A 60,948-nucleotide genomic window follows, 5' to 3' on the forward strand; every position below is an offset into this window, starting at 1 on the left:
AGTTGATAGGGGATGTGGAGTAAACTCCCATGGTAACTGACTGGAGACATCATACCTCTGTAGCCTTGAAAAATTGTTGCAAGGTGTTTTTCCCAATTCTCAGCAAGCTCATGAAGTATGCAGACATTTGTTGCTCGATAACTTTAAACCTTGTGCTGTTACGTTTGTATTCCACTCAGAAAGCAGGAGATTACCAGCTTGGCTACTTAGCCTCTGCATTCTGAGTGGAAGCTAGCTAGCCTGTAAAAATGTCCTCTGAGAGCAGCTTTAACATGATGATTTCAGTCGTAATGATCACATTTGATAATTCAAGCTTCTGCTGAGGATTTTTCTTTTAGTTCACTTGGTTTGAGGATTTCACAGTCTAATGTAACACAGGGAAATCCCTGCAAAGCTGACTGAGGAAAAACCCAGTGGAGCCCCTGCTGCCTTCAGTTGTGTTGAAATCACCTGACTGTAATTTGACAAAACAAAGACAGAAGAGTTTCTCTGCTGCTCTGTGCTGCAGTCAGTGCTACAATTAGACGCAGTGTTCGCACGGCTGACTTCAGCTATAAGTGATCTGGGAGCACGTTCCCAGCTTTCCAGCCTTCTTCCCGCTCTTCTTCACCACCATCTGTTCTTTTCTCAGTCATCCTCCTCTGCTGCATTTTTTTTTTTTTTTTTTACATCCCATTGCCCGATACCTTCTCCATCTTCTCACTCATAACTGCTCATTGTCTCACTTACACGCACCTTGTGTTTTTTTTTTTTTACCCTTGCCTGTAGAGATGTTCCTCCCTCTTTTCCTTTTTTCCTTCTTCTTTTGTATTTTCTTCCATTGTTCCTTCAAATCTTTGCTTTTTATCTCACCATTCATTTCCACACTGTCACATTTCGTCCAGTCTACCCTGATCTTTGCTTCCTAGCTTCCCGTCCCAGTTGGTGTTGTTCTAAGCTGACACAGGAAATTTCGAGGTATACATGCAACCATTCAGTATATTTGTGCGTGGAGATGTGTATGTACATTCTTTGTGTGCGTATGTGTGTGTGTGAGCAGAGCAGGGTGACTGTCCTCAGGGCAGCTCTCCACACCAGAACAGCGCCGAGCAGCATCTGACCAGCTGTCCCCCTCGCAGCTAGCAGCATGTTGTACTGCCTTCTTTTCTTTTCTCCAGCTTTCTCTCACTCTTTTATTCATCTTTTCATTCCCTCACTTGCGCTCCAGCTCTCCCGCGCAATGTTCTCTTTTTTTTTTTTGATTCTTTCTTCCCTCTTTTCCTCATTGTTCACCAGACCTCTTCCTCGTATTCCTCAGTCTCTTCAGTCTCTCCTCTCTCAGGCTTCGTTTGGCATGGGCACACCCTCGGCTCATAGTCATCGTCACCTTTCATCTCCTTTGTCTTTTTGCCTTTCTATCTGTCAAGCCCTCTTCCCCTCTTTTCTCTCCACAGTATCAGCTGTCTTTTCTCTCTTTCTTTCAAATATGCCAGCCTTAGACTTTACATCTTACCACTTTTATCCCGTGGTTCATCTCTTACATGGTATTTAAAATATATCTGCCTTAAAAATAACTGCAGGAGAGAATAGGAGAAGAACGGAAAGCAGATCATTCTTTTCACAGAGAGGAAACATGAGGATTTGGCTGCTGTCCTAATCAGGGAAAGAGCTCAGAACTTGTTCAGTGTATTTTCACCCTAATCAGCTGCACTCATGCCTCTTTCTGCTCTAACCTCTGCAGCTACAGCTTATTGCAAGCTACAGTGCACTGATGCACATAGTGCTTCAATACACAAGTCACATATACATATATACACATGTAGAGCAAACTCACCTCGCAGTGAATCAAAACTGTAGTAGTGTTTTTCAAATAGTGGAGATTTATCAGATGGCAGAATTATTCTACAAATTAGTTTAGAGAAACAGCTTTGAAAGGCAATAAAGTAATCGGAATTTGGTGTCAAAATTTAGCATTCTGTGCATTTATGTGTGCACTGGAGGCAAGTCAACATGTTGACAAATAAATAAGAAAAATTGATAACCATTATTATATGAATCTGCAAGTTAGAATGAATAACAATTGTTTTTTTAATACTGTGGTAAAAATTCGCTGTTAGTTTCAAAATCCACTGTATAGAGACCAAAAAAAAAAAAAAAAAGAAAAATTGGGAGAGAGAGAAAAAAGAAGTTAACATGCAGCGAAGGTCACAGTCTGGATTTGAGGGGTTCAAAGGCAGTGGTTCTCAAAGTGTGGTATGGGGACCCCCAGGGGTCCTTGAAGGCGTTCCTGTGTGTCCCTAGCAAAAAGGGGGATAATTTATTTTCACTGTAATTCCATCCATAAGTAACACAGAGAGATGACAGAGTGTATTACTTTTTGTAATAAAACATCAAACAAAATCTGATCAAATGGTCTGTGGTCTAATTTGTGTCAGGGGTTTAGGGGCTTGGGAACCACTGTTTAAAGGTACATGGTGCTGTATGTTACTGAACCTGAATAATGTGTAAAAATAAATGTATAAAAGCAAAATGCTGATGTAAGCATGCTAATATGATCACAATGACAATATGAAAATATTACAATGTTAAGTAGGTATAATGTTTACCATGGTCATCATTTGAAAGTACCATAGCATGCTAACATTTAGCAATTAGCACTCACATTTTGTAAAAAGAAGAAGATATTTTACATAATAAGTTACAAATTTCACCAGCTGATGTAGCTACATCAGGGAACGGTCGGGGATCACCAAAGTCATTAGGATTCAACCTCTGGGCACCATGAGTATCTGTACCAATTTTCATGGCAATTGATCCCTTAATTCGCGTTTCAGGGTGTTTCCCTCCGAACAAAAAATATCAACCTTGTAGTGGCACTAGAGGAGCAGTCAGGGATCTCAAACATTCATCCTCTGGAGACCATGAATGTTTGGAAAATTTCATGGCAATCCATCCAGCAATTGCCAAACTATTTCATTCTGGAGCAAAGTGGTGGAAACACCAAATGAAAAGACATTACCAGTCACAGAGCCAAACTGCTATTGTAGCTTGAAACTACTACAATACAGAATCTATTTCTCGGTAACATTCAAAGTGCTTTTACTTTAGACAGTCAGTTTAAATGGAAGTCTGGGAGTCTTTTGGATGAGCCCCAAAATTGAAATCAAAGAGAAAAAGAACTGTTTTTTTCTCAACCATCAATCACCTCTGAAAAGTTTTTTTTTTTTTTTTTTTTTTTACATTTAAACACTTCATCTACATTTACACCCATCTGTCTTCCATCCTGTCTTCTTTCTGTCCATCTCTTTCACTCGCCCTCATCTCTGTTTTTCCTCTCTGTCTCTCCTCTCTATCTCTGTCTAAGTGGCCTAGAGGATTAACAGTGTTTAATTAAGAGGTGATTATGTGTTGACGGCTGACACAGCAGGATCAGGATAGCTTCATCCCATCGCCCCAACTGTCATCACCCTGTACCCCCATTCATCCCCAACACACACAGCCACTTTCTCCTCCATATGTCCGCCTTGTTTATCCCTTATTTAACACCTCTCTCTCACTCCTCCTTCTGTTATTTCCTTGTTTTATTCATTTTCTTAATCTAAGTTAAGAATAGTTTCTCATTGATTTAAAGCTCAAGGTTGATTTTATTTATCTATATATTCACTTATGTCACATACAGTAAGTATCACATCCACTGTATGTACTGAAATGCATGTGCATGGTGCGGAAAAGATGATTAGATAATGATGTTGAAGACTACAAAAAAGAATAATAATTAAAAAAGATAATGTGAAAAAGCAGAGGAGGTAAAAGAGGGGATTTAATAGCAAGAGAAGAAATGGAAGGAGCGAGGGAAAGCAAGCCAGAAGACAACAGAGTGATAATAAGCATAGTACAGGGTGAAAAAGAGGCCAAAAACTTGTTTATTGCAGTAGTAGGAAGATGAAAGTAAAGGGATACACCTCAGCAATTTCCTTTTGTCTGTATATGTGGATAAATGCTACATGTATAAGTGTGTGCATGTGTTTGACCGTGTGAAATAAAAAAGAAAAAACTTGAATAATTTATTTATGAACTACAGCATGTGGAAGATGTGGTATCTTTGTTGGTATATGTGCTTTTGAGTCATGTTAATTAATATCAAATGGCTTCCTGGATACCTCTACTGAGTTAGTGGTCTATATTAAAGACGTTTACCTACCACACACGAACACAAGTCTATCTGGTTACAGATACGTCTGGCTCAATTTTTTTCTGCTGTGCCTGGTGATGAGGACAAAATTGTGAGGCAACCGGGACCTTTGTCCTTTAAACACGCCATTACTCTTGTCACAAATGAGCCCTCAGGAAATATGTCCACTAATTTGAGTCTCAATCCACTGAAGAAGCACAGGGCTATATTCAGCATGTATATATGTGTGTGTGTGTGTGTGTGTGTGTGTGTGTGGTCAGAGCATCTAGAGAAAGAGGCAGACAGATGGGTCACACAGTGTTCCCTCTGTGGCAGTGGAGCTGGAACACGGCTAATTACATCTTAATTAAATATGACCTGTCTCTCCCCGCGCCTCCTCGTCCATGAATGACACATGTGAGCGTTGGGTGTGTCAGTGTATGTGGGTGTGAGAGGAAGAGCACTGGTGGCCGAATTTTAATATACAGGCCTTTGTGCACTTTCGGGGTCTATGGTGTTTGTGTGTGTGTGTAAATGAAAAGTTCTCTTAGACGGATATAAGACTTCACTTTTGGTTGAGCTTAGTACTTGTCTTGTGAGTGATGATGGTGTCTCACAGTGGATATTAAGGCTTTGTCACAGGCCTCTCAATTAACCCACCTCCTTGTTTCTGGATTGCTCGCTGTCTAAGTTGATTTCTCGACTAAGACAGTGAATCACTTGTACCTAAGGAGATTGTGAAAAATTCCGTTTTAAATCTGAAAGAAAATATGTCGACAGCTGTAATACGTAAAGAACACGTGTTGAGAGTGTGGGAAAACCAGTTAGGAAAGCAAGAAGGGCTAATAAGTTAGCTACAAGTGGTGGACAAATGGTTAATAGCTAAAATGAATGGATAACAGTTGAAACATGGTTAGCTAAATCTAAGTGATTAATAGCTTAAAGCAATGGGTAAGTGAGTGTCTTAGCTCAAAGTAAAAGATGAACATAATCAGTTGAAATAGTTATCTTCAAATAACTGAGGCAAAATTGATAATCCATGTGGAAAGTATAAAATAATATGAATTAAAATTATAATATTGATAATATGAAATAGTTCACTAAAATGGACAAATGGTTTGAACAAACGGTGGTGTCGTCCGAATTTAGTGTCTGTTGTTTTAACTGAACTGCGCATGTGTAAAACATTGGGGCAAATCCAGTGGAGAAAGAAAAAAACACACAACCTGTAGCCGATTTCCTGATTTGTGACGCAACATGTCATTTTACATCAGCTCAGTTTGCTTAAACACATGCATCCAGACACACACACATTCTGAAGACTGACCATTGTTGGAGCGTAGGGCCCTGGCGGAGATGCCGTTGGTCCCTATAGGATGATGAACCCCAGCTCCGTCCACGGCTCCTGCCTCCCCTGGCTGCTTCAAAAGCTCTGTCAGGGTCCTGGAGGAGGGGGAGAAAAACACACATTTACAGCATCCTGCAGATAAACTGAAACGTAGACAAGGCTTCAAACCTTGTGAGCTCTCACAGCTGTACTCATGTGAATCCACACGTAGGAACGACAGGAGAGTGCGGTGTCAGGAAAACAGGTGAAAGTAACTGCACTAAAAGATGGAGAATTTAATAGAGAGCATTAGAAATACTGTGATGGGAAATAGTTGGGACACAGGGAGAAAGATGATAAAAGACGCACATATTCATGTGGATATAATATAAAAATCCATTATTAAAAATATCCAACCAGCCTTTGTCTTAATAGCTCTACCTGAGGATAGAGACAAATATGAATCAAGATTTTTCATGTCTATAAAAACAAACCCAGACAGAAAACACTCTGACTTAAATTCAAGGCAGTGGAATTGACGATGAAAGGCACGAGTCTCTGGGCGTTTGCCAACTGGGCACGTCAGTCAATCATAAAAAAATAAAACAACCTCTCCTCTACCAATCTTTTATTGTTTGATGCCTTTGAACAAGTTCTGACGTCTCCTCAAAACTGGAACACAGACAGGAAAAGGCCTTGCAGCATATAGACTTAACTCTTCAGGAGCACACAGACCCTGCAGCTGTTAACAAGGACTTGCACTGTGTTTTGTATCGGATAGAAGGCAGCTGGTTGATGTTATTCTACGGAAATGTTTTAAAATGTTTAGCCCAGTGGTTCCTAACCAGGGGTAGTTATACTGTAGTTGTGTAGTTGCCGGGGGCTACATGGAGAGATTGTGTAGTAGCTCAATTTGAAAACATATATACAAACAGACATTAGGCCAGCTGTAGCACCTGAACACCAAACACTAGCAAACAAGCAGCTAAAAAGAAAAATAATTCAGAAAGTCAACTAAAATGGTTAACATGGATAACTAAAACTAATGGATAAATGGGTGAACCATAGCTAAAGTTAATTGCTAAATTAAGTTAGCTAAACATAATGGATAAACAGTTAGATAGATAGCTAAAAGACGAGGGTAAACAGCTGAAATCATTAGCTTAAAAATGGCTGAACGTAGTTAATTAATAAAAAAATCATTCAAAAATATTGCAAATGGCAGTGTTGATTGTTGTATCTGATCGCTGTGGGGGGTGCCGCTTAAAAAAAAAAAGCTACACACTCAAACCGGATGGAAGGTGTGTTATGCTGCACAAGACACCCTGATAGACAGACAGCATAAGAGCAGGGGCACTCACACTCGACACTTTACAAGTTACTGCAATGTACTTCCTATGACATCGAATGGTCTTAGTTTTTATGTGCTTTCACCGCATGGAATGACTAACTGATTTGGTGGTGTACCTTTCATTGTTGAATTTCTGAGGGTTGACCTTTTTTTTTTTCACAGAATGTTAAAGTGATGTTTCAGTTCAAGTGGATCCATTTTCCAGTTATACGTAACAGTGATACAAGAGATGGTTTCAGCCATAATAATCTGATTTGTCTCATACAAAGCTGCATCACTGCAATATATGTGATCACAGTTTAATTGCTATTGTAAACATCCCTGATGGAAACCAAAGGATGTTACTTGCCCTTTTAAAGCGTCAGCTACTAAACCCCTGCCTCTATTTCTTTTTAATAAAGTTAAGCCAAAAAAGAACCTAAACAGAACCTAAAATAACAACGCATGCTGTACATCTACTCACTGGAAAAGTTTTATTTCATTTCCACTGCTGATCTCAAAGTCTTTCCAGTGTTTGGACTGCAAGGGCTAAAAGTAAAAGCTCACCATCAACATGTCACTGCTGACAGGGAAATTACAGCAACAAATCAGCTGTGACCTGAGAGCGGCTATCAAGAGACACATGAATGTTTCCTCACTGTTAATCTCGCTGTTGAAACCTTGGCATATTCTTCCACTATACAGCGGAGCACTTGTCTTTTTATTAGCCTGCTGTGAAATGATTGCCTGTGGTCACGGGCGCAGTAAGCATGAAAACATGTACAATACAATACAATCCAGTACAACACAGTAGAACGGCAATAGGCACTAAGTCTTATGTACCTTGGTTTAAAGTTTTTTGTATGTTGGTGTCATTTGCTCCCAGATGAAGGGATGAGGGAAGAAAAGTTGGTGCAACATTGACATTGCTATGACTTTTAGCACTTGCCGTCATGCCTATGACTCCATCATAGCAATGCCAATATAATGGCATAACAAGTAATTACTTAACAGGGCACCAGCTTTACACATCAAAACCAGTCTACTCATCATGTGGACAACAACTAGACCAGTAAAAACAGTTGAATGATGTGTTCTGTGGCTCTGGAGCTGCTTTGTCAAGTGCTACAAACTGGAGGTGTGGCGTTTAAAAGATGCGGTGCATTCATCAGACAGGAAGCAGAATTTAAGTGAGTGCCCAGTATAGCACAAAGTCAAAAGTATCAGGTAGGAAAAATATCAAATTAAAATGGTATTTCTTTCCTTTCCCCTGACACGCTTCTCACTGCGGAGGTGCCATTAAGCAATCTTCAGCTGCTCCAGTGGAGCTGCACAGCGACATGCCACTCGGCTGTGGCTGTACTGGGCAGCTCCCTGGTGTCAGTGTGAAGCAAGGTGCAGCTGAAAAACTCTGAGCTCAGCACAATCTCTCCTGGATAAATTAGCGTTAGGAAAAAGTTCATTTGAAATAGAGTCCTGCTGGGATTGACATAACATGTCTTCTGGCAAAAAACTTTTGCGGATACGTACAAGGTCAGTAATGAAATTTATTCTTACAGTAAGACCACAAAGTTTGCGATTTGACAGACTGAATGAAACTTTAATGATTTCCACTGGGAAATTAGAGCAATGACAGTTTAATTAGGACACGCACAAACAACAAGTACTCAGAAATGTTTCCATAACCTGGATAATATGGACACTATGTGCTACAAGAACACACAAACTGTACCTACGTATGCATCTTTATTGCCCTTTGCTTTTTTTTGCTTGCTAGCCAATCCATTTTCTCTCTCTCATCTCATTAATATCTGTCCACTTCCATCCCACTACTTCATTTGTCTTCCACCCGATGGTAATAAAGTAAGCTAAAGCTGCATCTCCATCACTCTCTCCTCTCGCCCTCGCAGTCGACCTCTCCCCGAGCGCTTACAAGCGCCATTGTTGAGCACTTGTTGCTCTCTATTCCCTCCATCTCCCTGGAAAGATCTTCTCTTTCTTTCTTTCCTCTTCTAATCCCGTCTGTTTTATCTTCTCAACTTTCTGCGTCTGACTCGACCCCGCCACCCCACCCCACCCCACTCCTGTTATCTCTCCCCCTGCGTCACTTTCGTTGCTATGAGCCTTTTATCTTTGCCTGGATCGCCTCCTCAACTCTCTCTGATTCTGCCTCTGTTGCACTCTCTCATTGCCTGGTCTGTCTCTCAGCCTCTCACCCTTTGGCCCAATTTTTCTTTCTTTCTTTCTTTCTTACTTTCTTCTGTCTTGTATTCTCGGCCTTTCCTCTCTCATTTCTCTACCCCTCCCTCAGTGACATAAACTGCAATATAAGCACTCTCAAAATGATAGAGTGATTTGATGACACACACAAACACACACACACACAAACAATGAATGAGAAAATATTTGAAGTAATGGCAGACATTACAAACAGCTTTTACCTACCATCACCTTTGCACCTGATGTTTCTGGAGTCACGTGATTTTTTTTCTTTACTATTATTTCTGCAGAGTTGGTTGCCAAACTTCATATTTACCATTACACTGAGTTGCATGAGGCAAAAGCACAGCTAAATGCCTAAAATGTATGAAATATAATGCAAATCTGCACCACTTAAGTTGCAGAGAAAATCAAATACTGTGCAAACCCCAGATCGGAATAGCATCCACCCAGTCCCAGTCTATATGCCGAGGGAAATCTGGCCCTTTCATGATAAGGAGGTAAGCAGTAAGTGTTGACATGCGGCACTTCAAACAACACACACAAGTTCAGATGTGAGGACATCATGTGAGGACACAAGATGCACTACACAATAGACCAGTTGACAGTTTATGATGATACCTACTCAACTCTGTAGGTGATTAGGTTCAGTTGTTTACTGGACATGATACAAACTGAGGCATCTTGAAGGTTAGCACAGTCTTTTCTTTGCAATGTGTAAAGTGTACAGTTGCAAACCTGCTAGATTTTGAATTTAGTGGCGGGGCTTGACCCAGTTTGACAGACAATGCAAAAAATGAATATTAATTATTATTATTATTAAATTACTAAATTATTTATGAGATTCCTTAACCCAATAAGGCACATAGTTAGGAAAGTGGCAGCTTGCTACACTTAAGGACCCACTGAGACATTTTTACACATCTTCTAGAAGAAGACACAAAGCACATGTGGCATTTTCTTAAGGGTTGAGAATCTGGAAGAGCTTTGTCAAGCCAGAGGAAATAACTGATGATGAAGGGGGTGTTTGTTTCCCCAGTGATTATCATTGGCAAGGCTTGGGGTTGGAAACTAAAGATTTATAACAGAAAGCATGTGTTACAAACTGGGGGCCTGGGGTTTGAAATATGGGCATTTACTGGGCGGGGAGGGTCAAACAAAGTTATGCCACTGAGTTGCATTCGGGAGAATGTTGGATCCAGTGTTTCTAGAGGTTGACCAATACTAGGGACTAAAAGTCAGGATATTTCTGCCTCTGTTCCTTTGATTCTGACCATTTAAAAAAAGAAATCTGCCTCTTGTGATTCAATTTAGAACAGTACTAAATTGCTTTGGTGCCCCTTTAATGTGTTGGTTCAGAAGCGATCCTGCTGCACTGATGTATAACACAAAGGGTTTGATAGTGACTTGAAGCTGACGACAGTTACGGATAACTCTTAAGCTATGGGTCAACTTCCTTCCCTGTGTGTTGTTTTGTAGATTGTTAATGAATTTCATGAGGTTTACATTCACTCAAGGCCACGGATGAGTCTCATTTCCAGTTAAATTACTAGAAAATGGATTTCCCCTGTAATGCAAGGCAGAATATGAATTAAATAATGAATAAAAGCTGATGTTCAAAGACTGTACTTTCCTAAATTCTCAAACAAAAAATATTCAGCAGAAGGCAGTAAATATCCACCACAGAGGGTTTTATTCCTGTGAGGATTGGTGGAACTACCGGGGAACTCCAAAGAAACATCTCCAGGCGATTTGACAGGCTTAAGGCAGCACATGCTCAGCTTTATCCCGATGGAGACTTGCTAAACACTGCAGAGACAGAAAACTCAAAACTCAACAAGCTACTCCTGGTATCCCCCAAAATTTGATTTGCTAAAACATATAAACTTCAAAAAGCCAGCAACCATGGTGCTGTTCAAACCGATGACAGTAACAAATTAAAAGTCCACTGACTGAGCATGACTGTGTTTTCCAGCGAAGCAGTTTAATATGTGTGGTAATTGCTTCAAATGGAGTCAGCCATCTACCACTGTGGAGTTTTTTTTCTGTCGAGAGCAATTAGTGATCATTCAGACGTTTATAGGAAAAACGATTAGGCTCTGAAAACTGCGCTGATATTCACGCAGCATGACCCTTCTCAACATGTGGCGCTTGATCAGTCTGTGACAATTCAACAACGTTTTTATTAAGTTCTCCCCTCTAATTTTAAACAGACTAAAGCAGAAGAGAAAACTGTTTTCCAAACTATCCATTCCTTACTTCACCAGACAGATTAGTGGTTTACCAGAAGCCAAACAAATACAACATCATTTAGGTCTAAGTGTGAGGGATGAGTTGATACCATAATACCATAAATAGCGTAAATACTCAAATAGTAACCGTGGCCTTCGTTTACCTCAGTAGCAGAGAGGCCCTTACTTCTAATTCCACTGCCCCAGTTAATGCACACTCAGCACCTGCTCCATGTTTACTTCCTAGGGATGTCAATGATTAATTGACGATCAATGAATTCTTGTCAATGATTTAATAGATTCAAATTATATTACCCAACAATGTAAAAGACAAGGACGTGCAGTGAAACTGTCAGAAAATGTCCTGCAGTTTGCTGGAGTAGCTGGTTGCACTTCTTACTGTTTCATGAGATGGTTACCACAGGGAGCTACTCACGTGTTTGCTGACCACCCATAAGACCCACACAAATTATCAAAGAAATGCCCCTCATCGCCACCTGAGGAAGAGATAATTCACAGTGTGGCTTTCTGCGTTCACTGTGGCAGTTTTGGTCATGAATACTGCAGCATGAAGCTACTGAGTTACCGTCTGTTGTCTGGTTTAGCTAGCTACCCGAAGCTCGTGCCAAAGCTACACTACCACCTTTAACAGAGTTGTCTGACAGCAAGTGCAATCGCAGTAGTTGTGGCGCTAATGTCTGGGATAAGCATTGTTGTGAGAATACTAATATAATCAACACAAAAGTGACGAACTGTACAAGCAACGTCCTGGAGCGTCTCTGGGACATCTGTCCCCACTGAGCAGGTGTTTCCAGCAGCTGTACTCATGTTTGCTTCAGTGATCAATGCACGTGTCACTCCCATCATGAAGATAAAGTATGTTAAATCTTATATAAAACCAGTAGAGCCAGAATCCACTGTGAGGAGACTGGGGTAATCAGTTTCACGGTTACAGGTTATTTACTGTGTAAGGCTGCTGCCGTTCTTATGATGGAAAAATGGGTCAAACTTTGTTTTAAATCTTGTCAGATATGTTATATGTTGAGCTGTACAGCACTGTTATGTTGAACACTTTGGATTTTGTCTGGTCGATCACTTCATAACAATTTTAAATACGACGTTGTTTTGTCTTTTTAATTTAGAATTCTAGTAATTTAATGTTTAGTTAATCTGTTCCTAATTTACTGTGACGTTGGGGTAAACACAGGCAGGTCAGGTTGGAAGTTAAACAGTTTGTTTTTTTTTAATATCCAGTCTTTATTAGCGACTGGCGTTTATGTGCTCGGTATTGTGCAGACGGTTTCCTGAAATAATACATCTGACACGTTGAAATTAAACTGTCTGAAAATAGGATGAATGTTATCTGCAACAATACAGAAAACTCAAAGGGGCAATTAAGAGTCTTGCTCACTTGTTACTTGTTAACTTGTTTGCGCACTCACTCAGCTGCATGAAAGTCTGCATCTGAAATGTCGACTGAACAAGTGGATTGAGATGGAATTTAATTCCCAAGTTTTTAGGTCCAAACACATTTTGCTAAGCCACACAACTCCCGAAGTATTTTTCAAATATGCAGTCAAGCACTGAGGTCAAATCACTGCATTCATAGTTTGTGTTTGTTTGTGTACTACAACCTTGCAGTGGCCCGGTCCTGGTTGTATAACTAAATGTGCACTTTTGTTTTCAATCGTCAAAGAGTGTGTTGAGCTAAAAATAAACCGAGAAAAACACCCATTGGTCATGTAATAAGACATTCAGTATTGTTCTTCACACACACATGAACAAATACACACAAACACATTTACTCCCCTGGGTCTGTAACAGTATTTTGTAGCTGAATCACTCTTCACTGTCACAGCAGGTTAGTTTACATTACAAGGCACCCCACAGATGATCCTGGGGGCCTGTAACCTAGCATGGACCTGAGCATAGATACAGCCTTGCTGTTTTCAAGCAGTGATTGTGTATAAATGTGTGTGATGCTTCTTGCCACCTACAGTTGTGCCACCTGACCGACCCACACAAACACAAAAATACAGATCCTGCTAACACACAGTCGCACATGCATGCCAAACAGAAGCAGCTCGCTTAGACAGACACACACAGCTGCCAGGCTCCTACATACAGTTGTGCCTAGAGGGAATTAATTGATGCCACAGAGGAGTGACTCACCCCTTAATTCTCATGGGTGGTAATTTGGAGAGGTTACAGTAGGTGGGAATTGCAGGGGTATGTGTCTGTGTGTTAGTGTGTGGTTACCAGTGACTTCAGGAAAAAAATCCTCCGGGGCAGGGAAAATGAATTTTAAAATGAGCAAATGAACAAGGCAGAGGGATGTATGAGAGTTTCTGACCATTTCTCTCTGTCTCTCTCTTACATGTTTTATTATTAATTAAAAGAAAACAAAAAAAACAACAATAAAAATATTATTCCACTTGTTGAATATTACATACAGTGCTTGACTGTTTTGTTTTTGTATTTTAGGACAACGCTTCACTAATACCATGATTAATTAGGATTTCCATACTCATCCTTTTCAGTTGCAATGAGCATTTCTGCAGCTTTTTTGAAGTGTGCGATTGTTATGTAAATTAAATTAAGATGAAGTTCATAGTTATTGTTTCAAAACTGTTGCCTCTGAATGGGCTGTTTGAACCAGAATGTGAAATAAGGCCTTTGTAAGTCAGAGGAGAAGGCAGACAGAGATATTCAGATTCAGCATGGGGTGTGTATGTGTGTGTGTGTGTGCTCTGTTAGTTTATCTGTCTCTTCATCTCTCCCTCCCTCTCTTTGTCTTGTGGTGTTATGAAATGACAGAGCCAACACTTGGAAGTCTCTCTTGATCAGTAATTCACTGCACTTTATCCCACCACTGCTGTCAGAGGGAGGCAACACACACACACACACACACACACACACACATAAGGACACACACACAAATCCGGATCCCCACACAAGGATAGTAGGCTAAATGGACACTGTAGTGGCACAAATGGTAGCATGCATTGTCTCAGAGGGGGTCTGATACACCAGCCCCTCTGACACATAAACATCCACGCACTCACACACACACACACACACACACACACACACACACACAGTAGATGTGCAGATATGCTGTAGCTGCCAGATAGTGTACCCTTGTAGGCTTGGTACAGAGCCTGGATCTGTCTCCCACCCTGCCGTACTCCTATTAGAGCTGACAGCTGCCAAATAATGTCCCTTGGCATGGCTGAGTGCCTGCCATGCCAGGGCCTGTTTGTGTTCATGCATATCACATTGTGCGTGTGTTTGTGTGTGTGTAACCTCACATTGGAGCAGTTTCATTCCAAAACATTGTATCTCATTTGGAACAAAATGGTGTCTTAATATTTGCAAATATTTGCTAAGGTCAAAGACAACATTCAAGATTATTCAAATATCAATGGCTCAGTAAAAGTCTGTTTTAGTTGCAGCAGGGGTCACACACAGTATTTGGGTAAGTCAATTCCACTTTGGCAGCATGGCACATATAATACTAGGAAACCCTGCAGTAGCCATAGACACTGTTAAACCTCACCATAAGATGGGTCAATTCTGAGTCAACTATAAGCTGTAGACAACAAAGTGGGTTCATTCAGTATGTGTGATAAAACCCATAACACTGCCAGGCTGACAAGTCTGAAGAAACTCAAAGACGCACGGACTTAATACTTTTTAAACAAAAACTATTTTCACCATAATGCTCACAATTTCTGATAAAGAAAGGAACATAACTCACTTCAGTTTTGAAGAAGTGACTCAAATATCTCGAGCAGCACTTAAATTATTTTCTTCCTACGCCTCTACTTGCAAGTTCTTTGCAGTCATGGCTGACAAAGTGTCTGAGTTTGGAGTTCCTCAGGGATCTTTTCTGGGTCCTCTTTTCCATGACCTGCTCCCCTAAGGACTCATATCCATCAGTTTTACTGTCTCTCTTATCACTTCTACGATGATGATGCCTAACTTTGTATGTTGTGAAACCAGGGGAACTATCAGCTTGGATACATCATTGTTTCAAGGAGATTATTGATGAAACAGTATTCAACAGTTAAATCACAACAAAATTGATCTTCATCTATTCATGTGTTCTTGCTGCACTCTAGACTTCCGATATGTTATATGTGAACTCAGGGTCTCTGGCTACAATGAGGCTTAAACAGAAGAAGTTTGTATGTTGTGTAGTCTAACCACGTCGGAAATCAAAAGTGTTTACAGTTTTTCCAAATGGCTACATTTGAAGGCAATGTGAAAAGTCGGCTCTCAGAGAGGGGGCTTGAAAGAGAAGTTCAAACCCTGGATCCTTGCAAACCTCCATAGAGCCGTTTTGTCGGTTTTGAAAATTTACAGAAATGGTTGGACCCTCCATCTCAATACAACATCAGAGAGGTGTCGTGGGAGGGCGTTTCTGAAACTATATGACCATCCAACAAGCACTTCTGATGGATTATACTTACAGTGTAAGTCAAAGTTGTTTCTCAAAAGCCTCGGGTCATATGACAAAACGCCTCTCGTGTCCAGGTCTTGGTTGTCCTGTCTCCCTAAGGAGTTTAGGTTTAAAGGCGTTTTGTTGTTTCCTAGCACCATTTTGATTATACTATCTGACAATTTTTCTTGTCATTAAATATTTATATCTATTCAAATACTTTTTTCAAATACTTTCTTTGTGCCATTAGTTACTGGTGATATAAATATCTCTGAAAATGTTACAGTGATGACAATAAAGATTCTTGATGAATTGGATTCACTTTTAGCTATAGTCATTTCATGTAGGCTACAATTCACAATTATATTATCTATTAATCTGATCAATGAATCAATTGATCGTTTTGTCTACAAAACATTAAATAAATTGTCAAAAGATTTTATTTAGCTGAAGGTAATGTGTTCAGATGTCTCATTTTGTTCAATAAAAAGTCCAAAACTCACATATTTACCACAAGAGGAAAAAGCAACAAATCTTTTCTTTTGAGAGGCAGAAATCTGTAAATACATGGCACTGTTTTACTATATTCACCAAAAATGATTATTGTTCTGTTGTTTGACTTATCATCTCAGCTCACTTCAGTGTAAAAAACAGTATTAATAAGGCACTAGAAAAAAAAATCAAAGCCAGCATGCTGAAAGAAGCTTGAACCAGTTGCTGGCAGGATCTCAGTGCTGAGGCTGTGGTGATGCTAAAGATGATGTCACAGAAAGATACCATATGTCAACCTCTGAGTCACTGCCTGCACTCATTATTTTGGGCCATCTTTATTTTAGAAACAACGAAACACACACACACACACGTTCATTCTCCTCGAGGGATTTGTTCTCAAACATTCATCAGTGTGACGCACACATAACCCATGCATGAATACACCTCCACACACATGCACACACATTTGTCAACAGAATATCTATCACCCTGTCAAGCCTTTGACATTATTGATGGGACACAGGTACTCAGTGTGCTATGATCCCACCATCATCCATCAATACACAGAAATAGACAGAAAGCTATTGATCCATTTTATCAGATATCTATTACTGTCTAAACAGCCTGAAACGCTTATTGGGAGAGCCTGTAGAAGTCATTGAACTGTAGGTCTTCATCAAACTCAGGAGAATACTGTAGAGCTTATGCAACTGTAAAGTGCTCTACGGTTATTTAACTCAGCATGTGGCTGTTTTAACCCCTTTATACTTTAATAGATGCACCCACTTGGACCCAATACACAACCTGTACACAGTGTACTGCTGTGTGTCTGCAGTGTCTTGTCACACTACCAAAATTATGACTTTCATACGATATCTGCCTAAATATTTCAATACAACATGGAACTTAACAATTTCTTTTTATTCTTATTAATTATAATAAACAAATAAAATGAAAATATTAAAAAAAAAAACTACAATGCAAGGCAATGGAGGACGTTAAAAGACAAAACAACAGGAATCAATTCTTACACCATGGTGTCTTCATATATCCTAATGTCTAGCCAGGACTGGAGGACCTCCTTCCGCATCTCTCCACCTTCACATCCCTGCTGAGATGAGTGTGAGTACTTCTGTACTTCAGTGCGCATTTTAATCAACCGCTTTCAATCTTTTGCAGGGATTCAGCTTGGTTAACATGTCTTGTGGCTGACTCTAAATCAATGGATCCTCTTTCACTGAAACAGCTTGTTCCTGCCATGCTTTTTGAGCGCGGACCAAAACACATTAATAATATTATTGCAATAATATTTATTTATGATAACAAAGAATGCTGATATCAGTTATATTGATCAGGCACTGCCAGGTATTCCTTCTAATGTCCACAGATGTTTGCTGCATTGGAAAGTAAAGCTCAAAAGACAAAGCCAAACTAAGCAGTTATCATTGTCACTCAGGTAGTGAAAAAAAAAAATCACACCCCTATTAATCATTATTTGAGGCATGATGTAATTATTAATTATTTATCTATCTATCACATTCTCTAACTTGCCGATTTTTGAATTCTTTGAACATGTCTGTCGGCAAGATTCTGTGCCAAGGAGGATGTGTTCGCTACTTTGGTTTAAAACATCTTTAACAGACGGGCTTTTTGGTGTCTGTGACTGTCGGCCATGTAAGCGAAATAATGCCACTTTCTTTGTGAGTCTGCTTTGTCGACAAGCTGTGGACAAGAGCGTTCGTATTTGCAGCCATGCTTCTCTTTTTGTCACCGGCAAAGCTTAAGCTTGCATATGAGAAAAATCAAACAAAAAAATCACTGCACGCCTGCTGTGGCTACAAGAAGTTGAAGCAGGAAACTGTACACACAAACTGCCCCGCTGCTGCACATCACCACAACTTGTGCAAAACACAGCTCTTATAACACTGTCATTCTTTCAGCAACGCTACTAATAAAATGGAGTACAGTAGCATTTTTAACATCAGGGTATTGCAATTCCTTTCTAGTATCGGTGTACTGTGCAAATCTAGTCAGGACAGCACTGATGAATTAAAAACACAAAAGCACTCAATCATCTGTGTACCGTGACAAGATCTGATGAATGTTGTTAACGCTGTGAGAACCACAGAATCAAGTGACCTTGAATTACAACCGCAGGGACTGACACATAGTATGGGCATGGCCAGCATGATGGTCATTCACCCAGGGCACTGTTTGCTTGGTCCATGAACACCCAACTCAAAGAACATAATACGATGAATGAGAATTTTTTACTGTGCACCTTCTGGGTACAGTTTGTGTGAATACCGGGATGTGGCAGCTCTTTGTCTCCCAGATGGGTGCTATTTGTGGCTAAGGGGATGCAGCTGGTCAGCCAATGATGGGAACTATCAATGGACATGCTGGGAAATGAAATACTGTAAACTGCACAGCTGCACTTGGTTGGACAGATTTTCAAGAATGAGTTTAAGGAGTTTAAGTTTAAGTTTAAGTGTTTATTTTAGCGAGATAAACTTTAACGTTACATCTGTAACTAAACAATCTCAAATTCATTTTCCATTTCATTTCAATGGACACTGAAGATGTGGAGGGTTGGTGTGAAAGATAAGGATTTTTTTTTTTAATGTGACATCTTTGTTACAATAGAAATAATAAGGTGGAAATGGCTGGTTTTGGATTTAACACCTCACATTCAAGGTACCTCCTATAGGTGACAATACTTGACCTCCAACAGAGCAACACCTCAGTGGAAACTTCTTCAACTACAGTACAATACTCAATACATGCTGTTCAGCAACACAGCCACTACACACACACAACGCAGGCAGTGTGACTCCGAATAAGTACAAAGGTGAAAGATCTCCTATCTTTTGTATGTATACAATGTCTATTTATATCTTTCCATGACTAGTTGAAGACAGGACAGCCAGCCAGCAGGTGAGCCAGGTTGTCCTGGCAAAGGATGATCTGATCATCTAAATGAAGAATAAGAAGAAGGCTCTTGAAGCAGAGCTTGTGGAGAGCTCAGCCCAGCCGAATATGAGAAGGCAACGTAGATCATCCAGAGCAAGGTTGAGTGGTAAGAAAAGCTCAAATCTATGGCTGCAAAGAGGAGAAGCTTCCAGTCAGCACAGGGGCGGGAAACGCAGTAAAATGGAGAGGATCAAGCTCCTGTCACAGAAAAAACAAGGAGCTTCAGGTACACCACCTCAGCTGATGGTTTTGATATTGGCTGATGGTTTAACAGCTTGTTTCAGCTTAAGATTTAGCTTTTAACAGAGTAAATGACCCCACTGCATGTGCTCTCTTGTATATGGAGCTTGTGCAAAGGACAGATGGAGAAGGCGTAGCGTAAAAAAAGAGTTCAGAAAGCAAAGAAGAAGAAAAGATGCTGATGGAGAAGAAAGAGACAGGATGAAGTAAGAAAAAGGGGAAAATGAGATGCATTCTGTGAATGTACACTACAAATACGATTAAAATGGCGACATCCATGCAAGGAGAGCTGCTTTGTTTGTCATACTTATTCTTTTAAAGGAATTATATGTATATGTAGCAGAATAAAGATTTTTTGTAGTGGGTTTTGGTCTGAGAGGGTCTCTCTGTTACATCATTTGGTGATCATTGGCCAATCACCACTAGGGGACACGCTATAAAAGCGGGTCACTCTTGTGCGCTCTTTTTTTCATGCTCAGAGTGCGCCCCGTTTCCGGTGAACCTTGCTTCCTCTCCGCCACAGATAGGAGAGAATCTCCGTTACTGTTTGCAGTTCGGCATGTCCTTGTTGCGCGGCTGCTTACATTGGCTGCCTGTGATTTTGTAGATCTCCTGGCTGTTGCTTCCCCTGCTCCAAGCAGTGACCTTCCTGCTGATCGCTGCTGGTAGGTTCCTCCTGCTCCTCCCCAGTTTGATTGTGCTGTGAGCTTTCTGCTCATTGCAGTTCACAAACAGGAGTTTTGCTGTAGGTAATGACTGCTGTAGCAGACTAGAGCCTGCAGACTCCCTTGTCTTTCTGCTAGTGAGAGTTGACGCTGCCCGATTGGTATGTAGCCTACTCTGGCATCAGCTTTCTATTTTTCATTCATTATTTTGGTTAATCTGAGTTATCATGCATCATAGGAACTGGCCTGTTGTCGACGTTCGCAGCCTCATTGGGGAGCAGCGGCTGCTGTCGTGGCGCACACCGCAGGGACACTGCTGCTTTGCCTCTGGCTGCTTTTCTCTTAGTTGTTTTCTCTGTAATCATTTAACTTCATATGTATTTTTAATCTGGGCCCGTCTTAAGTGTGAATGGAAAAATATGATTGTGAGTAGGGTTCTTTGCGGTGTTCTAAATTATTTGGAATTTTGTATCCAAGTTTCAGCGTGGCTGTCTATTTTTTCATATGGTTTGTTGTTTACGTTGCAGTAACACAACTGCCCTCCAAGCAGCTTTATTTAGGTACAGTTTATTTTGTATGAGTTGCAGTCACACAGCCGTCCATTTACAAATAGTTCTGTGTAGTTTATTTTATATGTGTGATTTGTATTGTGGGATTACCCTCTCACATCACTTTATTAATTTGAGTATTGTTATATATGGTTTAACTGCTGATTCATTAATTGAGTTGACCATTTAGCACCAATTATTAGTTTCCTGTTTTCTTCAGTTACCTTTTCTTTTTTATTTTGTTACACCACTGGCAGGAGGCCATTTTTAGCATTCGGCCACTGTATGTGTTTTATATTATGTTGGAAGAGTAATTCCCTGATCATTTTTTGTTTCTGTTAGGGGCTGGGCACCTGTGGTGGTGGGGCTGGTGTGTATGCATGCAAGCTTTAGGACTTGACTTCTCTTGGGATCCTGTTTCCGTGGGCCTACCCTGCCACTAGTAAGCCCCAGCTCCGGTTGTATTCATTTAACCTGTTACTGAGTGACTGTGTTTTTTAATGATTATTCTTACATTGGTGAATTGTTAATAAATATTGTTGATGGATGGAACCATCTCTCTTGCCTCCTAAGTGTAACAAACCCGTATGCCCTAAATATTTGGTATCAAATTCCCAGGGTGGTGTTGTCAGATTACGTTATTTTACTGTTGGCGTCCTTTAAAATAACCAGCCGTTTGTAATATATAAAACCTAGAGGTGTGTGTGTCCTCCCCCTCGCTCACCACATATACGTATGTATAGGTGGGGGTAGCAGTGGACCTCCTCACACAAACTCTCTTCACACTCACTGTCCATGTTTGTCTTTGAAATGAGTGAGAGGTGGTCCAGCCTCAGATTCTGCTGGTCCCTGTCTCTCTGTATTTTCTTCTGTCTGATGTCATACAGGCTGAAGTGTCGAAGCCCCTCTTTTCCTTTTCCTTCCACTACTTTGCCAGTTCGGGCTCTCTTATGGCCAATTCCATGGCAAATCTTCACTCCTCCCACAGAGCTGTAGTGGCAGTGTGCTCCTTCTCTGTGGCTGCCATTGTGTCCCAAACAATCTCATCTGGAGCTCCTCATTGGTAACTTTTCTCTTCTGGTGGCCAAGAAAGTATATGGGGGTTTTTTCATGCTGTTACCCAAAGTTCTTTGTATGGACATCATCATCTGTTTGATCTCACTCCCCAGACTCAGCTTTCCCTCCTGGAGCCTCTGCCTCCTCGCATTCTCCTTGATCTTCCTTAGTGTTTCCAGGTTTTCTTTAGAGATGCTCTAAATTAGCAGGAGCAGTAACGAAACATGGTACTCAAAACCACAGGTTGTTGAGGTAGGTCAGTCACCTATTCATGAAGCTCTGATGCACTTAAAACCCCTTAATGCCAAGAACATCCAACATAATATCATGGTCTGCTGTTTTTTAAGATTAATGGAGCTGAACCCTCTTTTTGAACATGGTGAGTTTCATCTTTTCTTTGCGTTTATGCTTGTTGTGAGTTACCTGCAACCTTCTTTTTCTTTACATGCTCTTTCTTTCTCTTCAAGGTGTTCTGAAAGGTATGCTGGACTTGGTCCCTACGGGCCTGTCCTTGTTGATCTTATTAATCAGGGACAGGTTCTGCTGGGTCACAAGCACCATCAAATGCCTGCTGGGAATCAGAGAGGTGGCGCTCAGGCGTCTCCTCATATTCTGAGCTGTCACTAATCCAGTTGTGAACTTCTGATCAGTGTTGGTCTGGGCTGAGGACAGTTACGAAGTCTTTGCCTCCTGGGCCTCTTGCCACTCCCAGGACAACACCTTTGAGTCTTTTATATTTATTCAGTATTTCCTCAGTCTTGGCAAATTTTTTTTTAACTAAATCACAACTTCTCGTGTTTGAATGTGCACTGTTATTCATAAAATGTTTCAGGATCCAGAGCTTTATTCTCCATCCTCTTGAGAAACTTTTCAATGGTATAATTTTTCTCTGTGATTTGTTTATGGTCTTTGAGATGTCGCTCCTTTGCTGCAACAGCCCTGTCCAGCCTCATAATCTCTGAACTCATCATTGTCACACATACGTCGCACACTGCTTTTTCAGTAACAAAATAACCCAGTCATCATGTTATGCACCTACTGGACCATCCATACACTCACACAGAATACACACAATGGACTCTTTGATCATTTTTACAACCTGCCTGCTGGACGCTCAAAGAGGACGGCTACAGCTCATCAGAGATTATTGAACCACGTTGTGTGAAAAACAGTGACTGGACTACATGCACCGGAGAGGCTGGGCGACCAGAGGCGCTGGTAGTTGAATATTTATGTGAGCAGTGTACACATTAAAAGACATGTTGAAGACCAGATCATTTGGTTAGTGTCTTCTGTGCACCCAGCAGCAGCAGCAAGAGTTGCCACAACTTACTATTTGTATGCACAGAAACACAGAGGAACCCTGGATATGGGACTCTACACGGTTGTGGAACTTATTGCAGACCAGAGCTCTAACTCTTCATCAGTATGCCCTTAATGACCTCTGATTACCACTTCTTGGCTGCTGTGCCATTCAAAGTGCATAACGTTTGATATGCAGATGCTGAATTCCTCATCATCAGTAGCCTCAGGTACATTTTCATTTGCACAGCTGTCATCAAAACATGTTTTCGCCCACGTAGTCTGTGAATAGCTATTAATATTTAGAACCACACCTATTCCTGACTGATCAGAACCTTGAAGGTTCAGATGTTGCTCTGTCTGGTCACTCTAATTTGCATGTAACACATTTTTAAGGATCTGATACTAAATCATACACTGCCCTAATAAAATAAATGACAATATTATACAATTCAATTTAAGACAGCGTAAGTTCTAAATTTAAATATATTTAATAACGATAAAAAATTTAAATGTCTAAATGTTTCATTTAGAACTGGATGAGAGGTTCAAGTGCTTTAAAATTATGTTGTTTTTAAGACACGTATTGTGATCTGTTTAAATTCACATTGGGAAGGCAAAATGCATTAACCTGTTAAATTATTATTATTACTATTGGCACAAGGTGTGCTTGTGAGTAATAATAAAGTAGATAAATGGTTCACAAACAGTAGTTCCCAAGGAAAGTAGCAAAAATATTCAAAATATAGCGTACACTTTAACTGATATTAGCTTTTTTGCTGAGAGCATTTTTTAAAGCGACTAAAGTATGTTTTTGCGAATGGCCCTGTCCACAACAGCACATTGCTCTGCGTCTGTATTGGTGCTCCCAGCTGCTTCTCTAAACCAGCAGCACGCTGATCCGAATCTACTGCAGGTAATATGCTGACTCACTTAATCACTTAATGCCAGACAGTCTTACGGTATTTTCAGCTATATTTATTATTTTTCTATCACGCTACACTTAATCTCAACAGACAAAATTATCTTTATCCTATCACAGTCGTTGTATTGCTCTTAAAAACAAAAGAACTCTGTGCTTCTCTGTTTGATGCAATACAATTCATTTGATGCAATGCAATGTAATGCAACAGAAAGCAACACCGCAACAAGCTTTGCAATGCAGCACAACAGAAATGGTAGCCAGGAGTGGACCTGTGTTTAGCTAACGACACATATTCACACATGCATAGATATTCCCTTCACTCTGTATTCAGCTCAAAGTTCAGCCTTGTACACAGACATCTAAGCTATGTGCAAAATGTTATATGTCACAGAGTTTATACAGACATACACCGACAGAGAGTGCAATGCGGTATGATATATTTATGGTTAAGCAACTCTCACAGTCAATTCTTTTTCTTCATTTGTCATGAAATCAAACACACACACACACACACACACACACACACACACACACACACAATAAAGCTTGAACTTAGCTTTTCCCTCTCATGAGTGAGTGTGTACCTACAGGGTGGGTCACATCAATGAGTCTAATCTATCAACCTGTCGGTCTTGTCTACTTCTAATTCTACACACACATACACACACACACTCTCTCGCTCTCTCTCTCTCTTTCCCTCTGTCTCTGTACCACCTACCTATTCAGTCTTTCAACCTGTCTTCTTCCGCATCGTCTTATATATATATATATATATTTTCCCTCAGAAGTGTCAAGATAGTCCATTTCACTAGTGACATTTCACTTTTCATCTGTCTGCATTCATCCTCCAAACTATTCTTCTCTTTTTTACAATTTGTGGGTTTCATTTGGGTTTTTTTTTCTCCCACCTTACAGTCTAAAAGACGAGAGAAAGATTTTCAACAATTTAAGAAACTTTCACCTAACCGAAAGAGAGTTGCACTTGTCCTTGTCTTTCTTCTATACTTTACCTCAGTTATCCTGGTGTTAAACGTTAATTTTAAAGAGCACAAACAAAACAAAAATGTAATTTGAACAGGTGCTTGGTGAACATTTTGGAGCCTGATTTATTTAGATGCTGTGCTTCTTTGGCTTGTTCTCTACACTTTTCTTCCTTGTCTATTTGCGTCATACGTTTTTTTTCTGCTTTGGCACATCTGCCTCTGTTCCCTGTCTTCTCCACTTTATGCTTTTTATCTGCCTTCTTATGTTTTCCCCCAATCACTTAATATATACCATCAGCAGACAATAACCATGATTCATTTTGATGTTCTCAAATTAGATGTTTCTCATAAAAAAGGAAAAAAAAAAAAAAAACCCACACAATCCAACATTCAATCAGTTCCCACATACATGCACACAATGGTGCATACTGAGAAACAACAGGGGAAGCGGCGAGGATATGCGAGAGACATGAAGAGATGGAGGGTTAGGTTAATGGAATGATGGTATGAAAAATTAACTTGCTCAGTTCTCTCCTTTGATAAAATGCCAATTACTCAATCTCCTTCACCAGTTAATCTAAATTCCTGCCTTCCCAAGCTTTCCTTTTTGCTCAAATTCACTCTCTCTCTCTCTTTGCTCCGTGCTTCCTGCTTGTTTTACTCTCTCGTCTGCTTGTTTCTCTTTTTAATGGCTCTAACTCTGACGACTATCTCCCTCTATTTCTCACCCTTACTTCATGTCCATCCCTCCCTCTTTCTTCATCTCCCATTCTCTATTTTTTTTCCTATTGGTCCCTCCTTATCTCTGCTGCCTCCTGACTGTCTCTCTCTCGCTCGTTCTCCCTGTTACGTGTGCTGTTTAGCTGCGCTTAGCTTCACCTGTCAGCTTGGATCAGGGCTGTGGAGCAGCAACATGACAAACTGCCCTCTGATTCACTTACACACACACACAGACACACATATAAGTACACACACTTGTAGCGTCTTCTCAGAATCCCTCACCCCCCCACCCACCTCTCTTACTGGCTTATTGCTTTGTGTTGATGCACAGGCGCAGCTTTAGCTTGCAGTTACCTGCAGGCCTGTCTGTACAAACATTTTAAGGGAATATACTGTTTCTTCTGCCAACGGCCTGTTGCTCAACCTATCCTGCATTATGATGTGAAAACACCAAAATCAACAACATATGACAGTGGGACTCTGGAAATAATATGCAACAGATCTATTGTTGAACAATAAATTATGTTATTATATTTATTTATATATGTTGATAATTATGTATGGTTGTAGGATTTATACTCTAATGGTAGTGACATGTTATTAATGATACAAAAATAAAACAGATTCTTGTATGACTATAGAATGGGATTGGAATTAAAGGGGAACTCCACCAAAAAATCAATTTAGTTTTGATGAGGAGCACTATTCAGCCTCTAAAAACAGGTGTATTATGTCTCATGTGACAGGCTTAGGATCAGTCTTTTTTTAATCACTCTCTTGCAAGTCCCCAAATGTGAATGTAACCAAATGCAAGTGCAACACTAATTTGCTGAAGTAAGCACAGTATAGTATATGGCTGCATACCAGAAATGGTCTGTACTGGGCCAATCAGCTAGTTTTTGACCATGCTGAAGACCATTAACAACAATGAATGTATTCTATGAAGCATTCATAATAAAGATGTAGGCACTGCCCTTTGTTGTTGACAATTATGATGTGTGGCATTTTGTGTGTGTGTGTGTGTGCATGTCGGACATTGTTTGTATGTAGTATGCTAATTCATGCAGGGTGTCCTAAGGCCTCAGATGAACAGAGTTCATTCTCTGCTACTGGCTTATCTTTCAGTCTTACAGAGGTGAAAAGGGTCCAGATATATGCAGTAGTGCAGTCCTGTAAAAGTTATAATAGGAAACTTTTCCACATTAAAATGTCTAAAAATAACTAAATCTGTAATTTTTTTTGAGTTGTAGACTTTCATTATCCCAAATGTTACCAGCGATTTTCAAACCTAGAGAAATATATAATTTTAATTAAGGTAACAGTTCATTTTACTTGGTCAAAACTGACTTTTATCCAGTTTTAAGCCACATTTTTAAGATACAATGTTTACACCTTGGTCATTTTCAACTATATATTTTAACTGGTTTATAAGTTATCAAAGAAACAATTGAAACAAAGGTTAGCAGCAATCTTAGACTGAGAGTCACTGACTGCTTTATTCAGTGCTTCTAATGGTTATAATTTCTGGGTTTGTTTCCTCTGCGGATAATTCGGCTGCTGGTAAAAAACCTCCTGACAACTAATAATGAAGGAATCCAAGCCGGAAGAGGCAATGGTGGTGAAGAAAACAACTCCCATGATCCCATGCTATTTCATGATGTCATCCAATGCCATCTTTTGTTTTTGTTGCAATAAATGCAATGGGTCACACATTACATTTAACAACTGAGAACCAAGTGCCCCTTTGCAGTCGTAAAAGGTGTCCAGCAAAAAACGTATACTATGTTAAACTATGTGGAAGCATTTTTTTCTTCACTCAGTGTATTTACATTTTTTATTTCACTCATTTAACTGATTCACTTTAAACAGAAATTATTTTTTCTCCGTTATAAAATGGCCATGATACGTGTATGCTGTGCCCACTTCTCCACATATTGTTCTTACCTGCCCCTCCTGCTCATGAAAACAGGTCAGGCAGACATATGTAGGGAGAACGAGCATTGATTGGTGGTCTGCGGAAGGTTCCTATAGAGAAAAGAAGGGCCATAAATCCACTTAATGACTGGAGATATTAGCATGAGCTAAGCTGGTGGGATGCTCATCACTTAGAGATGGATGGAGGGAGAGACTCAGGCACACAAACAGAAGTGTAAACCATGGAAAGTGGATTATTATATGTTGAGTGCTTACGTGCATATACAATAGCCCATGTCAATCCACATACAGATGATGGTTCAGTGCACTCACATACGCAGACAGGCTGGGGTCTCTTGACATATCAAATAAAGGCTGGATCATTTTGTGGAATGGTGTCGTACCACCACAATTCAAAACACAGGATTTAAGCCTGTCTGCTATTACTCACAAATTGACAGACTGGTATAAACACGGACTATAACCACAGTTGAGTATTTAATGAAAAAAATGCGGTGAAAAGACAGCATGCAACATCTGTCTACAAGCCCAAATCACACACTAACATAAACACATGCTACATGCAGCCTGAAGAGAAGGACAGAGAGATGACAGATCAGATTGGTGGTGTACCAAAAGGCAGAAGCACCATCTTATTGTACAGTAAATTGTGGTGAAAAACTATATATTCCTGAGCCATAATGCTATAACAGTTTCTTCCTGCTGACAATGTGAAGTGTTATGTGTGATGCATGATGGTAGCTGCGCTGCTTTGTTTTTTTCATCTCTCAGAAGTGTTGGGGGCTGTCAAAAGGGCAGAAGTGCCTTTTAAGTTATCTTTTTTTTTTTTTTTTTAAAACACTGCCATAGCTAGAAGAAAGAAGAGTGACAGGAAAAGATGAGTTAGGGAGCAAGACAGAGAGGGAGGAGAGGCAGTTGCATTTTTATTCAGTATGTTTACATGCACGCTAATATTCTCCTATTATTATATTGTCATACTCAGAATTCGATATGGGTCATGTTAACAGCATATTCCCTTTGGATATACAGAATTTGGCTTTCTTCTGAATTTAGCATTTTCTGGTTAAGACGTGGGATATTCCAATATTTATTCAGGTTGTAGGAGCATTCTTTGGTCATGCACACAGCTCATTCAGAATACGTGCATCAGCTGGGGTTTTTATGGAAGTTTGTGACACGTGGCCTCTTGCTTGTATACAAACCAATGACACAGTTTGCATGGCTGAAAATAAGGTAATATCTGCCTTACTTGAAAACATGGTGGCCCCTTCACTTGCTAGGCAAGCAGTGAAAGAAATACTGTATGTGCAAGTGTTTGTCAGTACTCACCAGAGCAGCCGAAAGATACTGAATTTCCACCCAGCTGCTAGCATGAGCGCTGGGACGTCTTTCCCATAAAAATGCCTACGTAGTGCTTTCTTGGTCCTCCCCTCTAGCAAGCACTCTCAGTTATTTTTCTCATAAAGCCTTTTAACAATGTCACTCTGAAGTGGTTTTAGCTTTACATGAGCTGACAACATCAACACACATAAGCAACACGCAGTATCACAAACTGGAGCCGTCATCTTTATTCAAAATTTGAACGTATATTCCAACATCAGCAGTTGCTGCTTCCTTTATTCCTGGACACCGGCAGGGTTGTAACAAGTTGACACATTCACACATTTTACTGTGAACCACAAATGTCAATCGGCTGCTGGTGCAACAGAGGATTGTCAAAGTCAGTAAGATTCATCCTCAGGGGAACACAAATATTTGAAGAAAATCCCATGGCAATCTATGGCTGACAAGATATTTTGCCTGAACTGAAGTGGTGGACCAAACAACCACCATTACCGTGCCAGCATGGCTAAAACATGACCCAACAACAAAATTAATTAAACGCAAACACAGTTAAATTAGGAAGTTCAAGGCACTTGCCAGCATCAACTAAAAAATGTTTGTTTAGAATGAAAACTCATGGGAAAATATGTAGGCCTACTTGCACCTGATTTCCACACTTCAACGTAAGATAAAATCTGTCTTTGAACCTTTTTTTTATCACACCATCTCCCTCTTTCTCTCCACCATCAGTTGTCAAATAAACAAACTAGAGTGCCACTAAGTAGAGCACATGCCTCCACCAACACCAAACATATGTGCTTCTGACAAATAAACAAACAGACACGAGTGAAAACAACCTCCTTGGTGGAGGCGGAAAAAAAACAAAACATGCCATAATCTCGTTCGATTTTTAATATCCATTTTCTATTCTTGTCATGCCATGACAGAATATTAAACTCATGTTGTGGGCTGCGTAACGTGGCTATTTCAACCATTATTAACGATCCCAAATCGGTTAACATGTGGTTTGCCATCTTCTGCCTTCATACCATAATATGTATGCATCACATACAGCGAATCTTCCTCTCTCTTAAGATTTATCACATTCATTTGTATAAATGTAGGGAGGAGGAAACATGTGGCCGGAATGTAAATGTCTCTATAGATGTCACACTGTCAAACACACCAAATGGAGGCGAGAGGACTAGATTGATGAATGAGTGACAAAAGGAATGAATGGACGAGAGGAAGCGTGAAGAGCGGATAGGAGGGTTATAAAAGAGGAAATGAGAGGACAACTAAGAAGAAGAAAGAGGATGTGAGAAGAAAGAGGCGTGGAGATGTTGTGGCTACAAGATTCATGCGAGGGCTGCCTGTTCATCACCTAGTAATTCATTTTCTCTGATTATTATTTTACAGAACTGCAGCTGCTGCAAGTGTCGAATCAAAATACATATTGTGTGTCAACAGTTTTGCATTTGTGATAAGTTTCTGGGATGAGTGCATCTTCTGTTGCTATCTTGCAGCGTATTTACATCTGCACAGAAAGAAAACACTGATCAGAGCGGCTGCCAAACACAACAGATAATAAGGCAGACTCAAGTCATCTGTATAATCTCAAGACTCCCCACCACGACATCATTATCATTTAATTAATAATTTACATTGAATTTTATAGGGTAATGCACTAAAGAGCAGATTTGACCCTTAAATGGGCTCTCAACTGCTGAAAAGGCTACTTAAAAAGAAATGAAGACTAAAGAAAGATCAAATCAAAGCAGCCATGATTGTTGTCCTGGGTGCTCTCTGTTGCACTAAATAGGCTAGAGACTGTCCTGGAGAAAAACGATGATCACACAGTGTTGCCAGAGTGAGTCCTAAGTAGGGTTGCACATCTCTCTGTGATAAACGATTCGATATGCATCTAGATACACAGGTTACGATTTGATTCAAGAACGACATCCTTTTATTACAGACCGATTCGATACGAATCGATTCCATACAGTGTAAGAACGATACGATTCGATTCGATATTATTTTATATAATAAAGAAGCTAAGTCTATGAAAGTGACAGTACAATAGTTTCTTTTCAAATATGTAAAAGACTGGCACTGGCAAAAAAAAAAAAAAACAGAACAACAAAATCACATGTCAATGTATTTATTTTTAGACATGGACCAAAAAAAAGTCTGGCTGAATCGTTGGATGGGAACTCCAGAGGTAAAAGTAGCACAGAATAGCAACAACAAACTTTGTTCGAGCTTCCCCTCCTTCTTATAAAACCCAAAAACGGTCCACACCTTGGATTTTTGTTTCCCCAATGTGTTGAAAATCTTTCTCGGTGCATTATCACCTTCGGTCAGGCTGACGCTTTCGTTCTCCACCTCCTCCATTTTCTGTGTCGTCCCTTGTTTATCACTCATGCTAATACCAGCTAGGCAGCTGCGGCGTTTCGCGGGCAGCCTCAGCTCTCGCGTTGTTTTAGAGACCTGGCACGTGTGTAATGCCGCCAACCGATTCAAAGTCTCGCAATACCCGATCCATGACTCTATAACCGATTCATCTAGGAATTCATTGATAATTCGCATCGATTGAGGAGGCTGCTACCAATGCAGCCTTATCTCTCACTTGTTGAACCGAATATCCGGTTGCATCGGTTTATCGTTCACAACCCTAGTCCTAAGACTAAGAATTTAGGTAGCATGTAATACTTCTGGTTCCCTCGTCCTGCAGTCTGTGGCTTTTCTAAGTGAGTTTTTGGTTGGGTGACTTAAAAATGGTCTGTAGATAAAACAAGCTTAAGACATTTACACAATCTATGATACAGTATGTCAGTAAATGCCTCAGTCAGGATTTCTTTAAGCTTTTACAACTCTGAAAAATGTGGAGCTGCAAACTGCGAAGTGGCTAAAAGAGACTACAGAGGTTGTCTGGGACATTAAACATCAGCAAGCTGAAAACAAAAACCAATGAACTCACCAGTCCACTTTGACAGCCTTGTTTTTACATTGGAGGTTTTGCAAACTATAACTAACTTTGTGGGAGGGATGGCGTTTGTAGAGTAGGTACGCACGCTAAATCAAACAACCAATTGGAAGTGTAGTAGAGGACGTCAAAGTCATGCAACTGTGGTGTAGTTTGTTTACAGCCTAACATTAGCCTTTTATCTCTGGTGATTGCATTTAGGCTTCAGAAATCAAAGTGGTGTTCAACAAAATGTGTAAGTATCATAAACTTGTGTTATTTATATGTGGATGCTAACATCTGGGTTAGCCTAGAAAAATACTTCATCCATGCAGCCCTCTATTTGTTCAAACTTTGCTTAAAATGACCTATGTTTAGGTTTGTGACGATTCTCAGTCTTCCAGGTCATAGTAGGCTTAATTTAGAGGTGAAAAATGTCAAAAGTCAACTGGACTTGCTTTAGATTTTTGAGGACGTTTCATCAGTTCCTCAGAACCACTGTTAATTTTGGCATATAATTTTTAGCTTTAGTCTTTTGACTAAGACTGTGTGAGTTTTAGTCCAGCTTAATATTAGTCACTTTTAGTCTAGATTTAGTAACAAAAGACGTCTTTTTTTTTTCTTTTTTTTCGTGTGTCCTCTAAATATTTTGAGGCTACAGTTGTTGCCATTTTTATTGTGAAGGGTCATCTGCAGTGAGGTTAGTGGAAAACACACTTTTTCTCAGACTGTGTCCATGTCACTCTGCTCTGTAGTCATTTCACACACTGACACTACTCAGTAAATCCAGTTACTATTTCTAAAGTCTGTCTGTTTGAACAGAACTGATTTTCCTGTCGTTCCTGCTCAACCAGCATTAGTGCAGCAACCCGTGCACTGAATACTTCAGAAGCTGCATTCACTAACTTGTTCACTAAAATACTGTTAACCATTTGTTTCTCTTTTTGTTTTGTCTTTTACATTTTATTATTTTGAGAGATATAATAAATAGTAGTTCTCCTTTTCAAATGTTACTTTTAATTAGTTTTAATATAATTTTCAAGGGCTTGTCAACAAATATCTTTCATCATAATTTTTGTGACATGCGACCTGTTGTGAGGAGAATATTGACTTGCCTGTGTCAGAAGCAAATGTGGAAGTAGCATGATGTTTTTATAGAAACACAAAACCTAGGGAGGAGGTTATGGTGGATGTTTGAAGTGTCTGACTTTGACACTACAAACTGTCGTTCATATCACGTCTTCCACCAAAAGTCAACATTAGTTGTTTTTTTTTAAGTACGACCTTGGTTCGTGCTGGTGAAAACCTCCCGAACATCTGGTTCGTAAGTTATTAGAGGAACAATTGAAATGAAGGTTAGCGGCAGTCTCGTCATTATAGAAATATAGAAAGTCAAATTTGACAACCAGTTTTTTCTCCTAATCTAACTGAATTAATCACAACCTGTGTTAATATAGATTTACCTTAAAAACAGACAGAACAATACAAATTCAGCCAGCATTGTCACCTTTTGTCTTGAATCTACATAAAGGCACAGACTATCTTTATCTATGTTCATGCATAATAATAGACTAAATCAACAAGAAGTGAAAATAAAAACATGTTCTTTCCTGTGTGTCTGCTTCTATCATTTTGTCTGTTGTCCCTGTTCAGCTTCCCTTGTTTCTCTTTTTGTGTGTGTGAGCTTATCTCTCTGTCACTTTAACTAACCAACTCTCTCTTTGTCACATTTTCTTCCCACCTATCTCTTTGCTTTATCTTTGTCCTCTGTTTTCCCTCTGAAGCTCTCGGTTTCTGTTTTCCCCAAACTCTCTCACTCTCACTCACTCTTATCTTGCCCTGCGTTATGTAACCGTGTTTCTGTGCCTTTGTGCTCCACTTTCGTAAGGAGTGTAAGGACCCTGCGTGGTTGAACAACACAGTTGAGCCCTGGGAAACAGGGCTGGGTTTATTGGTTATGGGGACTGGTGGTAACTTCTGGTTTTATTCTATCATTAAGGGCGAGGGAAGGAAGGCAAGAATGAACACTGAACATGAAGTGACTTTGTTCCCTGGAGCAGTAGCTGAACTCCACAGTGATGCTAACATCAGCCTCTGTAATGTAGAACCTGACTGAACAGTCAGGTTCTACATTACAGGTTCTTCTGTAGCCATCACACCGGAGTGGATATTTTTTAGTGTGGCTACCACTGCCAAGTTCCCCATAAGCACAGTTGGGAATGTCTTGAGAGGTATATTGGATAAATGGTTAATAGCACATTGTGTTTTGTAATTTATTTGCAGTAAATGGAAATTTGAAAAGGAGTCATATTGCTTAAACCTGCAATAATTGATTTTCTGTGTTGTTATTGTAACTTGACTGATTTGGTCCATTTACCAACATAATCAGCAGTTGGTGCAGCAACAATGGCTATGACACACACTTTACAGAGGTATTTAAGACACTTTAAAAACCTTTGCGCCCAATTACCACAAAAACCTCACCTCAAAACCTTCCCAGAGTCGCACCTCAGAGAAAACGCTGCTTCTAAGTCCAGGACTTGTCTTTTTTTCAGTCTCAAAGTAATTCAGTGGTAGTTGTCTGGACACCCATGAGTGCAGTGAAGACATGATCTGCTAATAGCTAATTCAGCAAATTTTCAATTTGCCCAAATGTTAACAAATATAGACTACGAATAAAACAGGGCTTTAGTTGTGGCCAACAGCGTAACTCAGCAAATCTGTGGCAACATTGAACTTTCTGCTTAAATCCCTCAAAGTATTATAGGGAACTTGGTTCCAAAACAGATTCCAAAAGATTATCTCCTCAACAGAATAATAATCCATTAATCCATTAAGATTACATTTAAATTAATTAAATTAAATGTCATGTTGCATTATCAATACTTTCTGATGTAGATAAGGCTCTTTGAAGGTGACAACCACATAAATATTTCTCTATGGGAGAGCATGTAGAGTTTTCCAACCCATGAAAATGAGTGTTTCACGATACTCCATTATGCACAGAGAAATTAAGATTGAAATATTAATAAAAGCATGAGAAAACATTAATTTAGCTTGGAATATAAAACAATACCTTTTTTTGTAACTATAATGAAGCCTTTTTTTGCTGTCAAGATTTTAGAAACAGCATCCCCTCCAGTCAGAAAAGCATTTCCCTTTCTACTTGCAAATTCTTTTCAAATGGCTAAACACACTGCAGCCTGAGTATGTCCCAGACATGCTTTTTTTAGAGTATGTTCCTTGTACAGGCATTCAGTCCTCAGTCAGTGTTGGCCTTTTGGATGTTTTTAGGCCAGGACTTGCAGTATAAGCACATTTAACATCTCTGTCTGCAACCCTGAGAGCAGCCTGCTGCCGAGCCTGAAGGCAACAGTCTGTCGATGATCAGTTAGAGGTGTGATGTCGCTAATCAGCAGAGTCATCAGTTTAGTTAGCTGTCCACAGTTACTGCTGCATGTAAATATTACTGGCTAAAATCACAGCTCTTCAGTGTTGACATAATAACAAGTCATGTGGGGGTAGACACCAGTATGGAGGCAGGGCTGGAGAGTTTATGAGGAAGATAACAGAGGAGGGGAAAGGAAGAAATGGAAGAACTGCAAAACAAGGTTGAAGGTGATGAATTGAAAAACAGATGAATGGAGAGAAGGAGTGGACGGATAAGGGGAACTGTATTTTGACCATCATGGCTGTCATGTAGACATGAGAAATCTCAGTTCCCCTGTCATTTTCCATTGACTCTGTGTTATTTCACAGCCACCCATGGGGAGTATTATATTGTTTTCAATCCAGCTCAAGGGCAAGATATCAACATCTCTTTTCCTCTCTCATTCTTCACTTGCTCCCTTGTCCATCTATTTGCCTTTTCTTTCTTTGTTTCTTTGTTTCTCCCTTTCTTTCCTTCCCTCCTCGCAGCGACAGGCTTCCCTTGGCCACCATCAGTGTTGCGTCATGCTGACATTGAAACGTTGATACAACATCAGTATAATTAGAACACACATATCGACTGCTTCACTGCTGCCAAATGTGAGTGTGCGCATGTTTTAGTGTGTGTGCACCACAATTCACATTCAGACTAATGGCAAGTTTTGACCCTGAGCACAATATTGTTGCAAAAGTTTTGACACGTCTGACTTTTAAAACTGTGTCAGTCACTCAGTTAATCATTAAATCTGCTACAGTCTTTGCATTCACAAAGGACATCCCAGTTACTTAACCCAAAAAAAAAAAAACAAACAAAAAAAAAAAAAAACATAAAAAATCTTTGGGTGTCTAACTATTGTTTTTGTTACACTTATATTTGTTGTTATCACATAATTGCTGCAATGATTACACAACAAAAGTGCATGATTCACTTGTACCAAACAATAATTGAGGGCAGCACTTGACAGTGTTAGCATCATTGTGACCAGCAGAAAAAAAAAATGAAATAAAAACTGGAAAGAGTTGACATTTAGGGTATTAGAAAACTGGGCACGTCTCCAGCGATGATGGGAGGCTTCCAAAGTGCTTTGAAAGATTCAGGTAACATATTGAATTTAATACGTGCTGTTGGCTCAACAGGCAGGGCAGCGACAACACATCTCCTGCAGCACAGTGGCTCTTCTGCACTATGATAGTGTCATCATGCGTTTTAACTGCAGGGCTGGATCCTGATTGATTTTCATTATAGCCCAAACACTCTGTTATTAATCCTCTGTGCAAAGAACAAATACAATCCTGTTCAGCACACAGATAGTAGAGATACAGTATACGCTGCTGCTCTTTCTGTAAAGCACATTTTTTGTTTTCTAGAGGTGTGCAAAAAAAAAAAAAAGTCACATTAGAATTGCAATTCTATCTCTACTGATTCAAAATCTATAATCTAATCTAATATTTCCAAAAATCTATTAGTAATCTATTAATCTATAATCTAATATAAAAATATAAAATAAAGTATTAATAAATAACATGAGTTTAGCTTGCCAGTCCTGTAGATGACAGTGCGGTGTGAGGAAAACATAGTGGAAAAAGTAATTTAATCTGCCCAACCTTCATGGAAGGCAAGAAGCAGAAGCTCAGTAAGACCCATGTTATGTTCAGGCTTTATGTACATTTTTAAGCGCTTGAAGATCTGTGTTCCTTCCACAGTGCTGCTGGAAATGAACGCTAGCTTAGCTACGTTTTCATAGCCTAGCCTATTAGCTTTGCTGGACCTCTGCCTGTACGGCAACTTTTCCTCCGAATAAACGTGTCCAATGCAACTTCATTTAAAACACAGATTACTTGTGTTCATTCACCTCTGCTTCTTAAATGCCACGCTAATTACAATCTACTGCATTCTTGGTATTGTCTACTATTACGTAGGTGGATGTTTGGGAGACTGCTGAGTTATTCTTAACATGGTCAAACTCGTTCATAAAGTCAGTCTGAAATTTGGCCATGTGGTCATAGTGGACTGACGTATGTAAACTTGCCACCGCAGTAAGGCTGTGTTGTTGTTACTGTTGATGCTGTTTTGTTGATTCTATGAGAATGAGTGTATGTATGTGTGCATGCGTGTATACATGCGTGTGAAAGTGTTGGGTGGAGGAGTGGAGGGAAGTTGAACGGAGTTGAGGAAAAGACAACATCATCTAATGGTTTTATCGACTGTGGACACTTGCTGTGAAGGAAATGTGTTACTCCACCAACATACAGAATAAACCCCCATTTTGCTGCTATGGAACATACATACATGGAGCATAACATACTGTCTGGAAAAAAAAAATGCAAAGTAAAAAGTAAATCACTCATATCTTTCACATGAACAAGATTAAAATGCAAATTGGAGGGAGCCATTGTGATTGTTCCTTGTCTGTATCTCTACTGTCATATGAAGCTAAAACACCCCAAAAATACTATGCAAGTATAGTCTATCAATCTTTTCTCTGTTAAAAAAACAAAACAAAAAAAAACTTATCAAATGCACATTTCCAATCAGGAGAGTCCTTCTGGGACATGGCTCCACCTGGTATAAGATTAACAAAACAATCAAGTAGTCCTCTTTGTGCTGTAGCTTCTGGAGACTTGTACCAAAAATCCAGTCTGACGTCACACACACGCACACACACACACACGCAAGTTTGAGATGAGGTAAATATCTGGCTGATTGCTTAAATTGCTTGACTACAGGTGGAGGCCCAGCCAGAACAACATGAAAGTGTTCTTGTTTTGTCCTTTTCCCCTCCGACACTCGTATTCTCCCTCACACTCTGTCTTGAGCGTGTATGAGAGGAAGATGAATAACCCAGCTTTTCAGCCCAAGCAGTGAGAAAGTACCAGGGAGATTGGTCCCAACATATACGCGCAGGAACTGTACTTTGCAGCCTGTCTCAACAAGTTTGTGTGTTACTGTGTGTTTAGATGAGAGAGAGTGATGCATGCATGCGTGTGCAAGAAAGAAAAGAGTGTGACAGTAAAGAGCGGCCCATGCTGGAACATTTCTATGACTGCAGAAAAGAAAAAACAACTAATGTGTTGACAATAAGAGAGGCTGGAAATATTCTGCCTTCTCATAACCAAAGGACATCGTAGGTAGGTATGACGAGGCATGGTATCTATTGTCAGCTCTCAATTTGATTATGAGACAACCACATCAGTGTGTCTATTCGCTTTGCTTTGGCATCACACATTACAATATATGTTCTCCTATCATGCCTAAAGAAGTTGGTGAAAAGAAATGGGACTGAGTGGGAGAGGGAGCAGCGAGACAGGAAAGGATCAATGGAGAGAAAAGAGACGAAGTAAGAGACCAACAGGGAGTGAGACACGCACAAGCATACGAATGTGAAACGCAAACAGAAGATGAACGAGGATAACGGTAAGGGATGAAAGTAGAGAGCAAAGAAAAGAAGTGAATTCTTCCTCGCTGTGCCATCCTGCTCCCCCTTCTGAGTCTCCCCTCATCGACACTCATCTTCGTTTTGTTTCATCTCTGTTCCCGCACAACACTGATGGTTTGGGCGATATGAGTTAGTGGGTAATTATTTGTTGCAATATAGAGAAAAGGAATGGGAATAGATTGATAGGGAGGGGTGGTGGAGGCTGGGAGGAGGAGAAGGGAGAGAGATGGATGTAAAAGGATATGGGTGTCTTTCTCTTGTTTAATCTGCGTGTAAAGTTAAAGCTTTCTTGCAGGTGAGATGGTGTTAAGAGATAAGAGCTGGGAAGGTGATTACGAAGACATGAAAGAGCCATGATGGACAGAGGAGTGAAGAGGATGGGAAAGAAAGCAGGAGAGGGAGACTGTGAGAAACAGACCATTAATCACTTAGTTTTATCAACGATAATCTATAAGAAATTACTGTGAACACTGTGGTGAGTAAGAGATGTGTTTCTCACATAGCCAGGAAGAACAGCAGAAGCTAACGTAGGACTTTGTCCGAAATGTGGATGTATTTTAGGAACTGGATACCACACTCACTTGCCACATGAGCCAAAAAAGTTAGTTTGGTTTTGTGTCAAATGTGCGTTAGTGGTTCCTCTGCTTGTTCCTGTTTGGGTCATTCACTCTAAACTAGAATGACACCAAGAAAATTCACTTTTCTAGGTTTGGGGATAATTTTTTTTACAAATGTAAAACCTGCTGGATTCAAAATTCATATTAGAAAGAGAACAAACTGACCTTGTTTATAGTTAGATCTGTCCTGACAACAGTGTTACAGATGTCACTTTTATAATGGTCTACGGGACAATGCTTTTTTGGGCAGCAGGGGGATTTTTTGTTGCAACCACAGGTGGTCTCTGGGACAAACTGGCAGCAAGGCTGAGTGGAGTATCCAGTTTCCAGCTCTCTTTATACATCCATGGTACGAAATCACTCCATCATTTACGCAGTAAACAGGGACAACTCAACAGTTAAGTCAATAGCAGAAAAGTCAGATCCCAGATACTTGCTAATCATCATCACTGTGCAGCATCACTGACAGTGTGGCCATGCACAATGGTTAGCTTCACATCTATGAAATGTCATGGACACCACACTTATATGGATGTGGACAGATGAACACACTTGGAATTAAGACACTTAAGTAAAAAGACAGTAAATGTACTTCAATATTAGTAAATAAGAAGAGATTGTTGTTACTGTTACTGTGTTTTTTAAATCTCCTGTTTCAGTATAAATAGCTCCACAAAACACAAGTTGCATAATAATTCTTTTGAACTGTTTAAACGTGTTGCCCTGTTAGCGACCAAGCTAATAAACTTGCCTAGTGACAGCAAGCTTATTAGCTTGGAGAGTTTTTATCCCCCTTACTCTTTATCGAACAACATAATGTACACCCCCCGAAAACAAAACGATGGAAAACAGCCCAGTACAGAGAAGCTCTGAAGCTATTGTGACTGACTAGCATTAGCCTGCATGCTAGTTGTCGTCAAGGATCTGGTGAACAGATTTTTTTTGGTATAGTGTGGTTTTCACTGCTCCTTTTTGAGGGGGTTAAATTAGTACATGAACAGTTTCTTATATACCAATTGTCTTTCATGTATTTCTCAGGTATTAGAAATACATTCGTTATTAATTATTATTTGTAAATTATGGCAAAATATGATAGGAATCAATTAAACTATTACTACTATTGCAAATTATTTATTTAAAAATAACGTGCAGTAATAACATTAATGAAATAAAAATTAAATTGCCAACACTAATTACTTGAATACTCTGCTATACAGCTGTTCTATCGGCCCGAAATGTTTCACAGCTCTTCCCTCCATTTACTGAAAGTTTTGAAAAGGTGAAAAGGAACCACAAGGTTAAAGGGCAGATAGCAGAGAAATGAAAAGACGCAAAATAGCTGAGAATAGTGAGATGGCGATGAATAAAATTGAGATAAGCAGACTAGATAGATAGATAGATAGATAGATAGATATGAGAAAGCTAAGTGAGTTGGAGGAGAAGGAAAAAGAGAGATGACCAGTTACAGTACACAGACAGCGGTGATGCTTGCTACTGTGCGCGCTCCAGCAAACAGCTACATGTAAGCAGTTGATTTTCTGTCAGGGCGACTCGGAGCCAGCGTCAATCTACACTGGGACAAGACCATTACCAGGATCATTGGAGTGAAAATGGAGCCCACGTTGGACGGCATGTTCCCAAACTCCGTGTAGACTACACACATACGCACAAGCACACAACCAAGTCGACACACTCACAGAGAGCGAACCAACCACACAATGTAACACAGCGCAGTTTACATAGTTCTAAGGAGTTAGCAAAGCTTTGTTAGACTGAATATAGAGATGGGAATATATTCACATATTTAAACAATGGTGCCACTCACAATCCTCCTACAGTGCCTCTCATTTACAAAGTCAAAAGTGACACAGAGCCTTGTCAACAGCCCACAGCTCTGCTCAGAAACAAACCCCTTATTATGAAGTAATCACACTTCGTTAATCTATAGTTTGTCTTCTTGAGAAATGTGTTTTAGCCACTCATCCTATTCTAGACAGGCAGTAAATATCTAGTAATTTGGGTGTATGGGTACAAGCATCCTTCAGAAGATGGAAAGGGAAGATGAAGAGGAGGCATGACTTTGGTTTGGCATGAAACTAAATTAAATTCAAAGCAGAGAGGAGATGAGATGAGAGGAGGAACCTGCTACCGCAAGATGGGCTGTTGCATTTTCGACTTTTATCTAAATAACTGGAAAGAAAGGGAAGCTTCAGGTAAGCTTAGAGAATACATTGTGCTTATGGTGTGGAAAAAATAATGATAAATAATAAGAAAGAGCTGAAAGACAGAACACATTTACTTTTAGCAGTGAAAATGACACTTTCACTTTGCTAGGAGTTTCTCTATGTGGGAATTTTCTGTACATACAGGAACCATAATGCAAAAACATACAGTATATTCTAATCTCTAAAAACACCCATGAGCTCAATTCATTGACATTTAAATTCAAATTTAACTCTAACAAGTAGCCACTAATAATGAAGCATATACTTTCTATAGAAATATTAGTATTTTGATGATTTTGATTGTGTTTTAAGAAATTAGAGCATATGTACTGTAGTGTTAAATATAAGATTACAGTTGTATATTTTTTTCCATCCAATTTGTATGTGCCCACAGGGATCACACAAATACTATAAATATGCAAAATGTCAGGCTATTTTGTTCTTAAATCTGACCATCTGTCATGCACACGCTTCAGCCTGATTTTTTGGCACATGTAGTGGGACAACAGGACAACAGAAGAGAGCAGTGGAGACAGGTGAAGATAAGAAAAAGAAGATAAGGTGAAGAAATAGGAGAGGAAATAACAGGAAAAAATGACAAAGGGGGACCAAAGGAAGGAGGAGGAAGAAATCGATAAAGTGCATGGGAATAGGGCGAGAAAGGAGAAAATATGGAGATCAGCTGATGTGGAGTGGTGTGGAGCCACTGCAGCAACAGTTGAGCCGAGGAACTTCAGTGCTCTGCAGCAATCTGTCTCGCTGAGCTGTGCTGCACTGAGGTGTGGTGTGGAGTTACAATCATAACACAAGTGATACAGCTGCCTCTATGGTCAATAAGCTTATAATATCACTGCCCCGTCACGTAATTACATTTATTTATTCTATTAAAATAATGTGTTATCTGTCTTCTTATGCCATTAATAACATGTTTAACTTTATTTTTTCAGCTGCAACCCACAGTGTCAAACCAACTTGAGAGCAAAAAAGACCCTGGAAACATCTGTACATCCAGTGGTGGAGAAAGTATTGGGATGTTTTTTAAAGTTCCTCTCCAGATTTAAACTATGTAAAAATGTTGTGCCCCACCCACCACTGCTGCTTGCGCTAGGTTGACGGATGACAGAGCAGAGCATATCAATATGATTAGTGGCGTAAACGTCAGACTCAGCTACGTGTGAGCCTCAGTCCAGAGTTTTCAGGAGTTTGTTGTGCACCAAAATCAGCAACTAGAAGACATTTCAGAACCATAAGCAAAGTTAATTGGTTTTTGTTGTTTGTTAGCTTGTAACTGGCAGTGACAGACATAGTGTTATTGGCTGTGCTAATGCAAATGATCGCTCTCTTTTCCGACAAGGTTTCAGTGACTGGTGGGGGAGCAGTGTGTATCAAGATGGTTAGTGTTAAGGGAAACATTAGAGAGATTCAGCTACATGTTTGAGCCTCAGTCAGACCCAGACTAAGATGAGGAGTGTGTTGTGCACCAAAATCGTGGACTAGCAGACATATCAGAATGGTTAGCATCTTTTATTTGTTTAAGTTGTTTGTTACTGTGGAACTGGCAGTGGCTGACACAGTGTTAGTGGTTGTGCTAATGCAAACTCTTGCTCTCCATACTGACAGGATTTCAGGTTTATTTTGCCTGCCCACATCCCCACAAGCTGATGGGACTGGTTCCTTAGTTATATGAGAAATGAACCAATGGCTGACTGAATCCGTTTTCATGAAACTGTCATTGGTTCACTGCAGTTCCAGGGTGAACATACGGTCATGGTGTTGACAGCTTATTTCATTCATGATATCTCTTGTATTATACAAAAAACATATATGGACATGTTAACAAGGTTAAAAAAAAATTATTGGAGCGGTTCTGAAAGTAAAAGTAGCAAAACTTCAATGTAAAAAATAATCCATTACATGTAACAACCTTAATTTGATTGACAGGAGTATTATCAGTACTGTACTTAAGTGCAATGTATCAAAAGTAAAAGTACTCAATAGTCAGACATTAGTCTGTCAGAGAACTATATTACATAACTGAATTATAAAAATGCATCACCAGAAGCTCTATAGATGTCAACATGTATTAAATGTATCTGTAGATTTCATAGCTGCTCATGATGACTTCAACATGAAAGAAGTGTGAATTTGTGTTGAAGTGTGTCAAATGTTGATTAGTTGTGTGTGAACACGGTCTGTAGGTCAACAAATCAGCCACATATCAATCATATTTCTTGCACAGCAGTACATGTGAACATCATAAAACTATGATTACATCAGAACTGCTTTGCTTGGACAAGATAAACTGGTTTGGTCTGAGCTTCAGGAAGGATAAAATACACTGAGCTGACATCCTACAGTGTGGCGCTGCCTCTCAGAGTTGTTTACCCCAGCTGTGCTAGTTAAAACCCCTTAAACCCTTTTTTTGGATGTGTGCACTCCAACAAGTAAAATGCATGAAAGAAAACTTTCAGAACACACTCAGCTAAGTAATTGTGCTGTGTGTGTGTTTTAGAGCTGAAAATGTGTTTTTAAAGTCGACGTGCCAGGGATCACTTTGGCCTTGGAGTGTGTTTTTACTGGCAAACTGAAGTCAGTAATGAAATGTTCAACACATTGTGATGGCACAAAAATAAGGCCCAGGTTTAAAAATATTCACAATTCACACCCTTTCCCTAAATGTGCACCGTGGCTAATTAAAGGCGTAAACAATAATAATTATATTTCTGATTCTGGGTTAACGCTGCACTATGGGAGGGTCCAAGTCTATTTTTTCATTCTGCTGCAGCATCAAAGAGTTTATTTTGAGTTCAGATTGAGCATGGAGGGAGGAAATGAGCTTAACAAGGCAAATGAGACTGGCTGAGCTTTGCTGAAATACGTGAGCTCTCGTTAATGAAAGGTGAGAATAGCAACAGCTCTAACAATAGAGGTGAAATCAGTTTTGGAGCCTGAAGACACACTCTACATCAATGACGAGTTTTTTTGTGAAAGTCAATTTAAGGAATTGTTTGATGTGCTTTTTAGTCATTTTCTTCACTTTGTTTTTCATAGCGTTAATCAGCATGTCTTCTCGCTGGGTGATGACTTTTGTTCTAGATGGAAAAGCAACAGAAGTTCCCATTGTCAAGTTATGACACCCCAGAAACACACACACATATAAAATATAGGCATAATTTGGACCACACTGCTCACCATTAAATGTTCATCTGGCCACGGCTTTAAGCGTTTCAGAAAATGCGGAGCTGTGTGCACATGTTTATCTCTTGGCTCTAAGCACCTGTCACAGGACATGATGAAAAGCGCCACTGTGGCTGAACAATAACGGAAATGGAGAGCACTGTTGATGAAACACAATACAGTAAAGGAATAGAACAGCCAATGGAAATGGCTGTTTAGATCCCCAGTGGGTCGTTCAGCCGCCTGTGCCCTTGAACACATGGCTCTTCAGCAGAATAACTTATGATAAGCAGCACAATGGTGTTGAGGGGGAAAGAGGAATGTAATGCCGTGTGCATGTGTGTGTGTGTGTGTGTGTGTGTATTAGAAGAAATATTTATAGACTTAGGTACGAAGCAGTCACTTGTTCCATCAAACCAAAACACAAAACCATGTGAGTTCCTGGTGTCTCACCATAATCACTGATATTCCAAACATTACCAGTGGTGTTAATGAGGTCACTGCTGAAGTTACTGCTCCTTCTTTGTTAGTATGTGGTGAGTGGACATATCTGGTGGGTGGACATGTGTTCATGTAATACATATGAAATAATATTTATTACTTAGTTGTGTAAGGGCATACAGATTTTCACTTCAAACAAAAGCTAACTTTTTTTTACCTGTTTATTCATGCTGTGCTTGCTTGTTGCTTACCCTGCTAACACTGGCATTAATTCATTGCCTGGCATTTAGATTGTTTATGCTATTGGCTGTTAAGCATTGTTTTATTGTCTTTAAATTGCTGTGTTTTCAGTAATGCTCCCTAAATATATTTCGATGGTTGTATTTTATAATGGTTAATGCGCAGACTATTTGTTGGCCAACACTTTAATAGCTCTGGCACTGATTATTACAGCTGCAGTGTGCATGGCGGTCTGACAACACGGTGTCCCTGATCACGTTGGCACTACACTGAGAGTCTGTATTTTGGGGATGTTCAGTTCTACATGTTCCACAGCCCCGCTGATGCAAAACGTCAGCTTTAAAGTTTTGTAGTAATGTCATCCTGTTCAGTGCACTGCACTTGAAAGGCCCTTATGTGTGTCCTCATGCGCGGAGCTGTCGTTAATTGATTGGTACTGTACATTAATTCCCGCAGCTGAATCGCGTATCAAAGGATATAATTCATTTTTAATTTTGCTTTGCAGCAGTTTCCACACAACAGACGCAGCGGCAGACAGACTGAGAGCAAAACAAAAACACAGAGCCGCTTGGGAGGTGAGAAGCAGTGTAACGGAGGGGACTCAGGAGGGGCTCTGCGCGGTTATAATGAGAGGTTTGTGTGTGTGTGCATGCACATGTGGCATGCACGCTATGTTTCATTGCGCCGCTGCCTGTTGTGATTGCCTGACCCAAGGTTTCTGTGCATTACCACCTTAACAGCTTTATGGCTGGAATTTGTTGAGTGCACACACAGGGCACAGACACCCACATCTGGGTGAAAGTGCCTCACTGTCAAATGTATGCAGGTTGAGAATATGAATTTTAAAATGTGAGGTCCATGCATGAATATGATAAACAATTTAACCAGGGCTCATGCACACACACACACACACACACACAGTGGCACATCTAGACACATCTACTGGGGATTACACATTAGTTTCTTGGGTCACACATGTATTTATTGGCATGTTAGACAACTAAATAAGGCATTTTGGGCATTTAGTGGCTCCACTTACGGCCAGTGCAACACAGCAATTAATGTGTTTCATCAAGTTTGAGGAAAAATCCACGATCAAAGTCCAAAGATGTTCTTTAAAAGCTCGCAAGTGAAACTGTCTTTGAAATATCTTATGAAAGACTTGCTCAGACAATCATTATCCATGCTGGCTGGTCACAGATCTAACCAGTCATCCACAGCTCTCAATGGCAAATCAGCAGAATTATAACAGCCAAGCCCTTCACTCATCAGCACCTCCTACTCTCTTGTATAACTTTCTCCCTTCGTCCTTACATCTCTCGCAGCTTCATGCTTCAGGGGACTGTCCAGCCACAGGCTCTTTTATCACCGGGCTGTGGTCACCATCACTGCCGACGTTAGCTCCTGTGTCATTGTCTCTTGTCTCTTTCACACACATCCGTTTTAACAGGTGTAAATAAATGTGACAAAAAGGGCAAAAAGGGAAGTAAAATGAATCCGACAGCATCTCAGAATTCACTTTCCCCAGCGTAGCTGTCTTTCATCCCTCTGTTCTCTGTCTTTCTTTGTATTTCTCACACTCTGTTTTGTTCCTCTTTTCTCCTGCCTTGTGGTCATCACTCCGTCTCTGACCTTTTTCCCGTCCTATGAGTTAAAAAAAAAAAAAAAAGCACTCCCCTGGGGTTCCCTTTTTTCTCTGCATGTTTAAAAGCAGATTCATAAACCTCACAATACACATTAATTTTCTCATGCTGAAACATGACTAAACAAATTGCATCTGTGTGACTCTAACACACAGAATTAAGCAAAAAATCCTCGTTCCACAAGAACTGAGACAAGTGTTTTCATATATATTGCCTCATTAGACCTCCTCTCAGGAGGTGCTGCAGTTTATAACAGTGTATTTTATTTATGTATATATTTATCTAATTTATTTATTTTAAGCTGATCATATATTTCTTCAAAGTATTTAATAACTATATGAAATACATAGAGCAGAAAAAAATATATTTTGTCTGAAATGTATTGAAATGGAAGTATAAATGGAATTACTCAAAGCACAAGCACTTCAAATTTTCATTAAATGAACTGTACATATAGGACTCTACCACTGCCAAAATGACTAAAACGGTCCCTTATCAGTGACAGTGACAGTTCAAAAATCTTTTTCTCCAATTATTCTAAATAACTGACCTGCCTCTACAAAGGTCAAGCTCTGGTTAAGTTTAGGCTTCTTAGATTACTTGGGTAAGATTATGAAAACATCATCATTATAGTTCAAAGAGAACAGCACAGGACAAGAACCACAGTCACCAGTGTCAGAATTACGCACTTTGTTGAACCAAACCCAACTCTTTGAAAATATTAATATTTGTGTCAGAATTAATAGAACATTTTGAGCATTTAATTACATTTTGCTGGAGAAATTATGATCATGTAACAGATAATTAAATCTGGTTTACTAAAAGCAAGAATAACTAAATCAATTTGCATCTTTTCTATTATCCAAATACGCACACAATGATAAATTGTCTCACACAGTTATACATTTTACTGCTGTGTAAAAAGTATTTTATTGAGAAAATTTCTGTATCTTTGTACAGGTAAAAGCATGAAGGAGTCCTCCTGGTAAGCATTTATTTGTTTGTCAAGAAATAGCATTAACCAGCAACAGCACTGACTAGCAATAACCAGTTCACATTGTTATGACTTGAAGGACTAGGACATGAATTTGCTGTATGATTTTAAAGTTGACTGAATTTCAATAGCCTATGTTATTTGTTTCATTGTTGTTTTTAAAAAAAATCTGTTTTCATTCAGGAAGGTCAAAGTGAACGGTCAAGCGAGTAGAGTGTCAGTGTCTTGCTCCAGGACACTTCAGCAGGACAGATGCTGGCCAACATCTGTCCTGCTGATGGGAGGCATACACATGTCACCTCTGGGAAACCTCAAGACAAACAGTGAACATTTCTTTTGACAGTATGACCTGCATCTAGCGCAGACAGCCAGCAACAAATCAAAAATATCTCCAAAGCACCAAAGCGATCCCATGATTCAGGTATTGAAATTCACAATTTCACGTGGTTCAGGGGATAAAAATGTGCCGCGAGATGCCAGCTTTCATTGTGTTATTGGTGGCTCAGTGCAGTATAACACTAATGAGTGCTGATGTCCACTGCTGTCCTCCTCTTCTGCTTCTCATCTTCCCCTTGAAACTTGAGAGTAGGTCCCGTAATGACAGGATTTTAAAGGAGCCCCCATGGCCCGACTCTTAACACCCAATAGGCTGGTCGGTCACACACTGCCTGCCCAACCTCACACGCACACACACACAAACACACACACCATTCTCTCTACTAGAATTAGCTGTTGGCTGCGCTCCAGTCACATCCGCTCAATATCCCACCCTTCCAAAAACCGCCCTCTCCCTTCTCATTGTTCACTGGAAGCCGCACATTGCCCCAGTCATAGTTGTGACACAGCATTCAATCACCCATCAATGTGAAACGGCCATACCAATACAGAGAAAACACAACACAACCCGACTGCAATCCCACCCAAACTCCTCCCTTACTATCACCTGACGTGTCCTTTTAAATCTCCTTCTTTCTTCCTGACCTCCATTTGGTCCTCGCTTCCTCTCTGTAACTATGACCATCCCTCCCTCATGGTTTCAAACAGACATCACACCCATTATCACCTCACTGTGATTCAGACACTTGATTCATTACCCAGCTGGTGACCTTCTCACACATATGCAGAAAAACTCACACAAGTACATTCACACATTGGCTCACAGGCACACTAATGTGATGAACAACTGAATATGAAAACCTAGAATGCAAACCTAATTTCGAATGGAGCACTTTGTGTAGTCACCAGGACTAACATTAAGGTAGATGTTGATGACTCAGTGAACATCTCCAAAACACAGGTTGGCTAGTTGATAAACCATAATATCTCAACTTCTATTTCTACATGATGTCATGGTGTAGTGGCTTTGGAGTTGTTTAAAGGGGTGGTTGGAAGTTTACCCTGCTGCCAAACGTGATATCTTGCTGGGACTGGGTGGTGATGATCACCGCTTGACAAGAGCTTCGGCCATCATTGTCTTTATAGAACAAAAAGTTATAGTTAGCCCTCTGAGCAGTGCTGAATCTTCAGGGCAGATTGGAAGCTACGGCAAGCCACTATCCGAAGGTGACGAAATGGGCACGGGCTAGCAAGTTAGCATGCTAACTTGGTTGAAGAAAAGATGTGATGGAAACAAAAGTTAACATTGGCATTGCTCTCCACCACAGGAGACAGCTCTTGGCGAGTAAAGGTATTAAGTTTGATGCTGAACCTGTGACGTTTCTTCTAGACAGTTAAGTAAACAGCTGTTAATGCTAACATAGGCTATGTAGCAATAGCAAAACTTACAAATAGCTCTTTACAAGCACTTTTAATGGAGCTGGGCTGTGTAACAAAAGCAATTTAATGAGTAACAGATTAATTATGGAGTTCATTAAGTAATTCAGTAATTAATGGAGTAATGAAAATACTTTTCGTCATGAGCAACTGAATTGTTAAATAACTTAACGTTCGCTAACTGATAGAGGAATCTAATATTTGATCTCATTCCAGACCTTTATCTCAATCATTTAGAAGTTGGTCTCAAATGTAAAGAAATAGTTCAACATTTTTAGAAACCGCTTGCCGAGAGTTAGATGAGAAGATTGATACCACTTTCATATCTGTGGGATAAATATGTTGTTGGAATCAGCAGTGAGTTAGCTTAGCTTAGCAGATGGAAACAGCTAGCCTGGCTCTTTTCAAAGTGTTTGATTTGTACAAAACCTGAAATGTAAATGAAACATGGTGCTGTGTTGTAGGTGTTTGTGTGCAGGACACATGGCCAAAAAGTTCGTAGTCTGGAACATACAGTAACTGCTTGTAAAACCTGAGATTGTTGCTTTTTACATTTAAATTTTTGTAAGGATTTAACAAACAAGATAAAACATGTTTATTATCAGGATTTAGAGGTGCAGGCAGGCAGATTTTGCCTTATCTCTGAACAGAGCCAGGCTGTCTTTATGCTAGCTTCATATATACTGTGCAGACATGAGTATCCATCTTCTCATCCAATTCTTGGATTTTTTTCCTAAAATAGTTAACTATTACCTCAACTTAGAAAGATCAGACAATACTGGTACATCCAGACGTCTTGTCATCCATCCACATTCAGCAACTCACGGCAAATCTTATGAAATCAAATCCATCAACATCACGATAATTCTTAGTGACATCATCATCATCATCATCTATTTCACTGCTAATCATGATCACATCCATTATCTATCCATTAATGATAACCCCATTCCCTTCCCAATATCACTATCATCCATTCTCCTCTCTCAGTTCCTACCTGGAGTTGGTCATGTCAGTCTGTCCTCCCTGACTCTTCTCCAGCCCGAGCTTGGTGAAGATCCCGACCAACACCATGATGGCCACCACTCCACAGATAATATACACGATCATGTGGGTCCGATCCCGGTCTGGTTCCTCCTGGACCTCTGTGACAGGTGCCGCCGGTTTACCGGTGTTGGCCCACACAGGTGTGTCATAGTTGGAACAGGAAGTCTGGTCCAAACTGTGAACCTTGAACTGGCAGCAGAAGCGGTAGAAGCAGGAACCACAACAGAACATGTAGATACCTGCGTTGCAGTTGAAGGGTGGGTCCCACTGGCCCATGACGTCATAGTAACCCCAGCATCTGTTACCGCTGCTTGGAACTGTTTGGTCCTCGGCGCCAGGTGTGGGCGTGACCAGGGCAGCCTCCGGCAACATGGAGGGCTCTGTTGTCTGGTTGTTGGTGGAGACCTGGGCCAAAGCCTGACCCAAGGGCCGAGAGCTCAGTCCACCCAGAGAGGTCAAACCCAGGAGAATGGCCAGCGAGAAGCTTATCAAGAGTGGATGCATGGAGGCAGCCATCTTGAACTTACTCCAGTGTCTTGTGATGGCTCAGTGCTGATGTGTAATTGTTAATGAGAGGCCCAAATTAAAGCTCCTAGGTTTAAAAAACAACAAAGAAATAGAAAGTTAAATATGTCCAGAACTTTAAATTATAGTCAGTGAATCAATCTCTGAGCTTTTAGCTGATAGAAAACACTGAGATAACAGTTATAACAATTAGAGGGAGTTTAGCCTAAGTTCACGTCTGGAAGAAAAATAAAACAGCATTTAATTAGTGTTGTGGGAGTTATTACCGCACACAGTTACAGAAGACTAAATTGTCATCAAAGGGCAGAGAATCAAGCAAGTGAAAGAAATCAATCTCCCATCTCAACATGCTCCTAACAGGAGTGAATGAGTCCTTTGTGAGCAGGCACTCACATGCACAGACACATCACAGTCCCTGGCAGTCTACTGTATGTGTGTAGGTGTGTATGTGAGTGAGTGCGTGTCTTTATCAAAGAGAATAAATATTCTGAAATTCAGGAAATGTCACCTTTCACAAAGCCATATGTCATGAGCAGACAGCAGAGGCGGTTGTAGACAAATCCAAATCTGGAGGCTTGGAGGGAATCCAGTTTAGGAGGGCGTGTTACCTATGAATGAACTTGCCTCTGGCATTTCTAGCAATAAGCTCCCCTGCTGAGTGGATGAATAATCCGTGGAAAGTGAGAACACTGGGTTCCTGACGGCACTAGCGGAAAAAGACGGCAGACCCCTCTCAAACTCACAGATAGTCACGGGCTCCCACATGAAAGGCTTTTCGCTCCACAGACGAACTCATATTCCTGAGTGGATAACAACACTAATGCTCAAGTCTGGAGTCGAATCACTTCTGATGTCCAGGGAAAGCTAACCAGAGTGCAGTGTTTTCCACTTGTCCCTCTCAGAGCTTAACTTGCATCTATCATTCTCCTACTCTCAATGTCACTGTTCAAAGGAAGCTTTTTTATTTTTGTGGTGGGCATCTTTTCACTGCCACCTCAGTCCACTTTGGTGAGCGTTACTCCCTCCTTGAGAAGTGTAGTTCCAGTCTTTCAGTCCCTGATGTCTTTGTGAGTGATATTAAATATTCAGCTTTTATTTTGTAAAGATTATGTAGAATAGTTCCTTCCTATTTCCAGCCAAAGACCCAACAGGTAAAAACAGCTGCTCAGTACTCTTTAAAACATAACTCCAGGCTCTTGTCAAGCTGAAATCCTGGGGTGATTACAGAGTCCAGAAGCGTCCCTCTTGCACCTGAGGCGTGTTTTCTCTCACGCACACACACATGCACACACACACTCTCTCACACACACATCCACAAACAGCTCAAATCCCCCTGGTGACAGTGCTCTGTCAGTGTCACTCTGTAGCTTTTAAGCGACACAACAAGGAGTCCAATTGCTTTTTGTGCTCGCCGTGTGCAGGGCTCCTGTTGCTGCTGCTCCATGCACACTCTCCACTGAAACCCCTCCTTTCCCCTTGGATCCCAGGGTCTCTAACAGACCCAGGACACCAGCTGGGTACTCTGTCTATCAGCCTGCTCAATCCTGCCCTACAAGTGTTAAGACTAAGGGGAGAGGAGAGAAAGAGGAGGAGAGAGAGAGAGAGACAGAGAGAGGGGAGGGCTGATGTTGTGATACAGAATCTCTGATCTTAATGTCTTAGTGCTGCTGCATCCAACAAGAGCTTAAAAAAAAAGAAAAATGTGCTGGCATTACTTGACCAGAGTGGAGTGTCCCACGTAACGGAGGGTTCTTTGATGGTTCTTTCTCCTTTTCCTTCCTTGCGTCTCAGTTTTTGATTATGTCTCTCTGTTTACACTCTCATCTTAATCTCACTCTATCCTCCTCTTTGATATTTCTGCCTCTTTCTCTCTCTTCCACAACTTACCTCACCCTCTCCTCTCAAGCCCTGAGGAAATATCAGCTTGGGGGTCAGAGAGCCTGGGGACTGCCCTCTGCACTTTCAGCGGCGCTGGAATAATACTCCCCGAGCGCGCTCGGACGACAGACAAGTGGAGATGCGACAGCCAAACAGCGGTGTGGCACCGAGGGCAGATCAAAAAATATCCTGTTTTCAAAAGAAGCCCCCTTTGGAAATATTGGACTGCCTGCAGCAGCAGCTCTTTGTTGTTGTTGATATTGCTGTTGCTTCAACAACTCAGTTGCCAGTTTTTACAATTTTCCAATGGCATCAATGTATTTTTTTGTCTTTTTTTTCCTCCCACTGAGCAAAAAAATGGACAAAAAAATCTCAAAGCATTGATATGCAACAGTTTTTAAGCAAATGCTGCATATTATCTCCCAATTTGGATTCACTCTGATGTCAATTCAGTCCTTGTCCGGCTGCAGCTTCTTTGAAAACAGGCATAATTTGATATATATGTATAGGAATTTTATATATATATCATATGTATGTGTTTTCACTGGTGCTCTGCTTGTGGGATGCTCCAAACAGAAGTGTGAAGAGCAAAAAAGCAATAAAATGCTTTTTTTTTTTTTTTTTTTATTCCATCCTCCCCCTTTGTTGTTGATGCTTCTTCATCAGTGCATATTCCCTTATTTCCTCGCTGCCTCGGCTGCTCAGTGCGTCTGAATCCCGTCCGCTGGTGATGCTCGCGCTGCTGCTGTTCTCTGGCAGGACTGGATGACACTGTCTCACACACGCACACAATCTCTCTCTCTCTTTTTCCCTCACTCCTCCCTCTCCCAACTCACTCCTCCCTCTCTCGCTCACTCCTCCCCTCTCTTTCTCACACACACTCACACTCATCTTTTGTGAGCAAATGAGCGCTTGCTGACTCTCCCTTTCACTCTCCTCCTCTCTCCCTCCTCATCACTGACACTCTCACTTTTCTTTTTGGCTCCCGACTATCACTCCTTGTCCTTTTTCTGTCATGTTCCCTCCATCCCCATCCTCTTTCCTTTTTTATCCGTTCATCTCCATTTACTTCCTGCCTGTCTAACCTTTTCAGTTTGCTTTGGCTGCCTCCCCTGCCCTATACCTTCTTTTTTTCCATTCTCCCATTATTTTTGAGCTTTTATCTCCTCTCTTTTCATCTCTGACTCTCTGCTTCTGTCTCTTCTGTGCCACTTTCCTTTTCCCAAAATGCCTGCCAGTCCAACAAATGAGAGCATCAGTGCTGACTGAGCGGCAGGTCGTAATACAGTACAGGCATGCGTCTGTGATGCATGTGCGATGCATGCATGATGCATGCACATATGTGCCTCTGTGTTTGTGTGTGTGTGTGTGTGGGGCTTGTGTTTGTGGCAGTGCGTAATTACTGAGCTAATACCTCAACACATCCTCATCTTTGTGTGAGCATGTCTGGAACATGTGTGGTGCTGCAGTCTATTGGGGATGGATTTAGAAAGAGAGAGAGAGAGAGAGAGAGAGAGCAAAGGGATGGATGGAGGGAGAGGAAGAGGGACGGAGGCAGCGAGAGTGAGATAAACAGAGAGGAAGAGGAGGGCAGGAAGAGAGGGAGAGGAGGAGAGAGGAGGAGGACAGCAGAGCGGCTTCCAAAGAGAGGGGGGAGAAAGAGAAGGGGCTTGACGGGGGGGGGGGGATTATGGCAGGGAAGGGAGGGGGATTAAGAAGCATGGGGAACTGACAGAGGGATAGTGTGGGACAGATATAGATAGGAAGGAAGTGCAGACAGGTAGGAGGAAATCTCAAGGGAAAGTGACATATTAGACCCAGAGAGAACGAGACAGGGAATATTATTCAGAGAAAAGTGCATGTGAGAGATAGAGAGACGGTTAAAATTCCCAGGGAATAGACTGAAGAGAAAAATAAAAAAAATGAATAATCCCAGATAAAATGTAGGATGTGAACAAAATTTTAATTAATTAATAATAAACATAATAATAAGAAGGAGTGTTGCCTTTGGGTCTGCGCAGTTCATGGTCAGACCCTCGTCAGAAAAAAGAGAAGCAGCAAAGGAGATACCGCTTGATGTTTTATTCAGTTTTTAAGTGGCTGACATTGTATTCATCTTAAATACTCATTTTTCAAGCTTTTTTTTTATTTTGCAAAATGCGTAAAAGCTTTTCACTACAGTAATTTTCCCGTCACATCTCCTTTTTTATCTCTCTCTTTTCTCCTCAGTGGGTTTTCTTTTTCTAGACCTGTATGTGTTTGAACCCCACTTCTTTCTTGTTGTTGTTGTTTTTCCTGCAGCTCGTCTTTGCTCGCTGTTTGTATTCTGTCCAAGCCTCTCGGCCTAAATTCGCTTAAAATCTTTGGCAAAATGCATCAGGAGTTACGTCAAGAAAGCACATACGTGTGCAAAATGCACACAAACATGTGTGCCAATACACACTTCACACTACAGTTATGTGATGCGCCACAAATCAGCTAATCCCCCCCATTTCCCCCTATTCCAGGCTGACATTAAAGAGCCCTCAGCACATTTTCCCTAATGGAAAACAGGTCATCCATTTAAAAAAAAGTCAACGTGGTTGCTGAGAATGAAGACATATCTACCATCAAGTACACAAGACACTGCATCTCAGTGCTCAGAGGGGCAGTGAGACACGGGGTCGAAGGGTGTTGGCTCAAAAGCAAAATGGGAAGGAAAGAGGGATGAAAGGGATGAGAGGCAGAAAGTTGGAATGAGAGGAGGAGTCCTGGAGGAGAGTTGGGGGGGTTGGGCAGAGTACTGACTGAATGTGAGATCTGCCTTAAATCATTTCACTCTCTCTCTGCTTGGCTGTGGTCTGATAGCACACATCCTCTCCTCTCCTGTCATCTTCCCTCTGCTCTCTACCTCCTGTTCATCTCATAGTAGTTTAATATGTTAATATTAGAGTCAGGAGGCAAGGCTACTATCTGTTTATGTCACAATAGTATCTGTGTTCAGATACGAGACTAGAAATAGACAGGTCTTAAATTGTTTTTCTGCCACCATTGTGGCTTTTGGAGGCTTTCCCACTCAGCTGCTAGGAATTAGACTCGAAGCAATATGACATGACTGTGGCATAAAAGCCTGTTCACACCAACATTTAAAATGGAGAAATTTGCAGTGATTTCAATTAATTCCTTTGGAATTTCTGCGATTATTGGTTTGCTGATATTTTTGTGTGGGGTTCAGCTTTGGTAAAGTTGATCATAACTTTGCACTATTGACAAAAAAAAAAACATCTTGACAGTGTTGACCTTTGAGCTGGAGAGTCAAACATGTAGGAAGCAATTGTAGCTTATTAGCTGTGTTGCACTATCCACTTTTATTTCAAGCGGGTGTTATTTGCACTGAGGTGTCTGTGGCCAACAATGCTATTTGCACCTGCAGTGGATAGCCAATGTGGCTATTTGCACCTGGATTTTTGCCTCTCCCGGACTACGTCAGTGAATTCCCTTTTATACTGGTCAAAAACCCAGTGTAATACATCTGACTTTTGTCTGCAATTGGTTCACTTGGCATTCACTCCCAGGTCAAATGACTGTGCAGAATTCATGGGTATTTGTCGGCTCCAATTGGTAGTGATATAAACACAACATCTGAGCGACCATGCTAATTTTCACCCCTTTTCCTTGCTGTGACGTCTTTTAGAACTTACAGACTGTAAAACTACCTGTTAAACCAGAAACACTGTGGTTACACGGCGCTCGAGCCTGCAAGAGTGAGCGCAGCCCTGAAGTAAGTTGCAAAACACACACATCATCGACTGAAGCGTCTCACACGGAGGCTCGAAAAACTTACAGGAGCACCAACCCAGGGGTGACGTGATGGATCCATTTTACCAGTCTTCACGGCAGCTAGCAGCTCACTCTTTCTTCCATGCGTCTGCATCTGTGTGCGTGTTCTGAAACCGCCTGTGATGCCATTACTCCCTGCAGTTGTGTGTCTGCATCCTCTCAGGCAAATTCATGTGGCAGCGTAAAAGGGGTCAATTGCCCTTTTTTTTATTGTTTGTTCTGTTTTGGTTTTTTTTTTTGTTGTTTTTTTTTTTTTTTTAGCAAACCCCAATTTCCTGGGGGAAGGTCCTGTGTTTCACCCATTCATCCACCACAACCTCCTCCCTTTCTGCTATAATGAATGCCTGATGGTGGCCATCACCTGACGCACAGTGCATTGAAAAACACTGCACCATCCTGAATGCCGTTTTTTAACAGTGGGAAAAATAACACGCTCAAGGAGACACTGGGTGTTCTATACAGGTGTAAACAGCTGAATAGTTACCATGTCACTAATTTCACCCAGGTGCAAGTAGACACTGCTAACTTATTGTCCCATTAGTGACCTAACATCTAACTTCAAGAATTAGCTGTACTCACTTTCCTTGGCATTGAAATGTAGGGCATTTTTTACAGTTTACATCTAAAAGCAGGTGGCTGAGTTTGGTGGATTTTTGCAAGATGTATTCAGTAAATCAATAAAGGAATGTTTTCTCCTCTTCTCTTTTCTCCTGCTCACTCTCTATCATTTCTTTCCACTTCCATCCTCTCCTCCTCTTGCATCTCTCCCCTTTCCCTGGCACTGGTCCCCCTTCTTTTGTTCCATGCCCTTCCTTTCTCCTCTGCGTTCTTCTCATCTTCCACCTCTGTTCTTCATTTCCTCTCCTTACCTCTCCCCTTCTTTCCCACTCACCCCTCATTAAACTTTATGAGAAAACTTCAGGAGGGTAAACACATTTCCTCAGAGCCAACCTCATTCACCTGCCGCCTCCGCTGCCACTTCAAACCATGTCTCCTCTTTACCTTCGCTCCATCCTTTCCTCGGCCTGTCTCCATTTCTCCCCTCATCTTCCACTCCTCTCATCAAACTGTCTTCTGTGTCTCTCAGATTCCAGCGTATGTGCCACACCACGCCACGCCTGTCACTCCCACTCTGTTTTGCCGCGTGGGAGTGCAGGCTTTTTCTCATTCTGTGTCACTTCCTTTTGCTCACTATAGATGCTCATCATTCCTGTGCTCTCTGACTGTCACTCACTATAGATTAGTTCAGGGTGGAGAAGAACAGGGAGAAAGTGGTTGGAGGTACATGAGGGTAAGTCAGAGAAGGCCAGGGTGGGAGACAGAGAGAGAGAGAGAGAGAGAGAGAGGTGCGATGAAGGATCACAAAATAAGGGATGGAAGCTTAAATAATTGCAGAGAAAGTAAAAGTGTGACAGCAATGACACATGCTAAAAGAAAAAATGAAAGAAATAGATCAAGTGATAAAGTTGTAGTGGACTAAAGCTCACACATGATGTCTGAAGGGTTGATGAATGTGAGTGTTTTTCTTTTTTTCTTTTTTTTTTTAATTCACTCCCCTGTCCAGCACTGTCTTGAGCCAGTGCCCTCCTACAATCTCGTCCTTGCCTGCACGGACCAGACATCATATACCTGCCGTTGACTTTAACACGATGCACTTCAGTGTCTGTGCCCTCACAATTAAGTGTCTGTGCCGTGTGTGTGTGCGTGTGTTACCAGCAGCAGTAAAATTTACTAAGACACCAGTAAGTCATTGTGCTGTCATATAAAATACACTAACATGTTAATTAGTGGTGATAATAGATTACATTTCCAGTCTTTATGCTAAGCTAAGCTGACCAGTTGTATTTACCGTGCTGACATGACAGTGGTATTAGTGTTTTCATATCAAAAATGCTTAACTGCTGATTCAAAATGCCACTGAAGCTTGTGCATTTTTCAACAACCCCTACATATGCTGAAACAAAACGGAGCAGTGTACAATTCCAATCTGTGTAAGAACAGATTTCTGTGTGTTATCCCAAAGATAAAAATAAAAAAGTCCTTGAAAGTAACACTGTCTCGCTGGAGGTTTAAAGATGTTCCCCAGCTCTCATCATTGCAGCACTCTTTAAATAAAAGTTTCATTTGTGGATGAAACACCCCCACTGCCACCCCAACAGCCGCTGGGTCAGATTCCCAGTTGTGGCAATTTTTGTACTGTGATCCCTCTTTGTCTGTAACCCTCTCAGCTTTCCCTCTTCTTCAATCAAAAGAAGGTACACAAAGAGCTCACCCTGTCTATTCCGCATGTCAGACCAAAGAGGAAAAAGGCCTGTTGTGAAAGGAGAGCCCTGCTGTAACCTCTCTGTAAGACAATGTGGGTCAATTTGATAGAGAAAAAAAAAAGTTTTTTTGTGAATTTTCTGTTGTAGATTTTTTAGTTTTTCGTTGGAGTGGATATCGTTGAAGTGGTCTTATCTCGTGTATAGTATGGTGCATGTTATTACTTTCTTTTTCCTTTGTTCATTCATGTTTTACCCTGTAAATGAAGTCTGCCCCAAATGCCTTTCCATGGGCAGATCAATGACTGCTGCAAATGTACTTAAGTATTGATGATTCTTTTTAGTCATTTGTTAACCAGCCTATCCAATATTGCCAGTCAGCTATCCAAACAGCCATTTAGTTTGATGATGTGCAACAAGAGACTTTGTTCATCGGCCAAAATTTCAACTTAACCCCATTGAGTCAAGCTGTCAAAAAACCTGGTGATATACTGTATTCAACACTCTCGGCAACTTGTGACCCAAGCTGACTTGTCAGATAGAAAATTACATAAAACCTTCCTTCTTGAGGGCTGACAGCCAATCTAAATGACAAATGTCATCCTGTGACTATGACATTAGTGCGCTTTCATTTGGTAGGTTTGGGGCATCCCATTGTTTGGGGGATGAGTGGTCGAAGCTAGGCCGCCAGACATGTCCCTCTCAGGTTTGGCTCCTGGAGTCCAGTTTCTCTATAGCCCAGGTGAGGTGACACTTTCCTGAAAATGGCTGTGGGACTTGGTGACCCGATTAACTATAGAATTATATATGGACTATGTCTGCAAAAATGAGAGCAATCTTGTCAAGTGTAGATGCCATTCAAAACAATCACACAAAGGGTAGATGTACCTCTACAATGCCAACAATATAAGCTAAGTTAAAGAGCTAACAGGAGAATGCTAGCTGAATCTCCTCCTGGTCAAACACGCTCCACTGTCTCTTCTAAGCTGAAATAGTGGCACAGCAACTTTGTTAGAGTAGCTATAAATAGAAACTAAGAATCACTGAAGGAACTGACATTTTTACATTGGCCATGAGCAGGTAATGCCCCAGTTCAAATCTGGCCAAGGATTCAGAGAGCCAACCGAGTCATCTATCCCTGCGATATGGATACACATAATGAGCAAAGCAATGACATTGCCAAGTATGTAGACAAGAAAAGTAGTAGATGAAGGAGAAAGGAATTAACTTAGCCACGAAACATGAAGTAACGAAGACATAACTTTCAGCAGTGGCTTTATGATGAGAGCTCCTCAGATAAACGTCGCCTCATTTTCTTGACCAAATTTGTGACTTTGTGATAGGCATTTAAATTTGTTACCAGCAGTCACCTGAAACTTCACCACTTCAGTGCCACCACGTGCATGCATTGCAGTGAATGTCCAGATGATTATAGTGCACACGGGCAAACTAACTTACTCCTAGATGAACAACTACTCACTTAGAAATGTGCTTCATGGTGTCATAACTCCAGGCATACTGATTACATCTTGAGAGAGCGCAACCAATCAGCTAAGCAGAGCAAGAAGGCTTGAGCTAGCTAACTAGTCGTGCAGTCCGCCAGTAGCCGTCAA

At 40.6% G+C, this 60,948-nt stretch overlaps 1 protein-coding gene across 2 annotated transcripts; it reads right to left on the reverse strand.

Annotated features, from left to right (window-relative positions):
* Positions 1 to 5,167: 5,167 nt before the first annotated feature.
* On the reverse strand, positions 5,168 to 54,766 carry LOC139618345 (protein shisa-9-like). 2 transcript variants are annotated; one of them, XM_071474203.1, is made up of 2 exons: positions 50,803 to 54,766; positions 5,168 to 5,593 (listed from the first exon to the last, which is right to left on the reverse strand). In XM_071474203.1, exons 1-2 carry the CDS (start codon positions 51,366 to 51,368, stop codon positions 5,416 to 5,418), a joined length of 744 nt encoding a protein of 247 aa, XP_071330304.1. In that variant the 5' UTR covers positions 51,369 to 54,766; the 3' UTR covers positions 5,168 to 5,415. The 2 variants fall into 2 exon arrangements, with proteins under 2 accessions (XP_071330304.1, XP_071330305.1); XM_071474204.1 differs by lacking the exon at positions 5,168 to 5,593 and adding an exon at positions 39,125 to 49,634.
* Between the last annotated feature and the right edge of the window lie 6,182 nt (positions 54,767 to 60,948).

Source organism: Trachinotus anak, unplaced genomic scaffold, assembly GCF_046630095.1.
Source record: "Trachinotus anak isolate AG129_WGS33_773 ecotype Australia unplaced genomic scaffold, CSIRO_AGI_Tana_v1 ptg000003l, whole genome shotgun sequence".
Classification (NCBI taxonomy): Eukaryota; Metazoa; Chordata; class Actinopteri; order Carangiformes; family Carangidae; genus Trachinotus; species Trachinotus anak.

What these genes read in the sequence shown, in the direction of transcription:
- LOC139618345 (XM_071474203.1), bottom strand. Translation starts at nt 51,368, where the DNA reads ATGGCTGCCTCCATGCATCCACTCTTGATAAGCTTCTCGCTGGCCATT. An exon ending in ACTGACATGACCAACTCCAG is followed by an intron (nt 5,594 to 50,802) that starts GTAGGAACTGAG and finishes CCCCTCCTCCAG; the next exon opens with GACCCTGACAGAGCTTTTGA.